General features: G+C 38.5%; 2 protein-coding genes, 2 long non-coding RNA genes and 1 pseudogene across 7 annotated transcripts; 2 read left to right on the top strand and 3 right to left on the bottom strand.

Moving 5' to 3' along the window:
• Positions 1-78: 78 nt before the first annotated feature.
• LOC138929417 (uncharacterized) lies at positions 79-1,017 on the bottom strand (the record flags this gene model as incomplete). Its single annotated transcript, XM_070288851.1, has 1 exon — positions 79-1,017. A coding segment is annotated over exon 1 (939 nt), but the record flags the coding sequence as incomplete, so codon positions are not given.
• An 87-nt stretch (positions 1,018-1,104) lies between these two features.
• Positions 1,105-2,530, bottom strand: LOC138929416 (uncharacterized; annotated as a pseudogene).
• Positions 2,531-25,479: 22,949 nt separating this feature from the next.
• On the bottom strand, positions 25,480-28,902 carry LOC121502160 (uncharacterized). 4 transcript variants are annotated; one of them, XR_011445775.1, is made up of 4 exons: positions 26,813-28,666; positions 26,220-26,715; positions 25,554-26,133; positions 25,480-25,494 (listed from the first exon to the last, which is right to left on the bottom strand). It is a non-coding gene; the product is annotated as an uncharacterized lncRNA (long non-coding RNA). The 4 variants fall into 4 exon arrangements; XR_011445776.1 differs by lacking the exon at positions 25,480-25,494 and having other exon boundaries at positions 25,506-26,133; positions 26,813-27,450; positions 27,598-28,902; XR_011445777.1 differs by lacking the exon at positions 25,480-25,494 and having other exon boundaries at positions 25,507-26,133; positions 27,598-28,901.
• Positions 28,903-39,402: 10,500 nt separating this feature from the next.
• LOC138929415 (uncharacterized) lies at positions 39,403-43,853 on the top strand. Its single transcript, XM_070288850.1, has 3 exons — positions 39,403-39,724; positions 39,782-40,013; positions 43,580-43,853. The coding sequence occupies exons 1-3, from the start codon at positions 39,403-39,405 to the stop codon at positions 43,851-43,853; spliced, it is 828 nt and encodes a 275-aa protein (XP_070144951.1).
• Positions 43,854-55,238: 11,385 nt separating this feature from the next.
• LOC138929414 (uncharacterized) lies at positions 55,239-56,082 on the top strand. Its single transcript, XR_011445778.1, has 3 exons — positions 55,239-55,357; positions 55,417-55,535; positions 55,595-56,082. It is a non-coding gene; the product is annotated as an uncharacterized lncRNA (long non-coding RNA).
• The last annotated feature ends 10,675 nt before the right edge of the window (positions 56,083-66,757 follow it).

Below are 66,757 nucleotides of genomic sequence, written 5' to 3'. Positions count from 1 at the left end.
AACTTCAAGAATGAATCCCTTTCGGCCTCTGGGATTTGCTGCAGCAAAGCAGGATCGTTTGAGCACCATTTTCTCAACTTGAAAATTGCCCCTTTCGAGAAGTCCAGTGGTCTGCCGCATGATCTCCAAGACGTCTTGTGTCGAGTTGCCTCCTGTGATGAGATCATCCACGTAGAAGTCTCGCAAAAGTATTTTGGCGCCAAGGGGAAACGATGCCTTCTCATCTTCTGCCAACTGATGCATGGCTCGAACTGACAGAAACGAGGCAGGTTTAGTTCCATAGGTGACAGTGTCCAGCCTATAAACACGAATTTCCTCTTGCCGTGAATCACGCCACAAAATGCACTGCAAGTAACTATCCGGCTCAGCAATCCGAGCNCATCTATACATTTTGCAAATATCGCCGGTTAGGGCGACAGGAAATGTGCGAAACTGCAACAATGTGTTGAACAATCTCGGCTGCAAGGTGGGCCCTGCCATGAGCAACTCATTCAATGAGTATCCAGACGATGATTTGGCAGACCCATCAAAGACAACACGCAGCTTCGTAGTTGTGCTATCCTCTTTAATGACGCAGTGATGCGGCAAATAAAACTTGCATAAATTCCGTGAGTCTAAATCCACAAGAGACATATGATTCAGATCGAGGTACTCACGAATAAATGCCGAGTACTGAGCTTTGAGATGAGGATGACGATCCAGTTTGTTCTCCAGGTTAACGAAACGACGATAAGCTTGTTGATATGAATCTCCCAGGATTTCAACACTATGCTTGGTTGGCAGGCGAACCGAGTATTCTCCTGACGGCAGCCGAGTAAAGTTGGCGTTGAAATGAGCTTCACAATCGAGTTCCTCTTTGGTACGTTGAGATCCAGACTCTCCAACGTTTTCAACTTCCCAAAACTTCCGCACAACGCTCTCCAGACGAGCGTCATCTCCGACTAACGTCCCTGCAGTAGCTTGGACCGCCAAGGCCGCTGACTGGCGTGGCGCTGATCCTCCGCCAGTGAAACCCATCCCAATCGAGTTTTTTGCAACAACGGGAGCCCATCAGACAACTTAATTTGGCCAACGCATAGCAGCTCAAAGAATAGACTTGCTCAATTAATAATAGTCAATTCTTTGTGATCTGAAGAACTGTGGATCGGCCAGGCGAATGTTGGAAGGTATGTTCCAGTCCTCTGGGCTGACGGTGAAGCTAGGCTGGTCGTCCGTGATGGCAGGCGCAACCAAAGCCGAGATACTGGAGACGAAATCTGAAGCTTGAGACTTTAGAGTAATATTTACCGAAAAACCATCCGAGCAAAATTTAGAGTCTCCAAGTCCAGATACAGTGGCCGTGGATTTGACTTTCGGCAACTGAAGCGAGTGTGCGAGGCGAGAAGTAATGATATGCAACTGAGATCCCGAGTCGAGCAAGGCGCGGCAAGGAACCCACGAACCAGAGCGATTTTGCACACTGATGACTGCAGTGGCAAGCAAAAACCCAATCCGTATCAAGATTCTGAGCGACTAAAGCAGCGGATTGCGATGACGACGAAGCGAGTGAGAAGTTTGACGATACATTTGGAACAGCATTTGACGACGATGGCACGTTAGGTGGAGCAGGTTGTGGGGGCGCTGTTACAGGCGCGGCGCGGAAAGTGTAGAAGGCTATGATGCTTAGATCCACATGCTCGACAGGAGCCCGAACTACAATTCCTCAATTGATGTCCAGATTTGAGGCAGTTTAGGCATAAGGCTAGCCGTTTAGCTTCACGCAGACGAGCTTGAGGAGAAAGGCTGGAGAATTGAGCGCAATTATAAATGCCATGATTTGCACCCTGGCACATAACGCACAATCTGTCGAGGCTGTGATGCTAGTGGCGACAACGAACTTCTCCCATGACTGCTGAACCTCCTGGGCCTTGAAGCTTGCGAATTGCCACCATTGGATAAAGCAGCATGCTCCACATTCTCCAGTTTCTGGCATCGCTTCTCCAGAAATTTAGTAAATTCTGCGCAGGTGGGTATTTTGTCCAGAGAGGCAGACTCTTCCCATTTAGCCTGGGTAGTCGGGTCAACTTTTTGCAGCAGCGTATGAACAAGAATGCAACCAGCGATCTCCTCCAAGGTTCCCAAACTCTGAAGCGCTCGAAGATTGGCATTGAGCTTATCGGAGAGCTCACGCAGCTTCACAGCTGATGCACTTTCACCTTTGACAAACCAAAAATATCTGTTATGTGAGCCTGAAAAATAAGGCGTTTATTATTGAAGCGATTGTCAAGTAATTCCAGCGCTACCCCCTAGTTAGAACCAGTGATCTCCAGCGAACGAACGGCATCTAAAGCTGGACCTTTCAGGCATGATTTCAGGTGCTGCAGCTTCTCAATGGAGCCAGATCACTATTCCTATCAATAATTGTCAGGAACATTGGAATAAAATCGGCATACTCAGTGTAGCCGCCGCTGAAGGTTGGCAACTTAAGCTCAGGAAGGCACGATCTTCTTGGAGCAGGCGCAGCGGCCTCCATGGCCACCTCTGGATGCATGGTTGAACACGGAACTCCTTAGAATTTGCGCCTTCCCAGCTCTTGCAGCACCGCCGATCTCATGGAGAACACCAAATCCTCAAAGTCGTCCGCGCTTGGCTGCCAATTTCCCCATAATCGAGTTCCTCCAACGAATCATGAGCAATGAGAAAGAGGCTTCGGTTTTATTTATAAGCTCAAGTTTCAGGGTGAGCTCCTCCTCAGGAACGGCCTTAACCCTATCGGCAGTAAGGCAGAAGCAATTTTTTGAGCATGGGGCAGCTATCGCGTTTGCCCTACGCTTAAAGAGCGTAACTCGATTGGGCGGCGAAAACTGAGGAGTTTCTGGGGTCGACATTTTATTTTATTAGCTCACAATATAAACTGCAGCCAACAGTTTGACATGCACTGCAGATTTTTCTTTGTACCGCAATGATGCCCGCACACAAGCGAAAGTATTTTGTCAGAGTTACTGCACAAAATAGGCGGGAAGCGAATTCGAATAGCTGTTACCGACGGCAAAATGAACAGCAAGCAGGGAGAACGAGAGCAAAGAGTACACGCAAAAGTACCGGTGCATATATGTGTATGTATGTATGTACGTTTGCCTAGCGCGGCGCGGCAAAGTACAGCCACAAGCAATGCACTAAACGAAATTGTTTACGCGCTTGGCACAATTATTAAACCGAAATGTTTAATGTTTTTACTAGCCAAGATCACGTCGGGGTCACCAAATGTTGAGCTATTGAGCTTTTTCAATAGCTGTCGAATTGTCCAATTTCCTTTTGACCCAAAAAATACGCACTTGTTTAAAACGTTATAAATTAAATGCAATATTTATTAAGCCACGAAGTTTTCTATCAATTATCAGCGCAGGCCAGCCGAATTGCCGCTGCGGATATTTATGACCCGAAATGGTCCGAAACTGGTTATAGGCAAATATTTAAGCTGATCGTTTTCAGGCGTAGGTGAAGACAAACGAAGACGAACTGGTGAAAAGAATTTCTGCTGCAGTTAGCGGACGGCCAAGGGCAGCTATGCAAATAGAGCGAGAGGGTGATAAAGTTTATGTTAGGCAGAAGGCAGGAGGAGAGGTAAAGCTTTGCTACGCAGAGCAAATTTATTGTTGTTGTTTAGCCGCTGGGTCATCAGGTGCGGGCTGCATAACCAGACAAACTCTATTTCATTATTTTTACTTAATAATGAAATAGAATCAATTTTTAATCAAAATTCATATTTTTTTAGAAAATTCTTTATCTTTAAAAATTATATAATTTCCAACAAATTTTATTACTATTTTATTAATAAATTATTTTATTAATTACATTAATTGTGTTGTAAAAATTACTAAATTATTTAAAGGACCTATTCGTATAATATCTTAATAATTAATGAATAAACCTTTACGAACTTCACACCCATTATTCAAAATGCTAACAATGCATTAGTTGATTTACCAGCTCCAATTAATATTTCAAGATGATGAAATTTTGAATCATTATTAGGATTGTGTTTAATTATTCAAATTTTAACTGGATTATTTTTAGCAATACATTATACTGCTGATGTAAATTTAGCTTTCTACAGAGTTAATCATATTTGCCGTGATGTAAATTATGGATGATTATTACGAACTTTACATGCTAACGGAGCATCATTCTTTTTTATTTGTATTTATTTACATGTAGGACGAGGAACTTATTATGGTTCTTATTTATTTACACCTACATGATTAATTGGAGTTATTATTTTATTTTTAGTAATAGGAACAGCTTTTATAGGATATGTATTACCTTGGGGACAAATATCATTTTGAGGAGCAAAAGTAATTACTAATTTATTATCTGCTATTCCTTATTTAGGAATAGATTTAGTTCAATGATTATGAGGAGGATTTGCAGTAGATAATGCTACATTACCTCGATTTTTTACTTTTCATTTTATTTTACCTTTTATTGTTCTTGCAATAACAATAATTCATTTATTATTCCTTCATCAAACAGTGTCAAATAATCCAATTGGATTAAATTCTAATATTGATAAAATTCCATTTCACCCTTATTTTACATTTAAGGATATTGATGGGTTTATTGTAATAATTTTTATTTTAATTTCATTAGTATTAATTAGACCAAATTTATTAGGAGATCCAGATAATTTTATTCCAGCTAATCCTTTAGTTACACCTGCTCATATTCAACCCGAATGATATTTTTTATTTGCTTATGCAATTTTTCGATCTATTCCTAATAAATTAGAAGGAGTGATTGCATTAGTTTTATCTATTGCAATTTTAATAATTTTACCATTTTATAATTTAAGAAAATTCGAGGAATTCAATTTTATCCTATTAATCAAATTTATTTTGAATAATAGTAGTAACAGTAATTTTATTAACTTGAATTGGAGCTCGATCTGTAGAAGAACCTTATGTATTAATTGGACAAATTTTAACAGTTGTATATTTTTTATATTATTTAATTAATCCTTTAGTAAATAAATGATGAGATAATTTATTAAATTAATTAGTTAATGAGCTTGAACAAGCATATGTTTTGAAAACATAAGATAGAATTTAATTTTCTATTAACTTTACTAAAAAAAATTCATTATAATAAAGAAAATATTAAAATTTTAAAACCAATAAAAAACCCTGCCTAGAATTGATTTAGAATCCAAAGCTTTTCAATCCGATGAGTATTCTACACTCAAAGAAAAGTTTAAGGTTGCGAATTTACCAGACTTTCAAGTAATCGACAACTATCTATACCATCGGACTTGTTTTCCCTCTTTAGAAAACCAAGATGAGGATTGGAAATTATTCGTNCCATTAGAGCTTAGGGATGAAGTGATTCGTTCCAATCATGACCAACCATCGTCTGCTCATTGCGGAGTCGCTAAGTGCTTAGAAAGAATACGACGTAGCTTCTACTGGCCACGAATGGCTACAGACGTGCGGGAATATATAGCTCGATGTGAATTATGTCGAACTTCTAAACATCCGACAGTTGGCCTCAAACCGCCAATGGGAAGCAAGCGACTAGCGAAAGACCATTCCAGCGTCTTTATGTCGATTTCATAGGACCCTTTCCACGAACCAAGAAAGGCAACATCGGTATCTTTATTATACTAGACCATTTTTCAAAGTTTACGTTTTTAAAACCAGTGCGAAAGTTTACTTCCAATGTTATCATTGAGTACTTGAGAGAAGAAATTTTCCCTTGCTATGGCGTTCCGGAAACCATTGTTAGCGACAATGGAAAACAATTTAAGAGCCACGACTTTGAAGAATTTATTTTCTAAACACGGAGTTAAACATTTGTGTACAGGTGCCTATGCTCCCCAATCAAATGCTGCCGAAAGAGTTTAACCGCTCCATTAATGCTGCTCTTCGATCATATGTGCGGAAAGATCAGCGGGAATGGGATACTTATCTTAGTGCTATCAATTGTGCCCTTCGGAACTCTATACACCAGTCCGTTGGAGCCGTTCCTTATTTGATTACACACGGCGAAGACTATAAGCTGCTTAAAATCTTGAATTACTAACAGAAAGCAGTGCCAGAATAACTCGTGAAGATGAATTTTCAAGAATTAGGTCAGATATATGCAAGAATTTGGAGAAAGCATATACTAAAATCAACGAGCGTATGACTTAAGAAAAACAACCGCGCTTCTTTGAAATAGGTGATGAAGTTATTAAAGGAATTTTCAACTTAGTAATATGGCTTCACTTTAACGCTAAGCTAGCACCCGTAGGAATAAAAGCTAGAATTAGACAAAAATTAGGTACAAATATATATAAGTTAGAGGATTTAAATGGAAAAGAATTAGGAAACTTTCATGTAAAAGATATTTGGCAAGCCTAACCATTGTCACCCTTTTTCAGCTTTTATCTATACTGTGGAAGTAAAGATCAAACCTGTGCTGTGGGGTGAAAGGTATTTTATGTTAACATATTTATTAGTTCCATATTGTTCATTCGCGGTCCGTATCAACAAAAGTGGACGCGACTGTAAACTGCAAGTAAAAGCTCATTATCTAGAACTTAGCTTAGATAAAGCTCATTATATGCAATATATATCGATGCTCATAGATAGCAGCTGATCGATGCATCTAGCTGACAACTCTAATTAGCTGTCATCTAGCTGTCATGCACTTGTCAAGCACCTGTCAAATCGAGCTTAATTTTTCGACCCTCGTTTCCGTTTTGGCCCTTCTCTCATTCTCTTGAGATCTGTGCCCAGCGAAACATCGTGATTACTATATCACAGAAAAATATATATATTCACGTGCAGGAAAATTTATATAAACCTCGCCGAACTATTAATTGTGCTTCGCCACACAAGGCATTGATATTTAAATTAAAGGAGAACTTCTTGAAACCAATATTCTTGTGTTTTTGTGTTCCGAAATACTTCGGGTAAGCATTTTGTGAAAAAGTGAGGTTCAAATAGAAAATAAACTTTAGTTTTCTAGGCGGATTATCTGAGCCATCCCGCTCCCGATCGGGCAGCGCAACCTTTGTTTATTGAGAGCCAGTAAAACCCCCATTAAGTGGCGGCGGCAGCGATCAACGTTTTCCGCTCCGTTCCGCCTTCTGGCCTGCCACGGCCGCTGGCCCCCCTACGCCCATTTACATATATATTTGGAGGCTAAAGGAGACATTAAGACACCAAGAAGGAGGTCGTTCTTTTTTTGTGGATCTACCCCTCAGCTTTCCACCAGCTATATCGGCGGGCCCCCAAGAAGGGCGCTACGCCATCTATTTTTGTGCACTTAATCAACCGCAGGATCATTTGTATCGCCTGCGTCACATTATTTTGTTAATTTTAGTTTAAAGAGTTTTTAGTTTTAAAGAGAATTTGTACTTATATCTGAATTTGTTTTCATGTGCTGCTGACGAGTTTGGTTTTTCATATATGACTTTAATTCCACATTTATCAGCAAAGGTCACCGTGAGGTCAACGGGCCCGTCGACATCGAGGGACTGGGTCGTAAGTACGGCATAGCCGACATATACAAAATTTATGAGAAACCAAGACCAGCACACAGGTTCTTCAGATCGCTCTGAATAGCGATTTTTTTTTGTTCTTTCTTTGTTAAATATTAGGATCTAAGTATGAAAACGACTCTTTTTGAATTTTTATATACCATTATAGAATTAATTGCACATTATATTTTTAGTATAAACTTTATGAAATTATAACGAAATTGAAATCATGAATTATTAGAGTTTTTATTTAGGCACCTTAAGGGTCAACGCCTCAGAGGAATTCAATTCGCTAGGAGATAAATAACACCTCAATTCTCTCACAAAAACAGTTCAAGTCGTAATTCCAAGTTTTCGGGTTTCTTATTTCCTCCCGATACTCTGTCTACATTTAATATATAATAGATATCGCATTCGACCCTCATCGAGTGCAGACGTGCTTACGGACGACCGCTACGCGGGGTTTATTCTCGAAGTGTTTTTTCACGGTGAAAAAGTAAATTCGGAACTCTAAAATACGTACTGTCAGCTAGGCCAAGCCCTACAGTGCGTATGACATACGGACACTAGTGCGTGAGACGTGTTTTTGAGCTGCAAAGTTCATTTATATGGTGCCACGCGTAACAAGCTCAAAACAATGAGCGGCGATCAAAAGAATGAGCGTAGAACCTCAGTAAACCAAAGAAACGGCTGTTTCACTTATTTCTCAACTCGCGATATCGAAGCAGCGTCAAAAAACGTCTACAAGCCCAACCCGGCTCTACTGACCGCCGACGGCACGAGAGCGCGCTCTTGCTCACCGCCCTACTCATTCCAGCTCCTACATCTTGGAGCCCCAATGCCAAACCCCACCACCACCGGCTTCGATGGAAGACGCACCAACAACAAGCAGAGCTGCAATTTCTGCAAACGTAGCAAAAGCAACAGCAACAACTAAACCAACGAACAATATTGCGAAATCGGTGCCAACGGCCGCATCGCCAAATTCAATGGTAACAAAAACCGTGAACTCCGAAAAGCAACAAGCGGTTCCGGCCAAACAGACTGGCATGGATCGCTACATCCAAATTAAGCGCAAGCTTAGCCCACATAACACGGTTGGTAACAAGCCTAAGATCAACCGTGTCACCAAAAGCTACGACCCAAACAACACCAACAAATTTTCTCCGCTAGCAGCTGATGAGAATAACCAAGCAGAGCCGGAGCAGGAGACCCAAAAACAACCAAAGCCCCCCACCATTTATATTAGGGAGAAAAACTCAAAACGCCCTAGTCAACAAAATTGTTGCGCTGGTCGGGGACGGTAACTTTCATATTGGTCCGCTTATTAAAGGGAACATTTGCGAAACAAAAATCCAAACCAAAACAGAAGAACACTTTCGAGCTGTGTCAAAATACCTGGAAGATTCAAAAAGAATTTTTACACCTACCAACTGAAAAGCAGCAAAGGACTGCAAGTCGTGTTAAAAGGAATTGAACCAGACGTCGCCCCCCTCTGAGATAGTGGAAGCCCTGAAAGGCAAGGGTTTCCTTGCCAAGAACGTCAGCAACATTATAAATAAAAACAAAAAGCCGCAACCACTATTCAAAGTCGAACTGGAGCCAGAAAGTAAAACTCTGAAGAAGAATGAAGTTCACCCGATCTACAAGTTGCAGTTCCTGTTGCATCGAAGAATCACCGTTGAAGAACCACACAAACGCAACGGTCCTGTGCAATGCACAAATTGCCAGGAGTATGGACATACGAGGACATACTGCACCCTTCGGTCAATCTGCGTAGTCTGTGGAGACTTCCACAATTCCGCACACTGCCCTGCGAATAAAGAAGACCCAAAATCGAAAAAATGCGGAAACTGTGGAGAAAATCACACAGCTAACTACAGAGGCTGCGTGGTCTACAAGGAGCTGAAGAGTCGCATGCGACGAGCAACAGCTACACGCCAACAAAATACACAAAATGTGTATTTTAATTCAAAAACTACTCCAGATGTATTCTTTGCCAAAGCAGCCAGATCCTCTTTTGGTCCGCTAAATGCCCCACGGGCATCTCCTACGCTGAAGCTCTACGAACAGGTATGCAAAATCCCCCCCTCAAACTCGGTAAACCCTCAGCAGGCCCAGGGCAGTCACAAAAAACCTGGAATCCATGATGGTGACCATGCAACAAAGTATGATGGAACTCATGTCATTTATGAAAACGACCATGCAAACGCTCGTCCAGAATCAGAACATGGTGATACAGTTGCTTGTAGCACAACAGTCGAAATAATCAATGTCTAATCTACGTATATCCACGTGGAATGCCAACGGTCTCACGGCATAAACTTGAACTAACACAATTCCTAAATGAAAACCACATCGCCGCCATGCAATTGGCCGAAACGCACCTCACAAGCAGATACAACTTCCATATAAGAGGTTATACCTTCCACCGCACAGATCATCCAGATGGTAAAGCCCACGGCGGGACCGGCATCCTCATCAGAGAACGCATCAAACACCATTTTCACCAAAGGTTTGCAACAAATTTCTTGCAAGCTACGTCCATAAAAGTGCAGTCAGGTAACGGCAACCTTTGCATTGCTGCTGTCTACTGCCGACCTCGCTTTACAATCTCTGAAGGTCAATTCATGGATTTTTACAACTCTCTTGGAGATCGATTTATAGCTGCAGGAGATTACAACGCTAAGCATACGCATTGGGGATCCCGCCTCGTGACCCCCAAGGGAAGACAACTGTACAACGCTCTCATCAATGTGAGAAATAAGCTGGACTACGTTTCCCCTGGTAGCCCCACATATTGGCCAGCAGACCCCAGAAAGATACCCGATCTAATTGACTTCGCGGTGACAAAAAACATCCCACGCAATTTAATAAACGCTAAGGTCCTTCCAGACCTTTCTTCAGATCACTCGCCGCTGTGATAACCCTTCTTCAAAGCCCAGAAACTACGGATCGCCCCTATAGGCTGACGTCGCACAGAACCAATTGGATGAAATACTAAAAGTATGTGAGTTCCCACATTGAGCTAGCCCCCCAGCTCAATACTGAAGCAGACATCGACTCCTCCACCTCAGCTCTGGAAGAGGTACTTGTGACTGCAGCCAGAAGCTCAACACCACAACAGACGGATGTGCAAAAAATCAAATTCAAAACGAACCAGCAAATTGAACAGCTTATCCAAGAAAAGAGGCGTCTGCGACGGGCGTGGCAAACCAATAGATCGCCATGCTCAAAGCAACGTCTAAATGAAGCCACACGCAAACTAAGCCGGGCCCTGAAGCAAGATGCCGAAAGAGCACAATTAAGATATATTGAAAAACTCTCGCCAACCAGCACAAAGCATCGCTTATGGAGAGCTCACCCAAATTTAAGCTCACCGGCTGAAACCAACACCCCGATAAGAAAGCCATCTGGTTGCTGGGCCAGCAGCGATAAAGACAGAGCCGAAACTTTTGCCTCACATCTCCAGGGCGTTTTCAGCCGAACCATGCTGCAAATCCACTTGAGCTGCCGCAAATCCACACTGAGACGGAATCTACTCCAGCATCATTTCGTCCGAACGAGATAACGAAGGTCATCAGGAACTGAAGCCGAAAAGGCTCCCGGCGATGACCTAATAACTCAAAAAATTATAATTGAACTTCCGAATTGTGCTATTGAGGTCATCTGTAAAATCTTCAATGGGATCATAAGTCTCGGCCATTATCCAACAAAATGGAAAAAATCTATAATTATAATGATACCGAAGCCCGGAAAGACCACACGATTCCGTCATCTTACCGACCAATAAGTCTACTATCATGCTTGTCCAAGTTATTTGAAAAATGCCTACTAAAGCGCATAAATCTTATCTGGGAGCTCACAACATTATCCCAGCTCATCAATTTGGCTTCAGAGAAAAGCATGGAACTATCGAGCAAGTTAACAGAATAACATCAGAAATTCGCACAGCCTTCGAGCATCGAGAATATTGCAGCGCGATATTTCTCGACGTTTCTCAAGCATTCGACCGCGTCTGGCTCAACGGCCTCATGCACAAAATAAAAACACTTTTGCCGGTATACACACACAAATTACTTGAGTCGTATCTCTACAACAGAGTCTTCGCAGTGAGGTGCAACGCAACAACATCCGGCACCTATTCAATCGAAGCTGGAGTCCCACAAGGAAGCGCACTTGGGCCTACCCTATTTGTTCTATACACAGCGGATATCCCCACAAGCGACCAGCTAACATTATCCACTTTCGCTGATGACACTGCGATCCTCAGCCGTTCCAGATGCCCAGTCCGTGCAACAGCCCAGCTCGCCAACCACCTCAAGGTAGTCGAGAAGTGGCTATCTGACTGGCGTATCAAAATAAATGAACAAAAGTGTAAGCACATAACGTTCACCCTCAACAGACAAACATGCCCCCCGCTCTACCTGAACAGCACACTGATCCCCGAAGTCAACGTGGTAACGTACCTGGGCGTCCACCTGGACAGACGCCTAACATGGCGAAGACATATTGAATGCAAGAAACTTCATCTAAAACTAAAAGCCAGCAGCCTCCACTGGCTCATAAACTCCCGATCGCCCCTGTGTCTGGACTACAAGGTCCTGCTCTACAACTCTACACTAAAGCCAATATGGACGTATGGCTCCCAGCTCTGGGGGAACGCGTGCAGTACCAATCTAGACATCATACAGCGCGCCCAATCAAAAATCCTGAGAACTATCACTGGGGCACCATGGTATATTCGCAACGAACACATCCACAGGGATCTCGGCATTCCTGCAGTTAAGAACGAAATAGAAAAACAAAAAGCGTCCTACAAGGAAAAACTCTCCACCCATCCAAATCCTTTAGCAAGGGACTTGATACGAGTTTCCATAAGAAGCCGCCTACTACGTAACGACCATCCAACCCAGCCATAATTAGTCAGGGCCATTTACTCTGAACCAGTCTCAGGACTGCTAGTTAGGTAGTATTGTAAGATTTGATACACTTATTGTTAGTCTCATAAATGAGAAGATTCAATAAATAAAAGCAAAGCCTATTAAAAAAAAAAAAAAAAAATTTAATTCGAGTAATGGGAATGTCCCAAGAGGAACAAGAACCACGCCATTTTCCCTGATCACGGCCGGACCCATTTTTCGTAGACAGAGCGTTCCTCGAAGGACATATACCGTCCGTTACAAATTNACATAAAATAACAAATTAAATACATCACAACCTAAAAAAATTACACAAAATAATATTCTCATAAATAAAATTCTTGCATATTCAGCTATAAAAATTAAAGCAAATCCTCCTCTTCTATATTCCACATTAAATCCAGAAACTAATTATGATTCTCCTTCAGCAAAATCAAATGGCGTACGATTAGTTTCAGCTAAAGAAATTGTTAATCATACTAGAGCCATAGGAAATAAAATAATAAAAAATCAAATATAAATTGATAATAATAAAATTAAATTATATTATAACTTCCAATTAAAAAATAAAAGACAATAAAATTAATGCTAAACTAACTTCATAAGAAATAGTTTGAGCAAAAGCTCGTAATCCCTCTAATAAAGCATAATTAGAATTTGAATATCAACCTGCTACTATAACTGTATAAACTCCTAATCTAGTACAACATAAAAAAAATAAACCACCTAAATTAAAAGAATATAATTTAACAAAAAAAGGCATACATATTCAAACAAATAAAGATAAAAATAAAGAAAAATTTGAGAATTATAATATCTTAAATAATTAGATAATAAAGGATAAGTTTGTTCCTTTGTAAATAATTTAATTGCATCACAAAAAGGTTGAGGAATTCCTATTAACCCAACTTTATTTGGACCTTTACGAATTTGAATATACCCTAAAACTTTTCGCTCTAATAAAGTTAAAAAAGCAACACTCACTAATACACAAATAATTAATAATAAACTTCCAATTAAAGATAAAATAAATTCTATATAAAACAAGTACTATTTGTAATATAAAATTACATAAATAAATTCTAAATTTATTGCACTAATCTCCCAAAATAGTTTATATTTTATATAATATTAATAATATTCATCATTTTAAATATAATTATTTTAATATTTGGTCCTTTCGTACTAAAATATTACAAATTTTTAAAGATAGAAACCAACCTGGCTTACACCGGTTTGAACTCAGATCATGTAAGAATTTAAAAGTCGAACAGACTTAAAATTTGAACGGCTACACCCAAAATTATATCTTAATCCAACATCGAGGTCGCAATCTTTTTTATCGATATGAACTCTCCAAAAAAAATTACGCTGTTATCCCTAAAGTAACTTAATTTTTTTAATCATTATTAATGGATCAATTATTCATAAATTAATGTTTTTAAAAATTAAAAGTTTTTTTAAATTTTAATATCACCCCAATAAAATATTTTAATTTATTAAAATTTAATTAATCTTTATAATTAAAATAAACAAAATATAAAGATTAATAGGGTCTTCTCGTCTTTTAAATTTATTTTAGCTTTTTGACTAAAAAATAAAATTTTATTTTAATTTTAAATGAAACAGTTAATATTTCGTCCAACCATTCATTCCAGCCTTCAATTAAAAGACTAATGATTATGCTACCTTTGCACAGTCAAAATACTGCGGCCATTTAAAAATTATCAGTGGGCAGGTTAGACTTTATATTTAATTCAAAAAGACATGTTTTTGTTAAACAGCCGAATATTATTTTTGCCGAATTCTTTATCTAAACTTTTCATTTATAATTATTTTAACAATATATTATTCTAATTCTATCATTATTGCTTAATTTTAAAAATTAAAATTAATATTTTAATAAATATTTAAAATTTAATAAATAATATAATTTATAAAATAAATTATAACACATTTTTTAATAATTGCTAATTCTAAGCATATTATTTTAAAATTATTTATTATTTTAAAAAAATTTTTTTATAGCTTATCCCATAAAATATTAAAATTATAAATTATTAAATTAATAAAATAAATTAATAAATTTATAATTTCTAAATTAAATTTATTTCTTAAAAAACTACATACCTTTAAAAACGAATAACATTTCATTTCTAATATAATATTTTAAATAATTTTACTGCATTAACTTAAATAATATTAACTCTTTTAAAATCGAGAAAAATAAATATTTATTTTTTATTTAATAAACGCTGATACACAAGGTACAATAAATTAAATTTTCTTTTAAAATAAAATTTTCTTTTGCAATACTAATAAACTATTATTAAAATTATTTTTTCTTTAAACAATACTAAAACTTTATAATTTATAGTTATTTCTAATAATTTAAAAAATAATATTAACAATTAATATATAAAATCTAATCAATTTATATTGATTTGCACAAAAATCTTTTCAATGTAAATGAAATGCTTTACTTAATAAGCTTTAAATTGTCATTCTAGATACACTTTCCAGTACATCTACTATGTTACGATTATCTTACCTTAATAATAAGAGCGACGGTCGATGTGTACATATTTTAGAGCTAAAATCAAATTATTAATCTATATAATTTTACTACCAAATCCACCTTCAAAAATTTTTTTATAATTTTATTCGTTTAAATATATTTATTGTAACCCATTATTACTTAAATATAAGCTACACCTTGATCTGATAAAATTTTTATTAAAATTATTGAATATTATTATTCTTATAAAATATTCTGATAACGACGGTATATAAACTGATTACAAACTTAAGTAAGGTCCATCGTGGATTATCGATTACAAAACAGGTTCCTCTGGATAGACTGAAATACCGCCAAATTTTTTAAGTTTCAAGAACATAACTATTACTACTTTAGTATAAATATTTACATTTTAAATAATAGGGTATCTAATCCTAGTTTTTTATTAAAATTTTCTAGCTTCAATTATTTTTTTTTTTTAATATTTTAAATATAAAATTTTACTTATATATTTAATTTTATTTTATTAAATTAATTTAGTAGTACTAAAAAAATTTATTTGTATTATTGGTATAACCGCGACTGCTGGCACCAATTTAGTCAATACTCTTTAATATTGCTATTTCTAAATTTCTTTAATCAATAAAACTAATTACTGCGAATAAAATTATATATTTATTATTAAAATAAATATAAATTCACACAAAAAATTTACATATAAATCAAACTAATAACAAAATTTATAAGCTAAAATAAAACTTTATTAATTTAATTATATATTTTTATAAAATATTTTTTTTTATATAAAATAAAACTTAATAATTATTAATAGTATTATTTTATATAAAATAATTTATAATAAAATTAATTAATTAATAATCTATATTAAAAAATTAGATTTTTAATATTATAATTTTGTTAATAATTATTTAATAAAACTATACTAAATTGATATCTATTATATAAAAATAAGTCGAGTTTTCTGCAGGGGATCAAATAAATCCAGAACGCACGAACCGATTTCCACGGTTTTGCATTCGTTGGAAAGGTCTCGGAATTTGTGATTTTTTGCAGTAAAGAAAATTCAGGAAAAATTGCAACAGAAAGCGGGAAAATCATTTTTGCATAAAGCGCCAACACTGACACATAGCAAGCCATAATTCTCTACTCAGTTTATTTTATGACAAATCGAAATTGTGTTCATATTTGAGTAAAACAAGTTATTCGTTTCATATCAGTGCAATTGGAACACAGCATTTGTATTTAGGGTGGTAAGTTGAACTGTGTAAACTATGTGGATTAGAGGTTAAATTAACCGCTCTGCCTATAGTCGAAAATGCCTATAGCACGACGTGTGAACGTCGGTCTCCGCACAAGGCATGCAATCCAGCAACAAGTGTATTCAAAGAACTTAAACGAGGAGAGACGAAATGTAGTAAGGGAAAATGCCCGATTGAGACAACGCGTGGGCACACGAAGATCAACTGGTGTGCAGCATCTAAGCGGATCCCAACCAGAGTGGCAGGCTCCTAACAGCAGCCTTCCTCGACATAGCCATCGACCTCAGGACAAATTTCAAGAATCGTGAGATAGAGTGCTAGAAAATATTCGTTATCCGAAGGTGTCGCGGGTGAGACCGAGCCCCCGGTGTTGCCCATATCCGTTTTGTCCACTGGAGGGTCCCAACAGTTGTCCTCTCAGAGCCCCAGTTCCCTACCAGGGTGTCAGGCCCGGACTACCGTCCGAAATGGTAAGGCGGATAATCAGCTACCCCTTATGGCAATACCACCAACGAGACAGTTTCATCTTTCCTCCATTGTCGGAACTTCCTATTTATTGAAACCATCTTTCCGCTATTCAGTTGGTCTCTAAAAGACTTTCGGATAGGGACCATTTAGTAGTTCTTGGTGATTTTAACATCCCAGGGGCTATTTGGTCCCTAGATAATTCCATTAACCACAATACATCACAAAAAATGTGGTTTACCAAAGAACACTTCAATTAAACGGATAATTTCCGAAGGTGGCGTAACGGAGTTCGTATGGCTTACTAGTTATATATATATATCAATAAAATTAAATAATAATTAAACCTAAATATACTTATTATTATTATATTATAAAATTTATAAAAACTTTAATTATTATTAATATTATATTATAAAATAAATAATTATTAATAGTAAACAATATTAATAATTAATATTATACATTAATAAACTTAAATAATCACTAAACCTGGATATATCCCCTTATCATATATATAAAAATGGAGACAAAAATGTTAGCGATCAAATCACAAGAGAACGGCTGGGCTGATTTGGCTCAATTTTTTTTCAGTTTTTTGAAATTGCCAGAAGAAGGTTATAGCATAAGAAAATTGAAATGGCACAGCTTCGCGCTGCACAAAGACCACCTCAAGCCCGACAAAATAATAGAGGTAAGGTAATAATGTACGTCAAAGTAGAAACGGAACCTCTCAATTTAATTTGTTTTAATCAGTCGAAGTTGGGGCGAGATAAAGTTCGCCCGGGAAGAATAAGGACGTAGATAGTTTGAATTTCCTTATTAAAGTCAAATCGCTGGAGAACTGCATTCATACAGATCCGATGACAGCGTGACCGACGAGGATGAAGCGACCAACTATCCGACATAATTTTTGAACTCACTGGTTTGTTTAAAAGTCATCACTTCTTTTTGATTCTCAACTAATTTTGAATTCAAATTTTAGCCTAAAATTTTTAGGAGAAGATAGGAATAAGGTCAGCTCTATGAATTTTATGCGTATTGATTGAAGATAATTCAATAGTAGTGTTTCGACATGTACGTCAAAGTAGAAACGGAACGTCTCAATTTAATTTGTTTTAATCAGTCGAAGTTGGGGCGAGATAAAGTTCGCCGGGTCCGCTAGTTATATAATAAATTTAATAAAAAAAATAATTATTATTAATATTATATTATAATATTAAGGGCACCCCAATCGGTGGTGACGGGCCTGACACACCCGCGATCCCTAGTCACGGCACAACCATAGATATCACAAGGACTAACGGCAGGACACAACTCTTTGATTTCGACGATTATGGGCTGACGAATGCGGCAATCTGTTACCTTAGTAAGCTAGAGTGACATCTGGCAAGAAACGGCTTTCAGGACAATGCCTCATTCGCCTCCGTCCAAATAAAACCTAGCAAGTCTCTAAGTACGTTCAAGACGCACACCGACGGCTCGGTGGTGCAGGCGCAGTTGAATGGATTCCTGCCTAGAGTCTGTCCTGGCTCTGTACACAGACGCCCATGAAGCTCTGTGTCAACCCTCGCATGGACCTCACTGCTTGCATAGGGACCCATGGGGACATCTAGGACTACTGCACATATGCGGGGAGATAGCGGCTTAGAGTTTGGACCCACTCACACAAAATGATAAACACACAACGGAAAAAGGACAATGAAGAAGATGCATTCAAGAAGAGCACCATGATGACAAGATCACCAGACAAGAACGCGACGGGGACGACAAACCAAAATCCGAACCGCGCGGGCAGCGGCAACACAGAAGATGAAAGTGGAGCAACCCCACAACCGATGCAACAGACCCCTCTGCATACACAGACTACGACGTCAAGCTCCCCACGACAGGAGCTGATTTACAAGATGCAGGCTCTAGAAGAAAAGACCTTGGTAGAGTGCAAAGCAATCTTAAGGAAAATGAAGATCGCTGTGCAAAAGCAAAGAAACATCAGCATGGACGTCAAGGATGGCACCTCAGAACTGAGTGAGCTCTTCGATGTCATGGAAAACTACCGATCGAGCTGGAAAACCGCAGAACTGGAGCGCCTAAAGGCAAAAGGAAGGCCAACTAATACGTATCTGGCAACACAGCGAGAGAAACACCCGTGTCGACACTAAAGAAGAGGACAGCCAGTAGCCCGGCAGCTCAGGAGATGAGCAAGAAGGTGAGAAGCTAACAGGCAAATGACGGATTTCAGACGGTCACATACAAGAAGGGGAAAAAAAAAAACAAAACTAAAGACGAACATATAAGGAACAATGGAGCTGAGGGAAATAAAGAGAAACCTAGCACAAGAATGCGTTCTCGCCCAGAAGCCGTCCTAATCAGACCGGCAGAGGGTAAGAGCTATGCTGAGGTGTTGGGCAACCTGCGGAAGTCTCTTAAACCAGAGGAATCAGGCAGTAATATAGTATCGGTCAGAAAAACGAAGGCAGGCGACATGCTCCTGGAACTTGCCAAAGGAAGCCAAATGGACAAACTATGTGAAAGTATCAAAGATACCCTAAAGAGTGTGGATCGGTGAAGACCATGAGGCAAATGGTCAAACTAGAAATTAGAGATATTGATAGCATCACACAAGAAGACGAAATAATCTCATCAATCAGAGATAGTATAGGCGACACAAGGCTGGAAATAACAATAAACTTGACGGGAGAAACAGCTCAGAACAAAGACGAGCCTTTGTTACGCTACCAGTGAAAGACGCGACGAAGATATTGACGGATCAACGGATAAAATAGGGTGGACCGGTGCCGGGTGAAGCGTTGTCTCAACATAAAGAGATGCTTCAAGTGTTTTGGGGCTGGACATCTGCAAAAGGACTGCAAAGGACCGGATAGGAGAGGCCTTTGCATCAGATGTGCTGAAAGTGGTCACAAAATAACGACCTGCACCAAAGCTCAAGATGCTGTATCTGCACACAGCAGAGAACAGGAGCGATGTTGGACACCTCCCTGGGACTGCGCATTGCCCCAGCGTGACAAGAAAAGGAAAGCCATGAAGATCCTTCAAGCAAATATGCATAGAAGCAGAACGGCAAATGACCTACTGCACCAAATCGTGCTGGGAAAAACCAAATTGACGTTGTTATCATAAGCGAACAAACAATACAAAACGGGAGGAAGGATTCTGGCTGGAAGACGACACAAAGACGGCGGCCATATGGATTCCGGACCCCACCACGGCTCCACACAGAAGTGACAAAAAAGGAAGATGCCACGTCATCACACCAAATTAGAAACTGGACAATATTCAGCTGCTATTTGACCCCAAGTGACGACATTCAGACCTTCCAGACTAAACTTGAAGATATTGAAGACAACGCAAGGCATATAGGTGGAAACCTTATAATAGCTGGGGACTTTAACTCAAGAGCTCAGGAATGGGGTATGCCATCAACTGACTCTCGAGGCCGTAGAGTCCTAAACATGGCCGCAAGAACCGGGATGCTAACAGCAAATGTAGGTGCAATACCCACATTCAATCGAGTAGGGAACGTGGGCACAATCCCCGACATAACACTAGTGACAGAAAACCGCGCGCACAAAATCGCCGACTGGAAAGTCCTTGATACCTACATCGGAAGTGACCACTGCTATATTATGTTTGACATAGCAGAAAACGAAGTGACTACATTAGCACCAACGAGGAAAGGATGGAACGCTAATCGATTGGACAAAGGAAAGCTTATTCGAGAAATTGACGCAAGGCTGAACCGACAGAGAGGCGGTAACATAATCAGCAACAACATGACAACCATAAGGCAGGCCTGCCTGCTAACATGGGCAATCGTCGCAGACAAGGACAAGAAGCGTACTGGTGGACCCAAGAGATAAAAGCTCTCAGAGAAACGTGTATAAAAAACAGACGCCGCCTTACGAGGTCTAGACGGAGAGGGATCTTTACAGAAGAAGAAAGCCAATTTAGGAAATCCAAGAAGGAGTTAAATATTGCCATCCGAAAAAGCAAAACGGATAAATGGAAACGCCTCTGCACTGATGTCAATAGTGACCCATGGGGGCTCGGATATAAAATCGTGATGAAGAAGCTCAGAACAAGAAATTCAACACCGGATCTAGAAGAAGAGCAAATGGACCAAATAGTCAACGCACTATTTCCCGCCCATGCAAATAGCATAGCAAGGACTACTCCACCAATAGCCGCACACCAGATCGAGCTCTTCACTGAGGACGAGCTACTGAAAGCGACAAAAACCTTAAAAAGGAAGAAGGCCCCAGGGCCGACAACATTCCAGCAGAAGCCCTAATAGCGATCGCGGAGAACCGACCCCATATCCTATTGGATATGTATAACGAGTGCAACGGTTGGTCCTGATAAGCAAGGGCAAGGGAGACCCCCTAAACCCCGTCAGCTTATCGGCCATTATGCATGCTTACACAACCGGGAAGCTACTAGAGAAATTGGTCAAGCTACGACTAGCAGCAGCGATCGAAAGAGGAGGGGGTCTCTCCCCCGAGGCAGCAGTATGGGTTTAGACCAGGAAGATCGACCATTGGAGCAATCCAAGAAGTCGTGAACCAAGCTCTCAGCAGCCAACAGGGCAACCTCTTCTCGAGACCGGTAGTGCTCCTGGCCACTCTGGACGTTAAAAACGCCTTCAAACGCGTTAGAGGGACAAACATAATTGATGCTCTGAAAAGACGATTCCAAATCCCAGGATACCTGATGCGGATAATACAGGACTAACTTGAAAACCGACGACTACTGTATCAAACAAAAGCAGGGGAGAAATGCATGCAGATAACTTCAGGAGCCGCACAAGGATCAATACTTGGACCAGAGCTATGGAACATCAGCTATGACGAAATATTCTACCTAGACATCCCAGAGGACACGACTATCGTGGGATTTGCAGACGACATAGTCGCAGTCATTACAGCGCGGAATACCGAGTATGCACAACGCAAGCTTACGCAAGTAATGATACGTGTGAAAAGATGGCTGAACTCACACGATCTAAAACTGCGGACGAAAAAACGGAGCTATTATTAGCTACCAGGAGAAGGATCCCCTAGAAATAGATATGAGAGTAGGGGAAAACGTTATAAGGACGCAGAAGGTCATAAAGTACCTAGGAGTTAAACTTGACTCAAAACTAACATTTAGTGCACACATACAAGGGGCGAAGAAAGAGCGACCGAGACGAGATGCGGAGATCGACAGTGCTGAACACACCATCTTTCAATGCGCAAAAATCGGACCGGCGCGCAGGTCTTGGAAGAAGTGGTTGGGACAATAACCCCTGAAAGTATTGTGACAAAAAATGGTAGGCAGCGAAGCGGCATGGAAGCACATCGCAAGATTCGTGGAGAACATCCTTCGAGCAAAGAAGCCTGATCTGGATGAGACAGCTGGGTATCTGGACGCAGTAAGAAGATGAGAGCGTATAACGCTTAACTGGCGCCACCTCGAAGTAATGCGAAAGCTTTTCCGAGGCGGAAACACGGCCAACGACGAGGGGGGGGTTTAGTGGGTGCAAGTCCCACATACTCTTTTTTGCGACGGCAAAGGGGAAGATGCGTGAGGCAATCCCCCTCCTNAACACAAAAAAAAAAAAAAAAAAGTATAATAATAATAAATTTAAATAAATTATAATCTAATGCTACAAAAATATTTTATAAAAATAAAAAAAAATTTTATAAAATCTATATAAATAAAATTAAATAATTATTAACAAAAATTATAATATTAATATATATTTTTTTTTTTTTAATTTTATATACTAGTTAAAAATTAATATATATCTATATATATATAAATATTTAATATATTAATATATATATAATTAATATATTTAATATATTAATATATATATAACTAGCAGACCCGACCCGCTTTGCTGGGCCCGAACTAATTATAGTTGACCCGGCAAACACTGTTTTGTCATGCATATCACTTTTGTTGAGTTTCGGAACGCGATATTAGATCCTCCAACGCGCAGATTATTTTCGATACATCATGTTGCTTACTTACAAAACAGAGTTTTCCTGAAATACTGGCTATTTATAAGGTTTAAATTTGATATTCACAGACACACACTGTTAAAATACAGTCTGTTAATTAATTTAAAGCTTCTCATAAACTATATTTTTGTTTTGTTTTGTGGTGCGTAAATAAACAAAGAAGACGGTTTTCCGACGCGCGAACACGCGACGTATAATTGTCCATGCGCGAAACAGGGAAACTCCAAGTTGATTCCACAAACTTCTAACGACGGTCCTTGCGATTTATTTATGGTCATCGCAAAGGCCAGACGCACTGGAAATTGTAACCGTTTAAAATCGAATGGTAAGTCCGTTGGAATCATCGGTATCCGCGGGATCAAGACATCCTCTCCTTTGTATTTTCCTTTTATGATTGTCGCCTCACTGACGTTATCATCAGTCTTTTCACAGCCAGTCTTGTTCCATTGCATAGTCGAGGTTGATTAATGTTACGCAGCATGATGACAACTGATCCCACTTTTAACTGCAAATTGTGAGGTGGTAATCCAGGCAATTCCAGTGAATTTAAAAACTCAGTGGGATAGTTGACTACGTCATCCTGGTTCATTACGGTGTCGACTGATTTGAAGGAAACCAACTGTCCTGGAAGAAAATTCTGAATGGTCGCATTAAGATCCTCGACATCTTTATTTTTCGCTGCTAATATTGCTCGTTCACCCAGCCAATTATGGTTATTGAACTTTTGCGCTATATCTGGGAAAACTCGCTGAATAAGCTCCACTTTTGAGTCTGTGATGTGACAGAAATCTGTAGGTAATGTGATGAATCCGGTCGAGGTGTCCACTGCAACTTTATTATTTCCAATGTCTAACAACTGCTTCGCAAACACATTTGCAGTTTCATCTTGTTGCAAAAATACTCGCATGTTAGTTGTTAAGCGGAGTGTCTTTACGTACTGCCACAAATTTGATGATTTTAGGCATGCATTTAGTTCATCAGCAACAGTTGATCGGGGAATAACTGGAAGAGTCTGACGAAAATCACCTGACAACAGAATCATGCCCCACCAAAAATATTTGGTTGTCACGAAGATCTTTCAACGTTCTGTCCAGTGCCTCCTATGACCTCTTATGGGCCATTGTGCATTCATCCCAAACAATCAATTTGCATACCTGTAGGATCTTGGCCATTGCGCTATTTTTGGCGATGTTGCAAATTGGTGTTTCGGTGATTTGNATGTTCAGTGGTAATTTCAAGGCAGAAGTGCAGTCCGCCCGCCTTCTAGCAGAGTTGCAGCTATTCCAGATGAAGCCAACGCTAGAGCAACATCATTTCGCGATCTGATCCTCGCCAAAAGCAATGAAATTAAAAACGTTTTTCCGGTTCCTCCGGGAGCATCAAGGAAATAAATTCCACCAGATCCACTGTTCACAGCTTCTATCAAAGTGTCGTACGCAATTCTTTGTTGTTGATTTAATTGTGGAACATTTGTACGAACTGTTTCGGCCAATGCTTCAATGTCGTACTGATGTTCTCTTTGCAACTCGTGGTTTAATGCATCATGCATATGACGATTGGGTGCTGTCATTCCCAAACACGACAATACTTTATTTGCCATCAATAAACACATATCTTCTATCATGATCAATGTGTCATTGTAAATTTCTTCAGTCATTTGTAGTGTATGATTCAAAGTTTGACGGCGCACACGATGCAAAACATCCTCAGACATGTCATCTCTATACTTAACCCACAAATCTTTTGGATTCGAGGGGAAACATGTCGATATGATAATCGCAAACAATGTACGAATTTGATGCGGCGATGAAGATATTACGGAATCCTTGAGCGTATCATCCCAGTGCGAATCATTCTCAAGTAAATGTAATAGTTGACATGCCTCACGGTAAGTCGCACACAGCTGTCCATTAACTGTTCTCAGTTGTTGAAACGATGTCGGACCACGAACATTCACCAACAACAACCGCAAATAATAACATTCATCGTTATTTGGATGTACTGTGTAGATGCGACCCAGAGCATCTGAAGCAAATACATTTGGATGTCCTTCAACTGGTGTTCCTTGTTTTCGACGCTGAAACGATTTCGATGATGCGTTCCATGTGTAATAGCGTGGCATGTCAGCATACAGCAAAGTGCGAGCAAAATCATCAGTTTGACAGACTGTGAAGAAACTTGTTAATGTTGTCGACGGTGGATGTGTCGCCCTGTCTGCCGCGTTAGATGCATTAAAATAAACTCGTTGACCATTTTCTAAATGGACTGCCAAATGGACTACTGTAGGGTGTCTTTCATGGATCGCAAATGAAAAGATTCGCCAAATAGCTTCATTGCTACTTACATAGCGACCCATCTGGTACTGTGATATTTCATCATTTGCATTGGTTACACCGAAGACAGCCATATCACTACCTTTATTAACATATTTACATATGTACTTTATCGACTTCACAGAGTTACAATATTCCACATTGATGTGAGTCTCAAAAGCTTTGGACAATATTGGCGAGTATGGCACAATCCAACGATTGTCTACATCAACATTTTGTCCTCTTACCTTCACAACTACCGATCGCCCACTGTCCGCAACTGATCGCCGACGATACAATGGGTATCCATCATTTCCCGTTATGGTTTCAGCAAGCAGGTCTCTTGGGTATCGCTTGGAACACCTACCGTCGACCATACAGGGTGAATTGTAGTTGAAATGTCCGCAAGGTCCATGTATCATGTGTTTGGTAACTGCTGCATGCAATTTTGGGGTCAACTATTTCATCTGGAATTTCAGCTGAAATTATGGAACCAATCTCATCTGGCCTTATTTTGTCCACTAACCAGACTAAAATGTGCGCATGTGGCAATCCACGCTTTTGCCATTCTACAGAGTACATCCAACAACGGACTCGGCCATACACACAATGCTTTATTAAAAAATTCATGAGAGATTTTAATTTTTGTTTAAAAACTCTGGCGGTTATGTCATGTCTATCAATTGGTGTTTGGCTATGTAGTAATTCCTTTTTGATTTCGGACCATTTTGGGTTACATGTGAATGTAACAAATAAGTCTGGGCGGCCATAATGCCTAACATATGACATAGCATCCTGAGCATATTCATGCATGTGGCGTGGGCTTCCTATATAAGTAGCTGGCAAAATTGTCATTCTTCCTACATTATTCACATTGCCATCAGCATTTATAGCATCGCGGAGATGAATGTATTCCTCTGACCGTAGCCGTCGTTGGTTCAAACGGATGTATGTCAATCGTTCAGTCTCAATTTTGACATACATATCAACTGCAAACTGATGAAAAAGTCGTTGACACATCAAAATATGATTTACTTCACCTTGACGGATCATGAGTCTGTATGAATAGAAATTCATAGAACTAACTTTTTTGTTGGTTTCAGCACCTGCAATCAAAAATGATAAATGTTTAAATTGTTACTTCAATGAATTGAATTTAAAAATATTATTTAATCTTGTTCAATTCATTTACCTGTTACTTGATTTACCATTTTGATATTAAAATGGTATCCATCTTCCCCCTGCCAGAAGATCAAAGGATATTGTAGTGCATCATAACTCCTGTGTGTTTCAGATACACGTTTTAAAGCACTATTCCGACGATGAAGCACAATATCTCTAGATTGTAAATTTTCTCCCACAATGACAACAGCCACTTCATCAATGGTAGGTGAATTGAACCTCCTTGTGTGTTCACCGGCAGGTGTTTTGTCAGCTCGAATAATAATGTTATGGCTATCAGATGGCATCCGATCCAATGCTATTTTGAACATGTTTACTAAATTGTTATTCTGATGAAGAAACATTTGTAATTGTTGGACAATGGTTCTCTTCACTGTTGGATTGTGAGCACAACGATTATTAATTTCCGCATCTGAATTGCCCATAAAATAAATTTGTAAAAATTGATGATCTGCATCAGGTAGTGGTAACAGAGTTCCCAGTAAGTGATAAATTTGTCCTTGTATCTGTATAATTTTTAAAAATTTGTCTATTAATTATTTCCGATATATATTTATTTTAGTACAAACTTTAATAATATAAAAAAATATTCTTATACAATACCTTGAAAGTGGGCATGAAATTGTCTTGTATAATATGTGTAGCACCAAATGATGTCATCTGGAAACAGTTGTTATATTTCTGAATGTTGGTCAAAAAGTGCTTAGAATCATTTCCAATCCCAGAAACTAAAGAGCGTAAAGGATCTGGTGGTGGGACCAATTGTGGCAATTTTACTTTGCCTTCAGCACAACATAATCCAGTAGATTCACCAGTGTATTTTAACGCCTTACAATATTTACAAATTGTTTTCATTTCCCCAATTGTTACTGATTTGTCGGCACAATAATCAATTGCCGGATCATAGTGGAATGCAGCTCGTTCAACAATCACAGGAGCACTGCGTCTGCGGATTCGCTCAATTTCATTATGTCTAGCTTGCTGTTGTTGTGTTTGATGTGCACGAACTCGTTGCATTCTAAGCCTATCTCCTACATTGTCACTCACTAAAGAACGCAATTCTGACATAGCAATACGACTATTTTCTTGATCTCTCTGTCTCTGGTCATCAGTGCGGTTAGCACGTGAGGTAGCTCTTCGCACATTTGATTGACTACGACGACCTACGTTAGGTCGTCTTCTCCTCGGCATCGTAAATTGTAATTGAGAAAATTTCCCGTTTATTTAGCAGTAAAGTGTCACTATCACAAAAAAGAGCACATTACTTGGAATGTCACTATCACAAAGGATCACCAAAGTAAAGAAAGTTCTCGCGCACGTAGCCACAAAGATAGAAGGATGCACTCACACTCTGCTGCTTACGTTGTTGAGATTCGATCTTTTCTTACCTTCTTAATGTATTTCAAATGAGAATGAGAATTTAGAGACTCACCACTTATAAACACAAAACAATAATTATGAATGACAAATGACAATAAAAGAAAAGACATTCTGACGAAATGCGATTTATTGAAATAATATATTACAAAATATGTAATACGTGAAGAACCGCTCAACCAATTTGGTGCAAACTCATCAACAAAATAGCCCGAGCAAAGCATAAAGATTTGGTTAAATAAGTACACTAAATTCCATTAGAATCGGTAAAGCCGTTTCGGAGGAGTGCATAAAAAAAGAAGATTCCTCCTTGTTCTGCCGAAACTGCCATGATGTGAAAGATCTTAGCTATCCTATCTCTCAAGTTGAACCAAACTGCATAAGCACACTAAATTTCATGAGAATCGGTAAAGCCGTTTCGGAGGAGTGCATAAAAAAATAAGATTCCTCCTTGTCCTGCCGAAACTGCCATGATGTGAAAGATCTTAGCTATCCTATCTCTCAAGTTGAACCAAACTGCATAAGCACACTAAATTTCATGATAATCGGTAAAGTCGTTTCGGAGGAGTGCATAAAAAAGAAGATTCCTCCTTGTCCTGCCGAAACTGCCATGATTAGCTATCCTATCTCTCAAGTTGAACCAAACTGCATAAGCGCACTAAATTTCATGAGAATCGGTAAAGCCGTTTCGGAGGATTGCATAAAAAAATAAGATTCCTCCTTGTCCTGCCGAAACTGCCATGATGTAAAAGATCTTAGCTATCCTATCTCTCAAGTTGAACCAAACTGCATAAGCACACCCCTGTTATACAGCGGTAATAAATTACAAATTGACTCTCCATTTTATTTAGAAAACGTTTGTATGGGAAATAGAAAAATACTGTTTTGAGGATTTTCCCGGCAATTATTCGAATTTTTCTCACCTTTTATACCTTCCCTAGACCTCCACGAATAATTCAAGACCAAGATAAGATAAATCCGTTCAGCCATTCTCGAGTTTTAGCGAGACTAACGAATAGCAATTGATTTTTATATATATAGACTAGCAGACCCGACCCGCTTTGCTGGGCCCGTACCAATTATAGTTGACCCGGCAAACACTGTTTTGTCATGCATATTATTTGTAGGAAACAATACGGAAACAATGAGCATATTACAGAGTTGTCAGTAAATAAAATATTAAACCTTCAACAGTAATCTTAATATATAAAAATCTCCTGTCACTATGTTTGTTCGCTATAGACTCCTAAACCGCTTCCTCTGCTTGTTCAATAAAATGATACTGGCATCGGGTCGTTACGCGCTCTTCACAATTGCCCATAAAATAAATTTGAAGAAATTTTCGGATTATCATCAGGCATCAATAATCCAATTTTGTGGTACATCTGGCCTTGTATTTTGAATGTAGTTTCAAAATTACGTCCATCGGATGCAAGATCACAAATTTTAGTGGCCCCAAATGACGTCATTTGGAAGCAACTATTAAATTTGCGTATTTTACGCAAAAATAATTTTGAGTCATTTGAATTTCCATCAAGAAGGGATAATAAAGGTTCTGGCGGAGCAAGTAGAGGTTGCAAAACGACTTTTCCTGCTGCGCAGCACATACCGGCAGTTTCATTCCGAAATTTAAACGCCTGACAATATTGACATACTTTGTCCATTCCACCGATAGCAATTTTTGAATGCGCAAAGTAGTTAATATCTGGTGCATATTCAAAAGCAAGACGAACGAATGATGTACGAACTAATGAGCGACTGTTCCGCTGCCTTTGTCGTACTTGTGCTCGTACTATACATATCTATGTTTCTATCTCGAGCCGCCCTGATTCTCGTAATATTCTGCTGCAGACGTTCGCTACGCTGTTCCTGGGATTCTTGTGCACGACCTTCTGCTGTCCTAATTCTTTGAGCTCTATTTCTTGTATTGACTTGTTCTGGCAACTGATGAGCTCTTTCGAAACGTCTGCGTCGTGCCACTCTGCTGCTTACGTTGTTGAGATTCGATCTTTTCGGTGGCATTTTGCTGAAAATAATTATCTTACCTTCTTAATGTATTTCAAATGAGAATTTAGAGACTCACCACTTATAAACGCAAAACAATAATTATGAATGACAAATGACAATAAAAGAAAAGACAATCTGACAAAATGCGATTTATTGAAATAATTTATTACAAAATATGTAATACGTGAAGAACCGCTCAACCAATTTGGTGCAAACTCATCAACAAAATAGCCCGAGCAAAGCATAAAGATTTGGTTAAATAAGCACACTAAATTCCATAAGAATCGGTAAAGCCGTTTCGGAGGAGTGCATAAAAAAGAAAATTCCTCCTTGTTCTGCCGAAACTGCCATAATGTAAAAGTTCTAAGCTATCCTATCTCTCAAGTTGAACCAAACTGCATAAGCGCACTAAATTTCATGAGAATTCGGTAAAGCCGTTTCGGAGGAGTGCATAAAAAAATAAGATTCCTCCTTGTCCTGCCGAAACTGCCATGATGTTAAAGATCTTAGCTATCCTATCTCTCAAGTTGAACCAAACTGCATAAGCACACTAAATTTCATGAGAATCGTAAAGCCGTTTCGGAGGAGTGCATAAAAAAGAAGATTCCTCCTTGTCCTGCCGAAACTGCCATTCTGACTGAAAAGCGACAGACAGGATGGATTGACATATTAGTTGGTTGTCAAATCTAATGTCAAATATTATGATTGCGTTCAGAAATTTACTTAAGATTTATAATTTAACGTTTGTGACAAAACTTAAGATTTATCTTTCGATTTCTATATAGTCTGATTAAAAACAAAAGACAGATTACAACTGAAGTTAGCTAAAATTAATTTTCTCGAAGCTATATGAAGCTGTGAGACTATGCAATTTTGTCGCGTTCGCGATTCACTTTCACTTTTGTTGAGTTTCGGAACGCGATATTAGATCCTCCAACGCGCATGCGAATTTGAACTTTATACAGCGGTAATAAATTACAAATTGACTCTCCATTTTATTTAGAAAACGTTTGTATGGGAAATAGAAAAATACTGTTTTGAGGATTTTCCCGGCAATTATTCGAATTTTTCTCACCTTTTATACCTTCCCTAGACCTCCACGAATAATTCAAGACCAAGATAAGATAAATCCGTTCAGCCATTCTCGAGTTTTAGCGAGACTAACGAACAGCAATTGATTTTTATATATATAGATATGGAAAAAAAAAATCATCAACAATTCATCGATGAATTGATGATGAAATGTTGATTAAAGGCTGATGAAATGTTGATGAATTGTTGATGATTCATCAACAATTCATCGATGAATCATCAACAATTCATCAACATTTCATCAGCCTTTAATCAACATTTCATCATCAATTCATCGATGAAATGATGATGAATTGTTGATGAATTGTTGTTGATGAACGCCTATGACATGCCCATTTTAAATTCATCAACAGTTTGTATGGCCATTCATCGATGAATCATCAACAACACCCCTTCGGCTATTGATGAAACGTTGATGAATGGTACTGCAGGGTATCTTTGGTTCCCCGTTCTCACATCACTAGATCGCACACGCACACACACACACCTACACTCGGAGAGCAGAGAGAGTTATTCACCACGAACAAGTGGCCACGGAGTCAGCGCCGTGCAGGAGCAAGGGAGAGCGAGCATACGATCGAGCGCAAAACAACCCCCGAAAATTGGCACGCGCCAACGAGAGAGAGCGAGAGGGAAGCCGATGCACCGCAATGCAAAAGAATGGAAAATTACCAGCGCGGCCGAAATTTGGCAAAACCGCATGGCATTTTTTCACTTTGGCGGACGGGAGCAAAACGGGCAGACGTGCGAGCGGACATTTTTCTACTTCGAGACTCCGGGACTTTGTCTGCGCGACGGTGCCGGCGGTAAACGAGTGCAAAAATACAATTGACAGTGACAATTATTTCTGGATAACCCGAGATCAGCCAGGAGGCGGTGCTCGACGTAAAATGGACAAGTGCGAGTGACGGCAGTGGAGTTGCGACAAATTGGTGGCCAAGGAGGCACGTGTTGGAGGCAGACGAAGACGTGGCGGAGCATCAGCCACGTGCGTGTGTGTGTGCGGACAACTGAGACGGGTGAGTGATTAGGGTGAACCGCATTCTGGCCAGCGAGACTCACATGCATATAGAAATTTCTCGACGGCCAAGATGCGGTTTCACTTAGAGTAGGCTAGAAAATATGAAAGACAAAAAGTTAACCTCAAACACCTGCAAAGAAAACTTTATAAGTTAAGCCCAGAAATGAAAACTAAAAATTTGAGAATACAAAGGAAAACTAAAATTTGTTAAATAAAACTTGAATATATATCCATTGCAATTGAAAACTAAAACTCCCCTCGCTGTCGCCATGTTATTTTCCCTGACCTACGCCAACCTTTGTCAAACGAGACATGTAGAGGGAAAAGGGGTGGACCCGAACTTCTCAAAACTTCATTGAAATTTACAAATTAAAAATATATTTCGTTCAGCCTCGATCGTTCTTGGGATAAAAATCAGTTGGAAATTTAGAATGAAATATTTTATTACAACATCGAAGTCCGGCAAAAAAGGGTGGACCTTATCTTCGCTGCAAATATAAAATTAAATATTTCTCCGGTTAGTTAACGCAGTGCGGTGGCCACGCGTTTGCGATGAGAGGATTTCAGGCATAGTTTTGCGGGGAACGGCCGAGTTTTCGCCTACACTGGGAGAAATGAAACTCCAAACTTTAATTATAAAATTAAAGTAAATTTTATTAGATACCTAATCGCTTCCACACAGCGACTTTGACACCATTGGCGGCCGCTTTTGGGAGCCATGCGCCGCCCACACTGGAAGGATAATTGCAGAGAAACTTAAATGAGGGAGAAATTAATAAATTCGCGAAAACTCTCTTAAATACAAATTGTCCCCAAATTTAAATATTTGCTCGTAGGGGACGATCCCAAATCACGTTGGCCATGACTCGCGGAATATATTACCACAAAAATGCTTAGATTCTAAGCCATAACTTCTGCCCTAGGAAGCGGTGCTTCCCATAATCGACCCCTCTCTCGGTCTCCCCATAGCGTCTGCTATGGGCCCGGCCCCAAAGCGCGCTTCCGCCGATTATTTCTATTGCAAAGACCGGACAAGCCATTTCTCTGGCTTCGTATCCCGGTAACTGACCACTACCATCTCACGTCAGTTTACCGCACGTCAAATGCCTTTTGTCCAATTTCTTTATAAATTTTTCTGATAAAGAGGACCTGGACGAGACTGAGACCTACCTTAGGACTTCCTTACAGAGATTGTTATAATCTTTGAATGTAATGAATTAATTTTAGTAATTTATAAAAAAAAAGATTTTTATTTTTACAATGAAAATGTAAAGTTTTATTTAAACTATATAAATAGAAGTATAAATGGAATTTAACCATTAAAAGAAAAAAGTTAGCAGCTTTTACTTGATCACCATACTTCCTTAATTGAGGCTATAGCCTACTTATATCATTAACAGTGATACGCCTCTATTTTGGCTTCAATTAAAGAATAAGGGTAGGATTACCTAAGGTTAGGTCGAAACTAACTGCAATTTATCGCTTCATATTCTTTAACAAGGTAGATACTTTTTAAATGCAAATCAAATGTTATAATTAACTACAACCCTGTTAATTTGATCAATTTAGTATACCTTGATATCATTCATGATATAAACCAATTAACAAAATTAAAATAAAAATAATTGAAGTAATTGTTCAAATTAAAATATTAGAATATTTTAAAATAATAACACAGGAATACAAAATTAAACTTTGTGAAATTTCCACGAACCATTTCAAGTTTTCCATGATATTTGGGTGCTCCTGAGTAAAAGTCCCATACAAAATTATATTCCATCACCTACAGGTTCCGCGGTATACCTAAGAATACAAAAAACCGATGTTTGCCGACATTTTGAATTACGTGGCCTATATAATTGGACTTACCTTTATTATTTTCGGTAGGAGCTACTCTCAATACACACGGCACTACTAAAAAATAGTCCCAATCGTGGACCATTGCCCACGTCTTTGGAATTCGACGCCAAAGTTGAAACCTCCCCAAATTTTCAACATTTCTGTGATGAAAAAACAATTCTGAGAATTAAATCTTATATGGAACTAATTTTAATATTCATTGAATCTATTGTTCATTGTATTCTTTAATTTCGGTTTAAAGCGTTTTCATGAGGACATTTTATTGGATTTATTAAACGAATAAAACCGCTTTTTTATTTTCTTCTGTCAAAATTCAAATAAGTCAAGGCAANCTATAGAATGCGAGTAAATATGTATCTTCTATATATATAAAAATGGAGACAAAAAATGTTAGGGATCAAATCACAAGAGAACGGCTGGGCCGATTTGGCTCAATTTTTTTTCAGTTTTTTGTAATTGCCAGAAAAAGGTTATAGCATAAGAAAATTTTGGGAAGTCCTTCCGGAAAGGTCGCTAGCGGCTCAACAGATGGACACACTGTTGTATGTAATATTCTGAAACACCCTACAAAGATCATAGCTGCGTTGAAATTGTGTATCAATGAACTTGGTAAAAAAATATTTAAACAAAAAAATCGAGCTAACGAAGCATTACCAAAGTGAGCTTAAACAATTGGAAGTAATGCCTGCTGTTAGACGATCAAATCTTGGGCGGCGTTCACGCAATGCAATAAATAACCAGAATTTCCGTAATAGTCGGACGCAAGAGGAACGTACAGAAATAAATGCATCGATACGTGCCCAAATGGCACAGCTTCGCGCTGCACAAAGACCACCTCAAGCCCGACAAAATAATAGAGGAAGACGAGCCGCAAATGAAAACTTGAATCGCGCTGCATTCGCATACAATCCTGAAACATCCTACAAGGATCTTACGTGCGTTGTTATTGGTTCATTATCTGTTGTATGTCAGCATTGTAATGCATTGAAGTTGGAAACCCCCGGCTTATGCTGTGCAGGTGGCAAAATTAAATTGCCCGTTTTGGCTCATCCACCAGAGCCTTTGTACTCGCTACTATATGGAAACTCAGCCCAATCAAACAGTTTCCTGAAGCTTGCACAAAAATATAACGGATGCTTTCAAATGACGTCTTTTGGAGCCGAGGTTGTTCAACAATCAGGCTACAATCCAAGTTATAAGGTAATGGCGTCTCTTTATTATCACATTTTTTCAAAATTGCATCCCAACATTCAGATTCAGGGCAAATTCACCACCGAGTGGGCGCTTTGTTACCACCACAAACAAAGATCATAAATTCCTTCAGATCTATTTCAATGGTGATTCGGAAGTTGAACTAAATCACCGCTGTGCAATTTTTACTGCAACTAAACGTGAAATTTATTCAACAATTGCAAATCCTTCTCCATGAGCATAATGAATTGGTCAGATTGTTTAAAACCGCATTGGATATAATGCATTATGACGAACATAAAATCATTATCAGCGCTGACAAAAGACCCACTGGTAGCCATGCAAGACAATTTAATGCTCCCACTATCAATGAAGTCGCAGTGGTGATTGTTGGCGAGAATGTTGAATCACGCGATATTGTTCTTAATGGCCAATTGCAGCGAGTTTATGAGACTCATCGGTCTTATGATGCTCTTCAATACCCGTTGATGTTCTGTCGTGGAGAAGATGGGTATCACTTCAACATAAAGATGGTCAATCCAACGACAGGTTTGTTTAAAAGTCATCACGTCTTTTTAATTCTACACTGAGTTTGAATTCAAATTTTAGGAGAAGAAACGAATAAGAAGGTTAGCTGTATGAATTTTTATGCGTATCGATTGATGATTCGACTTGGATGTTGACAATCATCTGTTAAGATACCGCCGTTTGTTTCAACAGTACTGTGTCGACATGTACGTCAAAGTAGAAACGGAACGTCTCAATTTCATTCGTTTTAATCAGTCGAAGTTGGGGCGAGATAAAGTTCGCCGGGAAGAATAAGGACGTAGATAGTTTGAATTTCCTTACTTAAAGTCAAATCGCTGGAGAACTGCATTCATACAGATCCGTTGACAGCGTGACCACGAGGATGAAGCGACCAACTATCCGACATAATTTTTGAACTCACTGGTTGTTTAAAGTCATCCGAGATTATGCAACGGTACTCGGTTGTCCGTTAAGAAACTAATGAACAACGTGATTCAAGCGACTATCATCAAGGGAAAATTTAAAGGAGAGGAAGTTCTTATCCCACGAATTCCGATTATTCCAACAGATCTTCCATTCCAATTCAAGAGGATTCAGTTCCCAGTTCGATTGGTTTGTTTAAAAGTCATCACTTCTTTTTGATTATCAACTTATTTTGAATTCAAATTTAGGATAGGAATAAGGTAAGGTAATAATGTACGTCAAAGTAGAAACGGAACGTCTCAATTTAATTTGTTTTAATCAGTCGAAGTTGGGGCGAGATAAAGTTGGCCGGAAAGAATAAGGACGTAGATAATTTGAATTTCCTTATTCAAAGTCAATTCGCTATCCGACATAATTTTTGAACTCACTGGTTTGTTTAAAAGTCATCACTTCTTTTTGATTCTCAACTAATTTTGAATTCAAATTTTAGCCTAAAATTTTTAGGAGAAGATAGGAATAAGGTCACCTCTATGAATTTTTATGCGTATCGATTGATGATGTTTCAATAGTAGTGTTTCGACATGTACGTCAAAGTAGAAACGGAACGTCTCAACTTCGACTGATTAAAACAAATTAAATTGAGACGTTCCGTTTCTACTTTGACGTACATTATTACCTTACCTTATTCCTATCTTCTCCTAAAATTTGAATTCAAAATTAGTTGAAAATCAAAAAGAAGTGATGACTTTTAAACAAACCTGTCGTTGGATTGACAAATTTTTTTGTCTTGAAATCAGTGGAGAGCGATCTGATAAACAATATTTTTTGTTTTGTTATCCGGTGCAAAAATAAATAATGATGACGGCTTTCCCACACGCGAACAGGCTACGTATAGCTGGCCATGTGAAAAACATGGATATTCCAGATTTATCCCGCAGACTTCCAACGATTGGCCTTGCGGTTTATTGATTGTCATCGCAATCGCCAATCGAACTGGGAACTGAATCCTCTTGAATTGGAATGGAAGATCTGTTGGAATAATCGGAATTCGTGGGATAAGAACTTCCTCTCCTTTAAATTTTCCCTTGATAGTCGCTTGAATCACGTTGTTCATTAGTTTCTTAACGGACAACCGAGTACCGTTGCATAATCTCGGATGATTTAGATTCCGCAGCATTATAATAATCGATCCCACCTTTAGTTGCAAATTATGCGGCGGAGTTCCTGGCACATCCAGTGAGTTCAAAAATTCTGTCGGATAGTTGGTCGCTTTATCCTCGTCGGTCACGCTGTCATCGGATCTGTATGAATGCAGTTCTCCAGCGAAACTTCAATGCATTACAATGCTGACATACAACAGATAATGAACCAATAACAACGCACATAAGATCCTTGTAGGATGTTTCAGGATTGTATGCGAATGCAGCGCGATTCAAGTTTTCATTTGCGGCTCGTCTTCCTCTATTATTTTGTCGGCTTGAGGTGGTCTTTGTGCAGCGCGAAGCTGTGCCATTTGGGCACGTATCGATGCATTTATTTCTGTACGTTCCTCTTGCGTCCGACTATTACGGAAATTCTGATTATTTTTGCATTGCGTGAACGCCGCCCAAGATTTGATCGTCTAACAGCAGGCATTACTTCCAATTGTTTAAGCTCACTTTGGTAATGCTTCGTTAGCTCGATTTTTTTGTTTAAATATTTTTTTACTGAGTTCATTGATACTGAATTTCAACGCAGCTATGATCCTTGTAGGGTGTTTCAGATTTTACATACAACAGTGTGTCCATCTGTTGAGCCGCTACCGACCTTTCCGGAAGGACTTTCCAAAATTTTCTTATGCTATAACCTTCTTCTGGCAATTACAAAAAACTGAAAAAAAAATTGAGCCAAATCGGCCCAGACGTTCTCTTGTGATTTGATCCCTAACATTTTTTGTCTCCATTTTTATATATATAGAAGATACATATTTACTCGCATTCTATAGGTTGCCTTGACTTATTTGAATTTTGACTGAATATAGTAGTAGATAATCAAACCAAAAAGCGGTTTTATTCGTTAATAAATCCAATAAAATGTCCTCATGAAAACGCTTTAAACCGAAATTAAAGAATACAATGAACAATAGATTCAATGAATATTTTAAATTAGTTCCATATAAGATTTAATTCTCAGAATTGTTTTTTCATCACAGAAATGTTGAAAATTTTGGGAGTTTCAACTTTGGCGTCGAATTCCAAAGACGTGGGCAATGGTCCACGATTGGGACTATTTTTTAGTAGTGCCGTGTTGTATTGAGAGTAGCTCCTACCGAAAATAATAAAGGTAAGTCCAATTATATAGGCCACGTAATTCAAAATGTCGGCAAACATCGGTTTTTTGTATTCTTAGGTATACCGCGGAACCTGTAGGTGATGGAAAATAATTTTGTATGGGACTTTTACTCAGAAGCACCCAAATATCATGGAAAACTTGAAATGGTTCGTGGAAATTTTTGGCTGTGTACCTGTGTAATTATAGGGAGAATTAAGGCAATTTCTACATCAAAAATTAAAAAAATTAAAGTGATTAAAAAAAATCGTAAAGAAAATGGTAAATGAGAAGATGATTTAGGATCAAATCCACATTCAAATGGTGATCTTTTTTCTCGGTCAATTAAAGCTTTTTTAGAAAGAATTGAAGCTAAAAATATTACAATTGTTGTAATTATTAAAATTAAAGAGCCAATTAAAATAATTGAAAAAATTATTTATACTATTTATTAATAGACCTTATGATTGGAAGTCAAATATACTTTTATACTATATAAATATTAATTAATAATTAATTATCCACCTCATCAGTAGATTGAAATATATAAAAATAATCAAACTACATCTACAAAATGTCAATATCATGCAGCTGCTTCAAATCCAAAATGATGATTTTTTGAAAAATGATTATTTAAATGTCGTAATAAACAAACTAATAAAAAAGTTGTTCCAATTAATACATGAATTCCATGAAATCCTGTAGCTATAAAAAAAGTAGAACTATAAACAGAATCTGCAATAGTAAATGGGGCTTCAATATATTCATAAGCTTGTTTTTTTTTTTTTTAATTTTTTATATAAGTTCAAATTTAATTATACGTTAATCAACCAAATCAATGATTATAAAACGTAGGGACTAACACTAACAACAAATATATTCGTATTCGACGAGCTTTGAGTTGGACGTGCTTTACATCGCTCTACATTTATTCAAAGTTTTCTTAGTGAAATCCTATTTATCAAAGCCCAAATTTTCGGCAAGTAGTCGGTGTTTCCGTGAACTTCTTAATCAGTAAACAACCGGGCCTTTTTAAATAAAGTCTGTGACTTTATCGTCGTAAAACAATTTCGGTTTTACAATTGCCTTGCCTTTCTATTCTTGTGCATTGTGTTTACCGCTTATCGCTGCATCGCCTTGTGTTGTTGTTGGCGCTAGCTAAATCAATAACACAAATTTCTTATTTTTCGGCGCTTAGATAAAAGCTTTTATTTTTGCGCTCTTCGCTTTTTGTTTTGATCGGTCTGTTCGCCGCGAAACTTAAACAATTTTTTTTTTTTTTTTCAAATAAACAATTGTATAATTTGTTTTGATCGGCCATTTCGTCGCGCAAATAAATTAATCCAATTCGTAATTTACTTGGATATAGTATTTTTTTATTCCAATAATGGCTACGTGTTGTTTCCCTAAGTGCCCGAACGGCCAAAAAATTTTTTCGCGGCATGTCACTGTCTACTGCTGGCTCTGCGATAATATCGCCCACATTGGATGCGCCGATCTGGGGCAAAATGGATCGCGTATCACCGATCGCATTCGTGAAAATCCTGGATTGGACTGGACGTGCCCGAGCTGCCTGCATATCAAATCCGATATGCGGGTCTTCATGAGGCAGACTCACCTGGAGTTTCAGTCGTTGGCGGCCGGCTTTAAGGAGTTGTCAACTCGCTTCCAGAAGGCGGAACACCATTTCAAGTCGCTAAAACTGCTAAGTGACCCCGCAAACAAAAACAGGAGCAACCTGTCTGAAAAATTCTTATCTCTTCCAGACCCTGAATGCCCCTTATGCAGTTCACCCCACGTGCCAAGCCTGCAGCCGTGGATAACGGCTCTGGTGATGATGCAGCATCGATCACAACTTCTATGGTTGAAGATCTTGTCAGGCCGTTGGATCAGCAGCCTGTCAACGTTGTCCAGGCGTCCACATTGCACGCTGCAGCCTCTGCTGAAGTTGCTGCACCAGTCCCCATTCTCGGAGGGGGCGAAGCCACCATGCTCCCGGTTCAGCAGCCTGTCTACACCGATCAGGCATCCACGTCGCGTGCTGCTGCCATCAACGACGCGTCGGTGGTGTCAAATCCCAACCCAGTGGCTCCCCCGGTGGTCACTATCTCGGTGCCGGCCGTTACCAGAAGCGGCCCCCAACAGTCGACAATTTCTGGCGTTGCCAAACGCGGACCGGTGCCTTTGGCTGGTGTTGCTCCGAAAAAACAGATTTTTGTTTCCCGCCTCAATCCAGATGCTTCTGAGGGCGACGTTAAGACCCACTTGAGCAGCAAATTGAATGTTTCTGTTACTGAATTTAGTGTCCTCCAATTCAATTTTAAGGAAAGACGTGATATATCTTCGTTTAAAATTACAATTTCTGACCTACTATTTTCTAAGGCTCTTGATCCTTCTGTGTGGCCTAAGCATGCAATTGTTCATGAATTCGAACACAAAAGTACTCCTCGTGCTCGCGGGCCTCAAACTCCTTCAACTAGGCCTCCAAAAAACTAATAGACTCTTTTGTTCTCCACTATCAGAATGTTCGTAGTTTACTTGGCAAGCTCAGTAGGCTGCACGTCAATAGTGTCTCTTTCGATGCCAATGTTATTGTCTTTACAGAAACATGGCTCAACTCCTCTGTGTCTGACTCTGAGATTTTTTCAGGGAACTATGCCATCTTTAGGCGTGATCGTCCTATACGGACAGGCGGTGGTGTTCTCATTGCGGTTAAATCCGATCTGGTTTCCAATATCATTTCTAAAACTGACACTGATATAGAGTTTGTGGCGGTTCGCATCCAGGTTTACGATTATTCTATCTACGTTTCATGCTCGTATATTCCATCTAGGTCTGACACTGATATTTATATGCAGCATTTATCCTTAATTCAAGAAATTCATTCTTCCCTTGGTATTAATGACCACCTTATCGTCACGGGTGATTTTAATCTACCCTCCATTTCCTGGATGCCCTTACCTGATTCAAATGTTCTTGTTCCCACCTCACCCCACGATTTAATTCATGGTCTCATTGACCATTCATTGGGACAATTAAATTTTGTTAGGAACTGCAGTAATAACGTCTTAGACCTCATTTTTGTCTCTGAGTTTGCCAATGCCTACGTCACTAGAATTGACCCTCTTTCTAGTCCTGAGGACGCTTATCATCCCACTTTGGAGCTAACCCTCGAACCCTCCACACCATTATTATTGTGTCCAGAAGCTGAGCCTGCAACGTTTCGTTGCTTTCGAAAAGCTAAGTTTACAGAAATGAACCACCACTTATCCTTAACGGATTGGACTTTCTTGAACTCCACAGAGAATCCCTCAGACATTGTTAAGCGTTTCTATGAAATAATGTACTCAGTTTTCGACATGTATGTCCCTTCATTTCCCTCACCAGAAGTTTCTCAGAAGCCCCCTTGGTTTTCTCGTCGGCTTTCATATCTAAAAAATCTGAAATCCAGACTGTTTAAAAAGTACAGCAAATCTGGTCTTCAAGTCGACCATTCGAGATATTTAACTGCTCGTACAAATTTCCTAGCACACAATTCTGAATGCTACAGAAATCACTTAAATCGGTGCAAAATTGAGTTTCAGGCTAACCGAAGCAATTTTACGCTTTTGTAAACTCGAAACGGAAATCTCAACAATTTCCTTCATGTCTTCATTTCGATAATGCCTCCGCTTCCAATGAGCCTGATATCGCGAACCTGTTCGCAAAATTCTTCCAGACTACATACTCACAAACTAATTTTGATAACAACTCAGAGTATTCTTTTCCACTCCCGCACTCCAATTGCATTTTTATGCCTGTAATCAGCGAAGATGATGTTCTTCATAATCTCAGAACAATCAAACTTTCCTTTTCCTCTGGTCCAGATCTTGTACCTAGCTGCGTTCTGAGAAATTGTGCCAGTTCATTATGTAGACCACTGTCTAGACTTTTCCAGTTATAACTTCAGCATTCGTTTTTCCCCAAAGTTTGGAAAGAATCGTTTATCATTCCGCTTCATAAAAAGGGTAGTAAATCTAATATTGAACACTATAGAGGTATAGCAAAACTTAGTGCGATTCCCAAATTATTCGAACTTCTGATTACTACTCAGCTTCAGCACCAATGTAACTCAATAATGTCCCCCTCACAGCATGGCTTCATGAAACGTAAATCAACGTCTACAAATCTCATTGAGTTTGTTGCTGTCAGTAGAAACGCGTTTAAAAATAACACCCAACCCGATGTTATCTTTACAGATTTCAGCAAAGCTTTCGATTCGGTGAATCATCAATTACTGCTGAAGAAACTTTGTCTGTTGGGTTTTCCGGTTACGTTGATCAAGTGGATTTCTACTTATTTGTCGAACCGTACTCAAAGAGTTGCATTCAAGGGTTCATTCTCAAACCTTGTTCACGTGACTTCTGGTGTTCCTCAGGGAGCCACCTCGGTCCTCTTCTATTTGGCATTTTTATTAATGATCTGCCCCAAGTTATTCTCCACTCTTACGTCTTGATGTATGCTGATGACGTAAAACTATGTTTGCCTCTTGTGAATCCTGATTCTGCTCAGCTTTTGCAAGCTGATTTAAACAACATGATGTCCTGGTGCACTCAAAATTTATAGTTTCTTAACAACTCCAAATGTAAATACATGTCGTTTTACCGCAGAAATTGTTTCCAGGCTAACTATTCCTTAGGCACGAGTGTCTTGAACGTATCCACTCTGTAACGGATCTTGGTGTTCTATTTACCACAACTTGAGCTTCACCGATCACATCGGTATAATTGTTGGTAAAGCAAAGGGTGTTTTTGCTTTCGTAAAACGATGGTCTAAGGAATTCGATGATCCCTACACTACAAAACTTTTATATATATCCCTGGTTCGGCCCAAACTCGAATATTGTTCGTGCGTATGGTCCCCTCAATATGCAAAGTATCAGGATCTTATCGAATCGGTACAGAACAATTCCTTTTGTTCGCTCTTCGGGGTTTAGACTGGGACCCACATCGCCACCTTCCTTCGTATGCCGACAGACTACGCCTTCTGGACCTGCCCTCTCTTAAGGATCGTCGGACCTGCCATGGCGTGATGTTCCTGCATAAATTAATAAATGGATATATCTTTTCCAGTAATCTTCTTAAACAAATACGCTTTTCAGTTCCTTCTAGGCCATCACGTTACTTTCGGCCTATAGCTTTGGACATTTGTAAAACTAATTTCGAGGCACACGATCCTTTTCGCGTTTTATGTTCGCTTTACAACGACATGTACTCTGTATTATATTTTGAAATGTCACTAGACTTTAACAAAAATAATATCTTAAGACACCTATCCTTGCCTCTGACCACCTGATGTGAGTCGGAGCATATCATTAAAAAACACTCCTTATCCGGTCTGAGGTAAGGATATGGATTTAAAATGGCAGATATTTGCTATTCTTAATAAATAAATAAAAATAAAAAAAAAAATAAAACAAACATAACATGGAAACATAACAGTAAACGGTAAACAATTTATAATTTACAAAGGCATTTCAGTTATTGGTGTAGGACTCGGGTTCTTTGCCTCCCTCTTAACCAAAGGTCACCTGGATGTCGTCTCTTCAGTCTTCGTCTGGACATGGGGATGGCCAATGATGCCGCTAGGTGGTTGGTGTGGGCCAGAAGCCGTTCATTGTACCGACTTGAGTGCCTGTTGATCTGCTCCCTCACTGGTAGCATTTTGAGGTCGTTAGCGATGTCTGCATTCCTAGCAAACCAGGGTGCATTTGTGATTGTGCGCAGCGCCCGGTTTTGGACCCTTTGCACTTTCATAACGTTAGAGTCGGACGCAGTACCCCATATCTGGATGCAATAGGTCATAGTAGGAACAACTATTGCTTTGTATAGCAGCACTTTGTTACTGAGGCTCAGCTTGCTGGTGGACTTTAGCATCCAGTTTTAGCTTTCTGAGTTTTCCACGGCATGCTGCTGCTATTTGGTGGTGTGTTGCCTCCACGTGAGCCGCTTATCCAAGATCAATCCCAGGTATTGGGCCTGAGGAGATTGAGGAATTAGCGTGTCCTGAAATTTGACCCTAGGGAGGATTTTGTGTCTCAGGGAAAAATTGCAGTGTTGCGATTTATTTCCATTTATGGATATGTTCCACCTCTTCGTCCACTCGCTATATGTATCCAAAAAGCTTTGCGTTTTTCTAGAAGCCTCGATTCGACACGCTGAGTTTGCGATAAAGGCTGTGTCATCAGCATACGTTGCAAGAAGTGTCCCCGGTTCTCTGGGATTGGGCAAGTCAGAGGTGTAAAGGGTGTATAACACAGGACCCAAAACACTCCCTTGCGGTACTCCAGCTCGACTGCTTCTAATGGATGATCTTTCACCTCTCACATCAACCATGAATTTTCGCTCCAGCAGGTACGATTTCAGAAGGAGATATTGAGCAGTTGGTAGGAGTGTTTTTAGCTTAAAAAGCAATCCATTGTGCCACACTCTATCGAAGGCTTCCTTTACGTCAAGGAAGATAGCAGAGCTGTACTGACCGTTTTCAAAAGCATCTAAGATATGCTGCGTTACTCTATGAGCCTGTTCTGGCGTTCCATGGTGATTCCGGAAGCCAAACTGGTGATCTGGAATGGCATCCTGAACACTTCTTACTGCCATCATTCTGCTAAGAAATATTCTCTCGAATATTTTAGAGAATGTTGGCAGCAAGCTTATTGGCCGGTAAGACGCAACAAGGTTTTCCGGTTTGCCTGGCTTAGGTATCATCGATATCACTGCGCACTTCCATTGTGTGGGGAAGTGGTAAATACGTAACATGGAGTTGAACAGGAGCACAAGGAATAATATGCCCTTTTTGGGCAGAGCTTTGGCAACTCTATTATCGATTCCGTCAAATCCTGGTGCTTTACTAACGTGCAGTTTTTTAATTTGGAGACTAACTTCTTCCGGACTTACATGACGAATGGGCTCTACATCTGGGCAGGAAGTATTAAGAAATGCCAGTGTTGCTTCCACGTCCTCACTCCTAGCAAGATCAAACGGCTGAAATCGACCTTCTAGTTCGTCAGCAAAAGCCAGAGAAATATCTGCATCCGATCTGCACCAAGTGTTGTCAGCACGCTTTATAGGGATTCTGCGTGGGGTCTGCCGTTTAACTGACTTTGCTGCTTTCCAGAGGTTAAATCCATACGGTTTTGTGGGGTCTGCATTGCGTAGTAGATCTGAGAAATAGGGTAAGGTGGGGTAAAGCCGACAGTGTGGGTAAACCCGACCTCCCTCTGTTTTCGAAAATCGGAAGCACTACGCAAACTAATATTAGTGTTGTCGTGTAGAGCATCGAAAACAATGAAAATGGTGGTATGACACCACTTTATTAGTCAACATTGAGATGGTCAAACGACAACAAGTTTGTTTTTCACAATTTTGACTTTCATTTTTGTGCATAATTAACTGCAGGATATTTCTTTTTGTCAAAGTTATCGCATGAAAAGGTAAGTGGATTAGATTCTTTGAATAAAGTCCTACAAAGTGCATATAAGTTTGGTTCATTTTTTTTCATAATTTCTTTTTAATTGCGTTTTTATGAAAATTACGTGGTGGGGCAAATCCGACCTCTAAATAGTGGGGTAAATCCTGCCGCAAAAAATTAAAAAAAAACAACAATCACACCAAAACCATCAACATCGGAGCCAACCAGACGTTCAACTCGAACCAAAAAACGCAGCAAGCTATTTGAGCAGCGAATCAGATGATACTGATTAATTATTTTGCTATTTTCATTTTTTTAAATTCTTTTATCTTTTATTACCATTATATAACATAACATTGATTGATTTATCATTGCAAAACCTATATTTAGGTTATATCAGTACTAAATCAAGCAAAATATAGGCGGTCGGGTTACCCCATCATTTTTTGAACATAGCACAAATGAACTTTTTCGTAAAACGCTTGTATCTCAAAACTTTCCAAAGGTATGAATAAAATGCTATGCATAGAAAGTTGCGCAAAGGTCTAACCTTTAATTTGGTATATATAAAGACTTGATCCGATGTAAAATAAGCATTTTATAGCCAAAACCATTTACTAGGTCGGCTTTACCCCACCTTACCCTAATCATTTTTCGTCTTATGCAGCAACTTCTTTAGATCGTTCTCAGCGCGACGATATACTCTTTTGTCGGCCGGATTTTGCGACCGCATGAATCTGCGACGCAAGGCTCTTTTCGACCTCACCAAATCCAGGACCTCAGGTTTTAAAAGAGCATGAGGTGGATCTGATGGGTTTATTGAGCCTTGTCCACTGGTTGAAGATTCGGCAGCAATGTGAATGTTTCGCACAAAGACCTCAGTGGCATCATCAATGTCTTCAGGGGATCTCAGGACCATGTTGAGGTTTACTAGCTGGTTAATTGCTGCCTGAAACCGTGGAATATTTGCGTTTCGAGGGAGAATATGTGTTTTTTGGGAGACCTTGAAAGCAGCACTTCTTAGCTCAATTAACAAGGGGATGTGATCAGAACAAAGTTCCAAGCTCCCTGAGATGGATAGGAGCTCAGAGCGAATCCCCCCATATATGGCAAAATCAATTGCAGTTGGCGTACGCTGGCTGTACGGGTAGTGGGTAGGACCTCCGGTTGCAAGGACTTGAATGTAGTGAGGATGAGGATATAGTTTGCCAATACTCTTCCACTGACAGAGGAATTTCGACAACCCCAAAGTCGATGGTGTGCATTCCAATCACCGGCAATTAGAAATTTGGGTCCTAGTTCCTCAAACAGTGTTCTAATGTCATCATAGGAGCGCTGGAAGTTTGGAGGACAATAAATAGAGGCAATAGCAATTTCACCTTGATCCGTATTGACTTTGACTGCGACACATTGAGCACTTTGATGTTCCATTGTTAAAAATTGTAATGTTTGAGACAGGACTTTATGATGACTGCAGAGCCCCCACGTGGCGATCGGCGGGATGGTTAGATAGTGAACGTCATATCCGTGTAGTTTGTAGTATGAACGAGAGCAGAAGTGTGTTTCGCTGACCAACATAATATCTATGTGATGTTTATGAACAAAAGCTCTAGCTCCAGTGCTTTGTTGGCCAGCCCGTCGGCGTTCCACACACCAATTTTGAGTCCAATTGACTCATGGTTGGATTGGATAAACTGGGAGACGTCCAGAACTTGGTTGAGTAGATCCTGGCGCGTTTTGTGATAAAAGGCTAGTGACGAGAGTCATCATTGACATCATCATCTGGAACATCTTTTCTAGTTGTGTTACGAGAACTGACATTTTTTCATCAGATCGCATGAACATTCTTCTTGCCGCTGGCCATTGCTGATTATTCTGGATATTACGCAGTTGCTGGGATAGATTTTGCTGTTGCGGTTGTTGCTGTTGCTGGGTTCCTGGATGTTGCTCTGGCCTTGGGATTGTGTCCAGCATTGGTTGTGGGGTTGACGTTGTTTTCCCTACGTTGACTTTGTTGGTTCTGCTTCCGGTACTACTTCCTAGTGGTGTGAATTGTTGCAGCTGCTGTTGGCTTGTAATTGCTGAGGGCTAGCCTGTTGTGTTTGCGAGATCCCCCGGCGACGTACCCGTAAGATAGCGAGGGCTCAATGCCTCTTCGTGCAGTTGGAGCCGTAACTTGTTGTTGTTGATGGGGGCTACGATGGGATGTAGCAGTTTTGCGTCGACTTACTGTCTGCTGGTATACGATACAGCCCTTATAGCTTGCAGTATGATTACCGCCGCAGTTGTAGCATTTAACTGGATGTACATCTCGTTGGCAGTCTTCAATGGAGTGTTGCTGACCACATCTTACACAGTTAACTTCCTTATGACAGTTATTTTTTGTGTGATTGTAAGATTGGCACCGATAGCATTGCACGACAACGTCCTTTTTGAAAGGAAGCTCAACTTGTATCCGTTGACGACAAAGCGTTTAAGCTCACGTATTTCTTTGTTGTTGGCGGCTGGTTCTAATTCAACAAAGACAAGGTTGACGAGCTTTGTTTATCGAACCGGCTTCTGGGTCTATTGATGAAGCGGATAGTATGGCCAAGTGAAGTAAGGCTTTCCTTAATATCTTCATCCGGAATGGAGTGATGCAACCTCGGATGACAATGCGGTAAGACCTTTCCTCTTTAAGTTGCCAGGTATGAAATGGCACCTTTTTTGAGGTAAGCGATTTAGTAATGGCTCTGTACGCATCTGAATCTGAAGCCAAGATCGAAACGGAATTATCTGGGTGGCATTTGATGGAATATTTGGTTGGGTGAACGACCTTATCTGTGGATCTGATAAGTCCGTTTAAGTTTTCACAATTTTTGACCACAATTGGTGGTGGTTTGTGAGACGGTGGGGTTTCGTTGTTGTCTGAGGGCTGGTTTGGACTACCATGCAGCTAGTCGTATTGCTATTATTGCTGTTACAGGTGTTGCCGCTGTTGCTTAAATTGTTGGTTAGAGTGTTGCTGACTTATTGCTGGCGTTGGTGGTGTTGCTGGTGTGGTGGTGTTGCTGGTGTTGCTGGTGCTGATATTGGCTTGGTTGGATCTATTTTGACCGACTGTTTGTGGTGATTTCATAATTTCATCGTCCGTGTCCATATCTGACAGATCCGAGAACCGATTGTCAGATGCTGCTGTGTTTTGGGCTATTTTGAATTCCTAATAATTTTCGAGCTGAGTTGTAAGGGCTTGATCTTAAACGGCGTTTATTATTGGGACGTGGGGTCACCAATCGTCGTCATCAGCCATAGCATCTTGCTCAGAGTCTTGAGTTGCTACTGGCCGAGCATTATTAGAGGTCGAGGCATAAATGGCGTTAAATTTGTTTATCGAGGAATTTAACGCCTCTCTCATTTTTTTCTGGGCCTCAGCCGCAATCTTTTCGATGTCAAGATCCGATTCAGCAGACATAGTGAACTTGCTTTACCGACTACGGGACCTTTTGGGAAGGCTTCACAAAGGCGATTGAGACCGAGTGGCGAATACGCGCGACCCGCAACCGGGCGGCACCCGGAACTATTACAGCTATTAGGCTTGTCTTTCGTTTCACTTTGTTTTCGCAATTGACAGAAATAGCGGAACGTGGGGGCACTGACACCACGTCCTTAGAAGTCGGATTTAGAAAAAACACAGTCGCTTTTGCCACAAAGGTGGACTTGTCCATAGACTCTTTACAATGCAAAAACGCATCTGCACTCCACGAAAGCTAAAGAAAAATTTGTATTTTCCCCTTTTTTCTTTTTAATAGCCGAAAAGACGTCCGAGGCCTTTGACAGCTAACGCAAAGCGTCATAAGCTTGTAGAATAGTAAAATAAAATCCTAAAATAACAGTAAAAAATAAACCTTGAGTAGTTTGAGAATGATTATTTTCTATTAATCTATGATGAGCTCATGTTACTGTAACTCCAGAAGCCAATAAAATAACAGTATTTAAAAGAGGAATTTGAAATGGATTAAAAGAAATAATTCCTATTGGAGGTCATGAAGCACCTAATTCAATAGCTGGAGAAAGACTTCTATGAAAAAATGCTCAAAAAAATCTTACAAAAAATAATACTTCTGATAAAATAAATAAAATTATTCCTCAACGTAATCCAATAGTTACTGCATAAGTATGCAATCCTTGGTATGTTCCTTCTCGAGATACGTCTCGTCATCATTGATATACAGTTAAAATTGTAATAATATTACCTAAAAAAAATAATGAAATATCATATTGATGAAATCATTTTACTATACCTGATACAGTTGTTATAGCTCCAATTGCTCCTGTTAGAGGTCAAGGTCTATAATCAACTAAATGGAAAGGGTGATTTGAGTGTGAAGACATTAATTTACTTCTCTAGAATATAGTGTTCTTAATACAGCAAATACATAAGATTGAGTTATAGCTACAGCAGATTCAAGAACTAATAAAGCAATTTGTCCTACTAATAAAAATGTTACAAATATATATGATATTGATGGTCCTGTATTACGTAATAATGTTATTAATAAATGTCCTGCAATTATATTAGCTGTTAATCGAACAGCTAAAGTTCCTGGTCGAATAATATTTCTGATTGTTTCAATACATACTATAAAAGGTATTAAAACAGCAGGTGTTCCTCGAGGTACTAAATGAGCAAATATATGTTGTGTATGATTGATTCATCCATATAATATAAAACATAATCATAGTGGTAATGCTAATGATAATGTTAAAGTTAGGTGACTTGTTCTTGTAAAAATATATGGAAATAATCCTATAAAATTATTAAATAAAATTAATGAAAATAATGAAATATAAATAAAAGTAGATGATAATGCTAAAGTTAGGTGACTTGTTCTTGTAAAAATATATGGAAATAATCCTATAAAATTATTAAATAAAATTAATGAAAATAATGAAATAAAAATAAAAGTAGATCCATTATGTCCTGAAGGACCTAATAAAGTTTTAAATTCTTTATGAAGAGTTAATAAAATAGAATTTCAAAAAATATTATAACGAGAAGGTATTAATCAATAAATTGATGGAATTATTAAAAGTCCAAAAAATGTTCTTAATCAATTTAATGATAAATTGAAAATTGCTGAAGGGTCAAAAACAGAAAACAAATTTGTTATCATTTTCAATTTATTGAATTTAAATTAATATTTTTTAATTCATTAGATTTAGGTGAAGAAGGTATATAAGAATAATAATTAATTGAGCAGAATAAAATAAATGTAATAGAAAAAATAAAAAATAATAATAGTCATCTAATAGGGACTATTTGTGGAATTAAAAAATATTAATATTTTAATAATTTTAGTTTGACATACTAATGTTATAAGTTTAACTAATTTTTTTTTTTTCATTAGAAGTAAGTGCTAATTTACTATAGTGTGGTTTAAGAGACCAGTACTTGCTTTCAGTCAATTATTTCTAGAAATACATTTAATAAAATAATTTACAGGAACTCTTTCAATTACAATTGGTATAAAACTATGATTAGCTCCACAAATTTCTGAACATTGTCCATAAAATAATCCTGGACGATTAATAAAAAAATTTGTTTGATTTAAACGACCAGGAGTTCCATCTACTTTAACATTTAAAGCAGGGATTGTTCATAAATGAATAACATCAGCAGCTGTTACTAAAATTCGAATTTGAGAATTTATTGGTAATACAATTCGATTATCAACATCTAAAAGTCGATTTCCATCTGTTGATAATTCTTTGTAGGGATTATATATCAGTCAAATTCAATATTATTAAAATCTGAATATTCATAACTTCAATATCATTGATGACCAATTCTTTTTAAAGTTACTGATGGTTCATTAATTTGATCTAATAAATATAATAATCGTAAAGAAGGTAAAGCAATAAATAATAAAATAATAGCTGGTAAAATTGTTCAAATTATTTCATGTCCATGTAAAAGAAATCGATTTACATAGTTATTAAAAAATAGTATAAATATTAAGTATCCTACTAAAACTGTAATTATTTCTAAAATTAATAATGCGTGATCGTGAAAAAAAATTAATTGTTCTATTAAAGGAGAAGCTCTATCTTGTAAACCTAAATTAGCTCATGTAGACATTAATTTTCTAATAAAAGTAAAATACTTTATATATGGAGCTTAAATCCATTGCACTAATCTGCCATATTAGAAATTAATTAGTTAAACGTGGTAATTCAGAATAACTGTGTTCAGCTGGTGGAGTATTTTGATATCATTCAATTGAAGAATTTAATTGAATTGGATAAATTACTTGTCGTTGTTAGTATCAAATAATATAGAAAAAAAAATAAAATACCTAATAAAGAAATTGTAGATCCAATAGTTGATACAACATTTCAAGTTGTATAAGCATCTGGATAATCTGAATAACGTCGAGGCATACCAGCTAATCCTAAAAAATGTTGAGGAAAAAATGTTAAATTTACTCCAATAAATATAATAATAAATTGACTTTTTAATCATTTAGAATTTAATGTTAATCCAGTAAATAAAGGATATCAGTGGATAAATCCAGCTATAATAGCAAATACTGCTCCTATAGATAAAACATAATGAAAGTGAGCTACAACATAATAAGTATCATGAAGAATAATATCAACAGATGAATTAGCTAAAACTACTCCTGTTAATCCTCCAACAGTAAAAAAAAATACAAATCCTAAGGCTCATAAAATAGCTGGTGAATAAGATAATTGAGTTCCATGAAGAGTTGCTAATCATCTAAAAATTTTAATTCCAGTAGGCACTGCAATAATTATTGTTGCTGATGTAAAATAGGCTCGTGTATCTACATCTATTCCTACTGTAAATATATGATGGGCTCATACAATAAACCCTAATAATCCAATAGCAAGTATTGCATAAATTATTCCTAAAGATCCAAAAGTTTCCTTTTTTCCTGATTCTTGACTAATAATATGAGAAATTATTCCAAATCCTGGTAAAATTAAAATATAAACTTCAGGGTGACCAAAAAATCAAAATAAATGTTGGTATAAAATAGGGTCTCCTCCTCCAGCTGGATCAAAAAATGAAGTATTTAAATTACGGTCAGTTAATAATATTGTAATTGCTCCTGCTAATACTGGTAGTGATAATAAAAGTAATAAAGCAGTAATTACAACTGATCATACAAATAAAGGTATTTGATCTAAAGTAATTCGTGTTGATCGTATATTAATAACTGTTGTAATAAAATTTACAGCTCCTAAAATTGATGAAATTCCAGCTAAATGTAATGAAAAAATTGCTAAATCTACAGAAGCTCCTCCATGAGCAATTCCTGAAGATAAAGGTGGATATACTGTTCATCCAGTACCAGCTCCGTTTTCAACTATTCTTCTTACCAATAAAAGTGAAAGAGCAGGAATGAGTAATCAAAATCTTATATTATTTATTCGAGGAAATGCTATATCAGGAGCTCCTAACATTAAAATAACTAATCAATTTCCAAATCCTTCAATTATAATTGGTATAACTATAAAAAAAATTATAATAAAAGCATGGGCTGTTACAATAACATTATAAATTTGATCATCTCCAATTAAAGCTCCGGGGTGTCCTAATTCAGCTCGAATTAAAATTCTTAAAGATGTTCCAACTATTCCTGCTCAAGCTCCAAAAATAAAATATAAAGTTCCAATATCTTTATGATTTGTTGAAAATAATCATTGTCGTGAATATAATTAGATTAAGTGGCTGAAGATTAGGCAATAGATTGTAAATCTATTTATAAGAGTTATTCTTCGTAATCATTTATAAAATTGGTCTTATAGTCATAATTTATGACATCAAACTGCAATTTTGAAGGAGTAAAATTTACTAAGGCTTAAAGGGAATATCCTATATTTACAGCTTTGAAGGCTATTAGTTTAATTAACTTAAAGCCTTATAATATAAAAAAAAAAAAAAAAAAATAAAGAAATTAAAATAGCCCAAAGATTGAAAAAAAAAGTTATAATTAAATATAAATTTATATTAGTACTATTTATATTTATTTTCATCATTCAGTTATTTCATAATAATCTATTATATAAAAATAAGTCGAGTTTTCTGCGGGGATCGATTAACTCCAGAACGCACGAACCGATTCCACGGTTTTGCATTCGTTGGAAAGGTCTCGGAATTTGTGATTTTATGCAGTAAAGAAAATTCAGGAAAAATTGCAACAGAAAGCGGGAAAATCATTTTTGCATAAAGCGCCAACACTCCCACATAGCATGCCATAATGCGTTACTCAGTTGATTTTATGACAAATCGAAATTGTTTTCATTTGGAGTAAAAAAGTTATTCGTTTCATATCAGCATTTGTATTAGGGTGGTAAGTTGAACTGTGTAAATTATGTGGATTAGAGGTTAAATTAACCGCTCTGCCTATAGTCCAAAATGCCTAGAGCACGACGTGTGAACATCGTTCTCCGCAGAAGGCATGCAATCCAGCAACAAGGGTATTCACAGAACTTAAGCGAGGAAAGACGAAATGCAAGAAGAGAATATGACCGATTAAGACGACGCGTGAGCACACGAAGATCATTGGCATCATACAATCGCTTGGCATTTTCAAAATGATCCCTCTGCGAACTACAGAGATGATAGAAAATTAGATATTGGAACTATGACGACTATATGCCGATATTGCAATGCGTTAAAGTTTAAAAGGGAAACTGCTGGATTGTGCTGCGCAAGTGGAAAAGTCAAACTGGATCCATTACTTACACCACCACAGTCACTGAAGCATTGTTCGATGGAAGTGATCCAGATTCCAGCCATTTTCTTCAACACATCCTTGAATATAATAACTGCTTTCGCATGACTTCCTTTGGAGCTAATATCATTCGAGAAGGCGGCTTCATGCCGACTTGCAAGGTAAAAGTTACAATCACTTAGACAAACAAAAAGAATTGCAACATAATAACAACATATACTCTACGGACTACACCATCACACGATTCTTCAACAAATGATTGTTTGCAATTACAGATACAAGGGCAAATATATCATTTGCATGGTTCATTGGTGCCAACAACAGAGGAACCGCATCAATTTCTGCAAATATATTTCATTTCGTCGATGGTGGATCAGCTGAATGTGCGGTGCAACATTTAGGGAACACGACGCATGAACCGATTTCCACGGTTTTGCATTCGTTGGAAAGGTCTTTGAATTCGTTATATAAGCAGTAAAGAAAATTCAGGAAAAATTGCAACAGAAAATCGGGAAAGTCATTTTTGCATAAAGGCCATCACTGATACATAGCATGCCTTAATTCTCTACTCAGTTTATTTTATGAAACAAAACAAAACAAAACAAATTTGTGAAATTGTGAAGAATCAGTAATAAAATAAGTTATTCATTCTCAGCTATTGCCGGTCTGTCTTCGTCCCCGATTTTAAAAAATTTAATATTGGGCACTTTCGAATGGCTTACTAATACAAATTGTGCATCTGAGCCTTGGGAATTTGGTGCTTTTCAGGGAAGCTTAGTGTCCTCTTCTTCTTCCTCATATATTTCAGCGTCTTTTTCAAGAATAATTGCAACAGAAAAAGGTGGTGAGTGTAATGTATAAATTATGTGGATTAGAGGTTAAATTAACCGCTCTGCCTATAGTCCCTTGATTAAGACCAGAATTTCCCGGATAGGACAGAATTACTATCCAATCGGGACCAGCGGTGGAAATATCCTCAGCTATCGCCGGCCTGTCTTTGTCCCCCGATTTTAATTAACTTATTGGGCACTTTCCAATGGTTTAGTAAAACAAATGGTGCATCTGAGCCTTGGGAATTTGTAGCATTTGAGGCAAGCTTAGTGTCCTCTTCTTCGGAATTTTTCAAGAATAATTGCAACAGAAAAGGTGGTGAGTTGAACTATGTAAATTATGCGGATTTGAGGTTAAATTAACCACTCTGCCTATAGGCCCATATCATATACATAACTCCAGAACGCACCAACCGATTTCCATGGTTTTGCAAAAAAAAAAAAAGTTATTCGTTTCCTAACATTTCAATTGGAAACCAGCATTTGTCTTTAAGCTGGTAAGTTGAACTGTGAAAATTTTGTGGATTTGAGGTTAAATTAACCACTTTACATATAGTTCAAAATGCCTAGAGCACGACGTTTGAACATCGGTCTCCTCACAAGGCATGCATGCTAGCAACAAGTGTGTTCACAGAACTTAAGCGAGGAGAGACGAAATGTAGTAAGGGAAAATGCCCGATTCAGACAACGCGTGAGCACACGAAGATCAACTGGTGTGCAGCATCTAAGAGGATCCCAACCAGCGTGGCAGGCTCCTAACAGCAGCCTTCCTCGACATAGCCATCGACCTCAGGACAAATTTCAAGAATCCTGAGATAGAGTGCTAGAAAATATTCGTTATCCGAAGGTGTCGCGGGTGAGACCGTGCCCCGGTGTTGCCCATATCCGTTTTGTCCACTGGAGGGTCCCAACAGTTGTCCTCTCAGAGCCCCAGCTCCCTACCAGGGTGTCAGGCCCGGACTACCGTCTGAAATTGGTAAGGCGGATAATCAGCTTACCTTGAAAAAACCCCTTATGGCAATACCACCAACGAGACAGTTTCATCTTTCCTCCATTGTCGGAACTTCCTATTTATTGAAAACCATCTTTCCGCTATTCAGTTAATCTATAAAAGACTTTCGGATAGGGACCACTTAGTTAGTAGTTCTTGGTGATTTTAACATCCCAGAGGCTATTTGGTCCCTAGATAATTCCATTAACCACAATACACCACAAAAAATGTGGGTTACCAAAGAACACTTCAATTAAACGGATAATTTGTCGAAAGTGGCGTAACGGAGTTCGCCTGGCTTACTAGTTTAATATAAAAGCTGAGTAACAAATACGTAAATAAAAAAATAATGTAATTAAAGTTGATATTATCATCACTGTTAATAAAAAATATTGATTACATATTGTTAATTGTTGAATTACTAATCATTTAGGTAAAAATCCTAAAAATGGAGGTAATCCACCTAAAGATAAAAAATTTATAAATATTGAAAATTTCAAGATTTTTCTGTTTATAAATCAAGAAAACAATTGATTTATATGAAATAATTTAAAAATATTAAATATAAATGTTAAAATAAATGAAAGAAAAGAATAAAATAAAAAATAAATTAATCAAATAGATTCTCTAATTATAATTGATCTTAATATTCATCCTAAATGATTAATTGATGAATAAGCTATTAATTTTCGTAAAGATGTTTGATTTAATCCGCCTATTGCTCCAACAATAACTGATAAAATTACTGTAATTAATAATAAATTTTTTATGTTTAAATAAGAAATTAGTATTAATGGAGCAATTTTTTGTCAAGTTATTAAAATTAATGAATTAATTCAAGTTAGTCCTTCTATTATATTTGGAAATCAAAAATAAAAAGGCGCAGCTCCTCTTTTTAATAAAAGTGCAGATATAATAATTATAGATGTAAAACTATCATTAATTTCAGTATTTATATTATTTTTTAATATTAACAAAATTGATGAAAACAATAAAACAGTTGATGATAAAGCTTGGGTTAAAAAATATTTTAAAGAAGCTTCTGTTGATATAGAATTATTATTATCTCTAAGTAAGGGGATAAAAGATAACAAATTAATTTCTAAACCTATTCAAGCTCCTAACCAAGAATTAGAAGAAACTGTAATTAAAGTTCCAATAATTAAAATTGTGATAAATAAATTTTTGATGAAATATTAAAAATTAAAAAGAAAAGGATTATAACCTTTATAAATGGGGTATGAACCCAGAGCTTAATTACTTATCTTTTTATAATTATTATATTATATATATATATAAATATATATATATATATATATATATATATATATATATATCTTATATATAAAATCTCCTGTCACTATGTTTGTTCGCTATGGATCCTAACCGCTTAACAGATTTCTATCAAATTTGCAGGCAATATGCAGTTTGGTTCAACTTGAGAGATAGGATAGCTAAGATCTTTTACATCATGGCAGTTTCGGCAGGACAAGGAGGAATCTTCTTTTTTTATGCACTCCTTCGAAACGGCTTTACCGATTCTCATGAAATTTAGTGCGCTTATGCAGTTTGGTTCAACTTGAGAGATAGGATAGCTAAGATCTTTTACATCATGGCAGTTTCGGCAGGACAAGGAGGAATCTTATTTTTTTATGCACTCCTCCGAAACGGCTTTACCGATTCTCATGAAATTTAGTGTGCTTATGCAGTTTGGTTCAACTTGAGAGATAGGATGGCTAAGATCTTTTACATCATGGCAGTTTCGGCAGGAAAAGGAGGAATCTTATTTTTTTATGCACTCCTCCGAAACGGCTTTACCGATTCTCATAAAATTTAGTTTGGTTCAACTTGAGAGATAGGATAGCTAAGATCTTTTACATCATGGCAGTTTCGGCAGGACAAGGAGGAATCTTCTTTTTTTATGCACTCCTTCGAAACGGCTTTACCGATTCTCATGAAATTTAGTGCGCTTATGCAGTTTGGTTCAACTTGAGAGATAGGATAGCTAAGATCTTTTACATCATGGCAGTTTCGGCAGGACAAGGAGGGATCTTATTTTTTATGCACTCCTCCGAAACGGCTTTACCGATTCTCATGAAATTTAGTGTGCTTATGCAGTTTGGTTCAACTTGAGAGATAGGATGGCTAAGATCTTTTACATCATGGCAGTTTCGGCAGGAAAAGGAGGAATCTTATTTTTTTATGCACTCCTCCGAAACGGCTTTACCGATTCTCATGAAATTTAGTTTGGTTCAACTTGAGAGATAGGATAGCTAAGATCTTTTACATCATGGCAGTTTCGGCAGGACAAGGAGGAATCTTATTTTTTTATGCACTCCTCCGAAACGGCTTTACCGATTCTCATGAAATTTAGTGTGCTTATGCAGTTTGGTTCAACTTGAGAGATATGATAGCTTAGATCTTTTACATCATGGCAGTTTCGGCAGAACAAGGAGGAATCTTATTTTTTATGCACTCCTCCGAAACGGCTTTACCGATTCTCATGAAATTTAGTGCGCTTATGCAGTTCGGTTCAACTTGAGAGATAGGATAGCTAAGATCTTTTACATCATGGCAGTTTCGGCAGGAAAAGGAGGAATCTTATTTTTTTATGCACTCCTCCGAAACGGCTTTACCGATTCTCATGAAATTTAGTGCTCTTATGCAGTTTGGTTCAACTTGAGAGATAGGATAGCTAAGATCTTTTACATCATGGCAGTTTCGGCAGGACAAGGAGGAATCTTCTTTTTTTATGCACTCCTTCGAAACGGCTTTACCGATTCTCATGAAATTTAGTGCGCTTATGCAGTTTGGTTCAACTTGAGAGATAGGATAGCTAAGATCTTTTACATCATGGCAGTTTCGGCAGGACAAGGAGGAATCTTATTTTTTATGCACTCCTCCGAAACGGCTTTACCGATTCTCATGAAATTTAGTGTGCTTATGCAGTTTGGTTCAACTTGAGAGATAGGATAGCTTAGATCTTTTACATCATGGCAGTTTCGGCAGAACAAGGAGGAATCTTATTTTTTTATGCACTCCTCCGAAACGGCTTTACCGATTCTCATGAAATTTAGTGCGCTTATGCAGTTTGGTTCAACTTGAGAGATAGGATAGCTAAGATCTTTTACATCATGGCAGTTTCGGCAGGACAAGGAGGAATCTTCTTTTTATATGCACTCCTTCGAAACGGCTTTACCGATTCTCATGAAATTTAGTGCGCTTATGCAGTTTGGTTCAACTTGAGAGATAGGATAGCTAAGATCTTTTACATCATGGCAGTTTCGGCAGGACAAGGAGAAATCTTATTTTTTTATGCACTCCTCCGAAACGGCTTTACCGATTCTCATGAAATTTAGTGTGCTTATGCAGTTTGGTTCAACTTGAGAGATATGATAGCTTAGATCTTTTACATCATGGCAGTTTCGGCAGAACAAGGAGGAATCTTATTTTTTTATGCACTCCTCCGAAACGGCTTTACCGATTCTCATGAAATTTAGTGCGCTTATGCAGTTTGGTTCAACTTGAGAGATAGGATAGCTAAGATCTTTTACATCATGGCAGTTTCGGCAGGAAAAGGAGGAATCTTATTTTTTTATGCACTCCTCCGAAACGGCTTTACCGATTCTCATGAAATTTAGTGTGCTTATGCAGTTTGGTTCAACTTGAGAGATAGGATAGCTTAGAACTTTTATATTATGGCAGTTTCGGCAGAACAAGGAGGAATCTTCTTTTTTTATGCACTCCTTCGAAACGGCTTTACCGATTCTCATGAAATTTAGTGCGCTTATGCAGTTTGGTTCAACTTGAGAGATAGGATAGCTAAGATCTTTTACATCATGGCAGTTTCGGCAGGACAAGGAGAAATCTTATTTTTTTATGCACTCCTCCGAAACGGCTTTACCGATTCTCATGAAATTTAGTGCGCTTATGCAGTTCGGTTCAACTTGAGAGATAGGATAGCTAAGATCTTTTACATCATGGCAGTTTCGGCAGGACAAGGAGGAATCTTCTTTTTTTATGCACTCCTTCGAAACGGCTTTACCGATTCTCATGAAATTTAGTGCGCTTATGCAGTTTGGTTCAACTTGAGAGATATGATAGCTTAGATCTTTTACATCATGGCAGTTTCGGCAGAACAAGGAGGAATCTTATTTTTTTATGCACTCCTCCGAAACGGCTTTACCGATTCTCATGAAATTTAGTGCGCTTATGCAGTTCGGTTCAACTTGAGAGATAGGATAGCTAAGATCTTTTACATCATGGCAGTTTCGGCAGGAAAAGGAGGAATCTTATTTTTTTATGCACTCCTCCGAAACGGCTTTACCGATTCTCATGAAATTTAGTGCGCTTATGCAGTTTGGTTCAACTTGAGAGATAGGATTGCTAAGATCTTTTACATCATGGCAGTTTCGGCAGAACAAGGAGGAATCTTATTTTTTTATGCACTCCTCCGAAACGGCTTTACCGATTCTCATGAAATTTAGTGCGCTTATGCAGTTTGGTTCAACTTGAGAGATAGGATAGCTAAGATCTTTTACATCATGGCAGTTTCGGCAGGACAAGGAGGAATCTTATTTTTTTATGCACTCCTCCGAAACGGCTTTACCGATTCTCATGAAATTTAGTGTGCTTATGCAGTTTGGTTCAACTTGAGAGATATGATAGCTTAGATCTTTTACATCATGGCAGTTTCGGCAGAACAAGAGGAATCTTCTTTTTTATGCACTCCTTCGAAACGGCTTTACCGATTCTCATGAAATTTAGGGCGCTTATGCAGTTTGGTTCACTTGAGAGATAGGATAGCTAAGATCTTTACATCATGGCAGTTTCGGCAGGACAAGGAGGAATCTTATTTTTTCATGCACTCCTCCGAAACGGCTTTACCGATTCTCATGAAATTTAGTGTGCTTATGCAGTTTGGTTCAACTTGAGAGATAGGATAGCTAAGATCTTTTACATCATGGCAGTTTCGGCAGAACAAGGCGGAATCTTATTTTTTATGCACTCCTCCGAAACGGCTTTACCGATTCTCATGAAATTTAGTGCGCTTATGCAGTTTGGTTCAACTTGAGAGATAGGATAGCTAAGATCTTTTACATCATGGCAGTTTCGGCAGGACAGGAGGAATCTATTTTTTTTATGCACTCCTCCGAAACGGCTTTACCGATTCTCATGAATTTAGTGTGCTTATGCAGTTTGGTTCAACTTGAGAGATATGATAGCTTGATCTTTTACATCATGGCAGTTTCGGCAGAACAAGGAGGAATCTTATTTTTTTATGCACTCCTCCGAAACGGCTTTACCGATTCTCATGAAATTTAGTGCGCTTATGCAGTTTGGTTCAACTTGAGAGATAGGATAGCTAAGATCTTTTACATCATGCAGTTTCGGCAGGAAAAGGAGGATCTTATTTTTTATGCACTCCTCCGAAACGGCTTTACCGATTCTCATGAAATTTAGTGCGCTTATGCAGTTTGGTTCAACTTGAGAGATAGGATAGCTAAGATCTTTTACATCATGGCAGTTTCGGCAGGACAAGGAGGAATCTTATTTTTTTATGCACTCCCTCCGAACGGCTTTACCGATCTCATGAAATTTAGTGCGCTTATGCAGTTTGGTTCAACTTGAGAGATAGGATAGCTAAGATCTTTTACATCATGGCAGTTTCGGCAGGACAAGGAGGAATCTTATTTTTTTATGCACTCCTCCGAAACGGCTTTACCGATTCTCATGAAATTTAGTGTGCTTATGCAGTTTGGTTCAACTTGAGAGATAGGATAGCTAAGATCTTTTACATCATGGCAGTTTCGGCAGAACAAGGAGGAATCTTATTTTTTTATGCACTCCTCCGAAACGGCTTTACCGATTCTCATGAAATTTAGTGCGCTTATGCAGTTTGGTTCAACTAGAGAGATATGATAGCTAAGATCTTTTACATCATGGCAGTTTCGGCAGGACAAGGAGGAATCTTCTTTTTTATGCACTCCTTCGAAACGGCTTTACCGATTCTCATGAAATTTAGTGCGCTTATGCAGTTTGGTTCAACTTGAGAGATAGGATAGCTAAGATCTTTTACATCATGGCAGTTTCGGCAGGACAAGGAGGAATCTTATTTTTTTATGCACTCCTCCGAAACGGCTTTACCGATTCTCATGAAATTTAGTGTGCTTATGCAGTTTGGTTCAACTTGAGAGATAGGAAAATTAGCGTTTCGCCAAGCTTTGAGTTGGACGTGCTTTATATCGCTCTACATTTATTCAAAGTTTTCTTAGTGAAATCCTATTTATCAAAACCCAAATTTTTGGCAAGTGGTCGGTGTTTCCGTGAACTTCATAATCAATAAACAACCGGTCCTTTGTAAATAAAGTCTGTGACTTTATCGTCGTAAAACAATTTCGATTTTACAATTGCCTTGCCTTCCTATTCTTGTGGATTGTGTTTACCGCTTATCGCTGCATCGCCTTGTATTTGTTGTTTGGCGCTAGCTAAATCAATAACACAAAATTTCTTATTTTTGGCGCTTAGATTAAAGCTTTTATTTGTGCGCTCTTCGCTTTCTGTTTTGATCGGTCTGTTCGCCGCGAAACTTAAACAATTTTTTTTTTTTCAAAAAACAATTGTATAATTTGTTTTGATCGGCCATCTCGTCGCGCAAATAAATTAATCCAATTCGTAATTTACTTGGATAAAGTATTTTTTTATTCCAATAATGGCTACGTGTTGTTTCCCTAAGTGCCCGAACGGCCAAAAAATTTCTTCGCGGCATGTCACTGTCTACTGCTGGCTCTGTGATAATATCGCCCACATTGGATCGCCGATCTGGGGCAAAATGGATCGGGTATTACCGCCCGCATTCGCGAAAATCCTGGATTGGACTGGACGTGCCCGAGCTGCCTGCATATCAAATCCGATATGCGGGTCTTCATGAGGCAGACTCACCTGGAGTTTCAGTCGTTGGCGGCCGGCTTTAAGGAGTTGTTCAACTCGCTTCCAGAAGGCGGAACACCATTTCAAGTCGCTTAAACTGCTAAGTGACCCCGTAAACAAAAACAAGAGCAACCTGTCTGAAAAGTTCTTATCTCTTCCAGACCCTGAATGCCCCCTTATGCAGTTCACCCCACGTGCCAAGCCTGCAGCCGTGATAACGGCTCTGGGGATGATCCATCATCGATCACAACTTCTATGGTTGAAGATCTTGTCAGGCCGTTGGATCAGCAGCCTGTCAACGTTGTCCAGGCGTCCACGTTGCACGCTGCTGCCTCTGCTGAAGTTGCTGCACCTGTCCCCATTCTCGGACGGGGCGAAGCCAGCAGTTCAGCAGCCTGTCTACACCGATCAGGCATCCACGTCGCGTGCTGCTGCCATCAACGACGCGTCGGTGGTGTCAAATCCCAACCCAGTGGCTCCCCCGGTGGTCACTATCTCGGTGCCGGCCGTTACCAGAAGTGGCCCCCAACAGTCGACACTTTCTGGCGTTGTCAAACGCGGACCGGTGCCTTTGGCTGGTGTTGCTCCGAAAAAACAGATATTGTTTCCCGCCTCAATCCAGATGCTTCCGAGGGCGACGTTAAGACCCACTTGAGCAGGCAAATTGAATGTTTCTGTTACTGAATTTAGTGTCTCCAAATTCAATTTTAAGGAAAGACGTGATATATCTTCGTTTAAAATTACAATTTCTGACCAACTATTTTCTAAGGCTCTTGATCCTTCTGTGTGGCCTAAGCATGCAATTGTTCATGAATTCGAACACAAAAGTACTCCTCGTGCTCGCGGGCTTCAAACTCCCTCAACTAGGCCTCCAAAAAACTAATAGACTCTTTTGTTCTTCACTATCAGAATGTTCGTAGTTTACTTGGCAAGCTCAGTAGGCTGCACGTCAATAGTGTCTCTTTCGATGCAATGTTATTGTCTTTACAGAAACATGGCTCAACTCCTCTGTGTCTGACTCTGAGATTTTTTCAGGGAACTATGCCATCTTTAGACGTGATCGTCCTATACGGACAGGCGGTGGTGTTCTCATTGCGGTTAAATCCGATCTGGTTTAAATATCATTTCTAAAAACTGACACTGATATAGAGTTTGTGTGGCGGTTCGCATCCAGGTTTACGATTATTCTATCTACGTTTCATGCTCGTATATTCCACCTAGGTCTGACACTGATATTTATATGCAGCATTTATCCTTAATTCAAGAATTCATTCTTCCTTGGTATTAATGACCACCTTATCGTCACGGGTGATTTTAATCTACCCTCCATTTCCTGGATGCCTTACCTGATTCAAATGTTCTTGTTCCCACCTCACCCCACGATTTAATTCATGGTCTCATTGACCATTCATTGGGACAATTAAAATTTGTTAGAAACTGCAGTAATAACGTCTTAGACCTCATCTTTGTCTCTGAGTTTTGCCAATGCCTACGTCACTAGAATTGACCCTCTTTCTAGTCCTGAGGACGCTTATCTCCCACTTTGGAGCTAACCTCGAAGCCTCCACACCATTATTATTGTGTCCGGAAGCTGAGCCTGCAACGTTTCGTTGCTTTCGAAAAGCTAAGTTTACAGAAATGAACCACCACTTATCCTTAACGGATTGGACTTTCTTGAACTCCACAGAGGATCCCTCAGACATTGTTAAGCGTTTCTATGAAATAATGTACTCAGTTTTTCGACATGTATGTCCCTTCATTTCCACCAGAAGTTTCTCATAAGCCCCCTTGGTTTTCTCGTCGGCTTTCATATCTAAAAAATCTGAAATCCAGACTGTTTAAAAGTATAGCAATCTGGTCTCAAGTCGACCATTCGAGATATTTAAACTGCTCGTACAAATTTCCTAGCACACAATTCTGATGCTACAGAACCACTTAAATCGGTGCAAAATTGAGTTTCAGGCTAACCCGAAGCAATTTTACGCTTTTGTAAACTCGAAACGGAAATCTCAACAATTTCCTTCATGTCTTCATTTCGATAATGCCTCCGCTTCCAATGAGCCTGATATCGCGAACCTGTTCGCAAAGTTCTTCCAGACTACATACTCACAAACTAATTTCGATAATAATCAGAGTATTCTTTTCCACTCCCGCTTCCAATTGCATTTTTATGCCTGTAATCAGCGAAGATGATGTCTTCATAATCTTAGAACAATCAACCTTTCCTTTTCCTCTGGTCCAGATCTTGTACCTAGCTGTGTTCTGAGAAATTGTGCCAGCTCATTATGTAGACCATTGTCTAGACTTTTTCAGTTATCACTTCAGCATTCGTTTTTCCCCAAAGTTTGGAAAGAATCGTTTATCATTCCGCTTCACAAAAAGGGCAGTAAATCTAATATTGAGCACTATAGAGGTATTGCAAAACTTAGTGCGATTCCCAAATTATTCGAATTCTAATTACTACTCAGCTTCAGCAACCAATGTAGCTCAATAATGTCCCCCTCGACAGCATGGCTTCATGAAACGTAAATCAACGTCTACAAATCTCCTTGAGTTCGTTGCTGTCATTAGAACGCATTTAAAAATAACACCCAAACCGATGTTATCTTTACAGATTCAGCAAAGCTTTCGATTCGGTGAATCATCAATTACTGCTGAAGAAACTTTGTCTGTTGGGTTTTCCGGTTACGTGATCAAGTGGATTTCTACATATTTGTCGAACCGTACTCAAAGAGTTGCATTCAAGGGTTCATTCTCAAAACCTTGTTCACGTGACTTCTGGCGTGCCTCAAGGGAGCCACCTCGGTCCTCTTCTATTTGGCATTTTTATAAATGATCTGCCCCAAGTTATTCTCCACTCTTACGTCTTGATATGCTGATGACGTAAAACTATTTTGCCTCTGTGAATCCTGACTCTGCTCAGCTCTTGCAAGCTGATTTAAACAACATGATGTCCTGGTGCACTCACAATTTATTGTTCTCAACAACTCCAAATGTAAATACATGTCGTTTTACCGCAGAAATTGTTTCCAGGCTAACTATTCCTTAGGCACGAGTGTTCTTGAACGTATCCACTCTGTAACGGATCTTGGTGTTCTATTTACCCACAACTTGAGCTTCACCGATCACATCGGTATAATTGTTGGTAAAGCAAAGGGAGTTTTTGCTTTCGTAAAACGATGGTCTAAGGAATTCGATGATCCCTACACTGCAAAAGTTTTATATATATCCTGGTTCGGCCCATACTCGAATATTGTTCGTGCGTATGGTCCCCTCAATATGCAAAGTATCAGGATCTTATCGAATCGGTACAGAACAATTCCTTTTGTTCGCTCTTCGGAGTTTAGACTGGGACCCTCATCGCCACCTTCCTCCGTATGCCGACAGACTACGCCTTCTGGACCTGCCCTCTCTTAAGGATCGTCGTACCTGCCATGGCGTGATGTTCCTGCATAAATTAATAAATGGATATATTTTTTCCAGTAATCTTAAGCAAATACGCTTTTCAGTTCCTTCTAGGCCATCACGTTACTTTCGGCCTATAGCTTTGGATATTTGTAAAACTAATTCGAGGCACACGAACCTTTCGCGTTTTATGTTCGCTTTACAACGACATGTACTCTCTTTTATATTTTGAAATGTCATTAGACTTTAACAAAAATAATATTTTAAGACACCTATCCTGCCTCTGACCACCTGATGTGAGTCGGAGCATATCATTAAAAAACACTCCTTATCCGGTCTGAGGTAAGGATATGGATTCAAAATGGCAGATATTTGCTATTCTTAATAAAAAAA

Source organism: Drosophila kikkawai, unplaced genomic scaffold (assembly GCF_030179895.1).
Source record: "Drosophila kikkawai strain 14028-0561.14 unplaced genomic scaffold, DkikHiC1v2 scaffold_188, whole genome shotgun sequence".
NCBI classification, from domain to species: Eukaryota; Metazoa; Arthropoda; class Insecta; order Diptera; family Drosophilidae; genus Drosophila; species Drosophila kikkawai.
The sequence above is the reverse complement of the archived record's forward strand: the minus strand, read 5'-3'. Positions and strand labels throughout refer to the sequence as shown.

Excerpts from the sequence above, each read along its gene's own strand:
- LOC138929415 (XM_070288850.1), top strand. The coding sequence starts at position 39,403 with ATGGCTACGTGTTGTTTCCCTAAGTGCCCGAACGGCCAAAAAATTTTT. Across the intron at positions 39,725-39,781 it reads CAAGTCGCTAAAACTGCTAA|ACCCTGAATGCCCCTTATGC; the intron begins GTGACCCCGCAA and ends TATCTCTTCCAG. Across the intron at positions 40,014-43,579 it reads GCGAAGCCACCATGCTCCCG|GTCACCTGGATGTCGTCTCT; the intron begins GTTCAGCAGCCT and ends TCTTAACCAAAG.